Raw genomic sequence first — 71450 nt, 5'->3', positions numbered from 1 at the left:
AATCCGTAAGCTTCATGGCTCCACCGCCACCATGCCCTGCCTGCACCACCACTGCCTTCCCCAACATCAATTCTGCTCCCGCTATGGGCACCATATGCCCGGTCGCGGAGCATGAAAAAAAAAAACACAAGAGGTGGGAAATTTCATAGAAAACAGAAATTTCATGTTCCAAAAGAAAAAAGGACGCAAATAACGACCAAAAGACAACTAAATATGGCCAGCAAGTAAATAGAGAAATGCTCTTCGAATCTTCATAGCTTTGAAATCAGCAATAAAATCTTCATAACCAATTTTTGAAGCAATTTCCCATTCAATTTGTAGGAACATGCTATCGACAAAAAATTGTATTTCATTTTGTTACATAGCTTTAAATTAATGATCTTCATGCTATTAAAAGTAAGACCAGCATCCGCGAGAGTAACTGGAAATCAAAGAACCATGTCAAACCATTTGTATATTCTATCTCGTCGTATCTCAACAAGGAATCAACATAAAAAAATTACTGGTCTCAGTCTTCCTCAATTCTACACCGATTTTAGTATCCACAACAAAACGGTTCAACAGAAGCTACAACCCATACCTCTTGTTCTGTAAAATATGTTGGACAGTATTTTTCAACCACTAAAACTATTTCTTTAGTAACAAAATATGTAAACCCGTTTCTTGGTATGATTGTAACATTAATGGATAAGAGATCCAGCACTTTCTTAGTGAAGCTGATATTCAATTCAACGAGCTAGCTCTCATTTTATTGCTCGATATATATCTGCTCATAAATACCTTCCAGTTGTAAAATGACTAGGTTGACCACGGTCGCACCCACACATGACATATGTTTCCTCCTTGTCTGGAACATCGCTGCCATTCTCCACACAGAACTCAATAACCATCAGAATGAACTGATCAAATTATTTATCTAATTTCATCTTTTCTAAAAGGCACTTCTGTGAAATGCATTAGACAAACTGTATTTAATATGTCATGTGATTTCTTCTGTAAATTCTTTCCAAGATCTTCAATACTTTCCATTATTGTTCTCATAGGGTGGCTTCATCATCTCGGTTTGCTTCTGTTGGTGCATCAACAGCTAGTTTTTTTCTAAAATAATTCATACCAAATTTAATATGTGCATTAGAGTAGAAACATAATCTAAACAAGAAGCCATCAAGTCTATCTTGGTTGCTTTGATGAGTGAATTTGGTTAGTTCCTTGACCTATCTCAATCTGATCAATAGCTAACATTCATGCGATGTCAATATCTCATTTTTGTATTTGGTGTGAACTATATTTGCAAGATTGGATCATTCACATCACATGTTCTCTCTCTCTTGTTGCTCTTCCTTTTATTCTTCTTCATCTAGGCTACCATGAGTTTCTTGATCTCCTTCATCTTGCATCTGATATTTTTGTCCATGTTTATCTTGCCTTTGATTTAAAAATTCCACCAATGCTAGAGCATCAGGAACAGATGCATGTTCAGCGGCTTCTTCATCTCATTTTATTTTAAAATAAGAGTGCATATTATGTTTTTCCCAGTTGTTTCATAAATCAGAAATTTGTAATAAATCAAAATTTTCATCAATTAATCAATCAAGTGGAAAAAATATATTTAAATTAGCAATACAACACAATTCTTAAATAATTAACACTTACATGTACATTGGCTGGTAGCACGAGGCTGTGGAGGAAGCTGTAAAGTAGTTGGAGCAGTGCATTGGACGCCGGGAGGACCAGTAACACTCCAATGGACGCACATCGTAGGGTCACGGCCACCGACCAGAGACGAAGGGATCAAAAAGGGTTGAGGTAGAAGAATGGGATGGAGGTTGAGGAATGGTCAAGCATGAAGAAGATCTCGCAATCGGTCGCCATGGAGGCCGACGTCATCTGGGTGGTCACATGAGAAAAGTTATTGGTGTATGTTCGTCCGTGTCCGCTCAGTGTGGTTGAACTGGAAAAAAAAGGAAGAAAATTGGATGAATATGCATGGGCTAGACTAGATGGTATCGAATGAAAAATGCACTTCATAAAGGGGATTATGGTCTAGCATTGCCTCCACGACACTACTCCCTACTTGGGCCCCTTAGACACCCTTCATATCGATGTCATGTTCTCCACCCCCCTAGGGCAACACCTCATGTGTCCTCGTCTCTGATCTGGGTGTGTCCACCACCAACCGACACCATACTGACGGCTCCATTCCATTTTTCTCATGTTCTCACAATCAAGCTCAAGCTAGAAAACTACATGTACTAGGGCACAACATGGTCTACCCCTCCTCTATAGCCATTGCCCGATTGGTCATGTCAATGTATCACTTCCCTTCTCACTGGTCTAAATCACCATGACGAAAACATATGGTGCTTGAACCACATCTCCCAATCCGGCGAACTGCTCATTGGTCCAACAGGACCAAGCCATCCTCTCCATAGTCGCTCTCGAGGAAAAGATGGCATGGTTTTATTTGCAACCACTGCACACGATGTGTGTCTGTGATTGAGATTAGGTTTTCCTCCTAGACCATGGCACGGTTTATGCAAATCTACAAGCAACTTGCTGAAATGAAGATACGTGATCTTTCACTGGTTGCCTTCTTCAATAAGATCAAACCATGGCGATCAGCCGCTCCGTGATGAAAAGTTCACCTCCTACTCTTGATAGCGACTATAACTTGCTTATTGAGGTCATTAATGATAACGACACTCCCATCCAGACACACAATCTCTATGACAATATTCTAAACACAGAGCAACATGTTGATGCCAGACGCTCCGTCGATGTCTACAACGAATCCTTGTAGGAGAACATTGTCTAATGGGGTAGTGCCACCGTACCTTATCTCTCTACAATGTCTACAAGAATTTCAAGTGGGACTTCTTGGATGTTGACAGCGATGGGCACAACAAGGAGTATCAGGCCGCCATGGTGATCCAAGGAAGTACACCTTCTTATTACATTGATGTGTGAGATGGTATAGGATCATGAACGTTTTTTATGAAAATTACTTTTAGTAGAGAAGGGGAAAGAAGATCAGAAGACTATAGTGGCTTTTGTACCTGGATGTCTGATAACAGAGTCAGAGAATGCCTTAGTGACTTTTGAGAGTATTCATTCTATGAAAAAGAAGAAGAAAAGAAAGAAGGACCACTGCGCGGTTAAACTAGACATGATGAAAGCATATGATAGTGTAGAGTGTCAGTTTCCAGAGGCTATGATGTTGAAACTAGGATTCCCACAAAAAACTAGTTCAACTGATCATGAAGTTCATCTCCTCGGTGCGTTTTTCAGTCAAATTTAGTGGTAAATTATTAGAGCCCTTTTATCCTTCATGAGAATCAGGCGGGGAGATTTTGTTTCGTCGTACCTTTTCTCTTTTGTGGTGAAGGTTTATCGACTCTGCTTCACAACTATAATACTGATTTTGTCGAAAGAGGGATGTGAGTCTGTAATAGATCCCCGTGGATCCCATACCTTCTCTTTTCTTATGATAGTTTGATTTTTGTCAATGCGAATGAAGCAAGCGGAAGAAGGATGAATGATATCGTCTAGTTATGTCTAGTTATATGAAGAGGCATCGGGTCCGAGGGTTAGTAAAGAAAAGAGTGCCATTTTCTTCAGCCCGTGTACTTCTGATGAGCACAAAGCAAAGGTCAAAACAATTATGAATATTCAGACTAAAGCTTTTAGTGAGAAATATTTGGGCCTTTGATGTCTACGCCCCCTCCTTTCCCTGTAGACAGTGTTGGGCCTCCAAGAGCAGAGGTTTGTAGAACAGCAGCAAGTTTCCCTTAAGTGGATCACCCAAGGTTTGTCGAACTCAGGGAGGAAGAGGTCAAAGATATCCCTCTCATGCAACCCTGCAACCACAAAGCAAGAAGTCTCTTGTGTCCCCAACACACCTAATAGGTGCACTAGTTCGGCGAAGAGATAGTGAAATACAGGTGGTATGAATAAGTAGTAGCAACGGCACCGTAAAAGTGCTTTTCCCGTGACAAGAAACAAGCAGTAGTAACGCAGCAGTAGTAACGCAGTAAAACAAGTAAACAAGCAGCGATAGCGATATTTAGGAACAAGGCCTAGGGATTAGACTTTCACTAGTGGACACTCTCAACTTTGATCACATAACGGAATAGATAAATGCATACTCTACACCCTCTTGTTGGATGATGAACACCACTAATCGTGTAGGATTACACGAACCCTCAATGCCGGAGTTAACAAGCTCCACAATATTCGATGTTCATATTTAAATAACCTTAGAGTGCATGACAGATCAACACAACTAAATCAAGTACTAACGTAGCATGCACACTGTCACCTTCACGCTACGAAAGGAGGCATAGATCACATCAATACTATCATAGCAATAGTTAACTTCATAATCTACAAGAGATCACAATCATAGCCTACACCAAGTACTAACACGGATGCACACACTGTCACCATTACACCGTGCAGGAGGAATAAAACTATTTTAATAACATCACTAGAGTAGCACATAGAATAGTAGTGATACAAAACTCATATGAATCTCAATCATGTAAAGCAGCTCATGAGATTATTGTATTGAGGTACATGGGAGAGAGATGAACCACATAGCTACAGCGGAGCCCTCAGCCTCGGGGGTGGATTACTCCCTCCTCATCATGGAGGCAGCGATGGCGGTGAAGATGGCGGTGAAGACGGCGGTGGAGATGGCTCCGGGGGCAATTCCCCGTCCCGGCAGGGTGCCGGAACAGAGAGTTCAGTCCCCCGAATTGGAGTTTCGCGACGGTGGCGGCGCCCCTGGAGTCTTTCTGGAGTTTCGTCAATTGGTACTGCGTTTTTAGGTCGAAAGGGGTTTTATAGGCGAAGAGGCGGCGCAGGAGGGCTGACAGGGTGGCCTCACCCTAGGCCGGCGCGGCCAGGGTCTGGCCCGCGCGGCCCTATGGTGTGGGGCCCCCCTGGCTCTCCTCCGACTCTCCTTCGGTATTCTGGAGCCTTCCGGGAAATATAGGAGGTTTGGCGTTGATTTCGTCCAATTCCGAGAATGTTGCCCGAACAGCCTTTCTGGAACCAAAAACAGCAGAAAACAACAACTGGCCTTTCGGCACCCTCGTCAATAGGTTAGTTCCGGAAAGCGCATAATAATGACATAAAGTGTGAACAAAACATGTCGGTATTGTCATAAAACAAGCATGGAACATCAGAAATTATAGATACGTCGGAGACGTATCAGCATCCCCAAGCTTAGTTCCTACTCGTCCTCGAGTAGGTAAACGATAAAAGATAATTTCGAGGTGACATGCTACCAACATAATCTTAATCATACTATTGTAAAGCATATGAGATGAATGCAGCGATTCAAAACAATGTAAATGCAATGAGTAAACAATTGAATCATATAGCAAAGACTTTTCATGAATAGTACTTTCAAGACAAGCATCAATAAGTCTTGCATAAGAGTTACTCATAAAGCAATAATTCAAAGTAGAGGTATTGAAGCAACACAAAGGAAGATTAAGTTTCAGCGGTTGCTTTCAACTTGTAACATGTATATCTCATGGATATTGTCAACATAGAGTAATATAACAAATGCAATATGCAAGTATGTAGGAATCAATGCACAGTTCACACAAGTGTTTGCTTCTTGAGGTGGAGAGAAATAGGTGAACTGACTCAACATAAGAGTAAAAGAAAGATCCTTCAAAGAGGAAAGCATCGATTGCTATATTTGTGCTAGAGCTTTGGTTTTGAAAACATAAAGAGAGCATAAAAAGTAAAATTTTGAGAAGTGTTTGTTGTTGTCAACGAATGGTAGTGGGCACTCTAACCCCCTTGCTAGACAAACCTTCAAAGAGCGGCTCCCATTTTATTTTATTTTTGTGTGGCACTCCTTCCAACCTTTCTTTCACAAACCATGGCTAACCGAATCCTTCGGGTGCCTGCCAACAATCTCATACCATGAAGGAGTGCCTTTTTATTTTAGTTTTATTATGATGACACTCCTCCCCACCTTTGCTTTCTCAAGCCATGGCTAACCGAATCCTTCGGGTGCCGTCCAACAATCACATACCATGGAGGAGTGTCTATTTAAGTTAATTAATTTGGGACTGGGAATCCCATTGCCAGCTCTTTTTGCAAAATTATTGGATAAGCGGATGAAGCCACTAGTCCATTGGTGAAAATTGCCCAACAAGATTGAAAGATAAACACCACATACTTCCTCATGAGCTATAAAATATTGACACAAATCAGAGGTGATAAATTTTGAATTGTTTAAAGGTAGCACTCAAGCAATTTACTTTGGAATGGCAGGAAATACCATGTAGTAGGTAGGTATGGTGGACACAAATGGCATAGTGGTTGGCTCAAGTATTTTGGATGCATGAGAAGTATTCCCTCTCGATACAAGGTTTAGGCTAGCAAGGTTTATTTGAAACAAACACAAGGATGAACCGGTGCAGCAAAACTCACATAAAAGACATATTGTAAACATTATAAGACTCTACACCGTCTTCCTCGTTGTTCAAACTCAATACTAGAAATTATCTAGACCTTAGAGAGACTAATTATGCAAACCAAATTTTAGCAAGCTCTATGTATTTCTTCATTAATAGGTGCTAAGTATATGATGCAAGAGCTTAAACATGAGCACAACAATTGCCAAGTATCACATTATCCAAGACATTCTAGCAATTACTACATGTAGCATTTCCCGATTCCAACCATACAACAATTAACGAAGCAGTTTCATCCTTCGCCATGAACATTAAAAGCTAAGAACACATGTGTTCATATGAACCAGCGGAGCGTGTCTCTCTCCCACACAAGCATTTATTCAACAAAAACAAAAACAAGAAACATACAGACGCTTCAAGTAAAGTACATAAGATGTGACCGAATAAAAATATAGTTTCAAGAGAAGGAACCTGATAATTTGTCGATGAAGAAGGGGATGCCTTGGGCATCCCCAAGCTTAGATGCTTGAGTCTTCTTGATATATGCAGGGGTGAACCACCGGGGCATCCCCAAGCTTAGAGCTTTCACTCTCCTTGATCATGTTGTATCATCTCCCTCTCTTGATCTTTGAAAACTTCCTCCACACCAAACTTAGAACAACTCATTAGAGGATTAGTGCACAATCAAAATATACATGTTCAGAGGTGACATAATCATTCTTAACACTTCTGGACATTGCACAAAGCTACTGAAAGTCAATGGAATCGAAATATCCATCGAACATAACAAAACAAGCAATACGAAATAAAAGGCAGAATCTGTCAAAACAGAACAGTTTGTATTGACGAATTTTATTGAGGCAACAGACTTGCTCAAATGAAAATGCTCAAATTGAATGAAAGTTGCGTACATATCTGACGATCACTCACGTAAATTGGCATAATTTTCTGAGTTACCTACAGAGAATTTTGCCCAGATTCGTGACAGCAAAGAAATCTGTTTCTGCGCAGTAATCCAAATCTAGTATGAACCTTACTATCAACGACTTTACTTGGCACAAAAATTCAACAAAACTAAGATAAGGAGAGGTTGCTACAGTAGTAACAACTTCCAAGACGCAAATATAAAACAAAGTACTGTAGCAAAATAACACATGGGTTATCTCCCAAGAAGTTCTTTCTTTATAGCCATTAAGATGGGCTCGACAGTTTTAATGATGCACTCGCAAGAAATAGTATTTGAAGCAAAAGAGAGCATAAAGAAGCAAATTCAAAACACATTTAAGTCTAACATGCTTCCTATGCAAAGGAATCTTGTAAATAAACAAATTCAAGAAGCATAATGCAACAAGCATAGAAAGATAAAACAAGTGCAGCTTCAAAAATTTCAGCACATAGAGAGGTGTTTTAGTAACATGAAAATTTCTACAACCATATTTTCCTCTCTCATAATAACTTTCAGTAGTGTCATGAGCAAACTCAACAATATAACTATCACATAAAGCATTCTTATCATGAGTCTCATGCATAAAATTATTACTCTCCACATAAGCATAATCAATTTTATTAGTTGTAGTGGGAGCAAATTCAACAAAGTAGCTATCAAATATAGGAGGCATATTGTAATCATAATCAAATTTATCCTCCCTAACAGGTGGCACCATAAGACTACTATCATTATAATCATCATAAATAGGAGGTAAAGTATCATCAAAGTAAATTTCCTCCTCAATGCTTGGGGGACTAAAAAGATCATGCTCATCAAAACCAGCTTCCCCAAGCTTAGAATTTTCCATAGCATTAGCAACAATAGTGTTCAAAGCATTCATATTAATAACATTCCCATTAGCATGCATATAAAGTTCCATGAGTTTTTTAATTCTTTCTTCAAACACATCATGTCCTAATTCAAGATAAAGTTCATAAAGATCTCTCATATTTTTGTTGTTTTCCATTATGCCTAACTAGTGTAAACAAGAAACAAAAAGATGCAATTGCAGGATCTAAAGGAAATAGCTTCGAGCACAAACACAATGGCGCCAGAAGAGTACTTTACCTGGAACCGGAGTATGAGTGCCTTTTACCTTTCCTCCCCGGCAACGGCGCTAGAAAATAGCTTAGTAGCCGAGATCCGGAGTGTGAGTACCTTTTACCTTTCCTCCCCGGCAACGGCGCCAGAAAATAGCTTGATGTCTACGCCCCCTCCTTTCCCTGTAGACAGTGTTGGGCCTCCAAGAGCAGAGGTTTGTAGAACAGCAAACAAGTTTCCCTTAAGTGGATCACCCAAGGTTTATCGAACTCAGGGAGGAAGAGGTCAAAGATATCCCTCTCATGCAACCCTGCAACCACAAAGTAAGAAGTCTCTTGTGTCCCCAACACACCTAATAGGTGCACTAGTTCGGCGAAGAGATAGTGAAATACAGGTGGTATGAATAAGTAGTAGCAACGGCACCAGAAAAGTGCTTTGCCCAGGACAGTAAACAAGCAGTAGTAACGCAGCGAGTAGTAACGCAGTAAAACAATAAACAAGCAGCGATAGCGATATTTAGGAACAAGGCCTAGGGATTAGACTTTCACTAGTGGACACTCTCAACTTTGATCACATAACGAGAATAGATAAATGCATACTCTACACCCTCTTGTTGGATGATGAACACCACTAACTGTGTAGGATTACACGAACCCTCAATGCCGGAGTTAACAAGCTCCACAATATTCGATGTTCATATTTAAATAACCTTAGAGTGCATGACAGATCAACACAACTAAACCAAGTACTAACGTAGCATGCACACCTGTCACCTTCACGCTACGAAAGGAGGCATAGATCACATCAATACTATCATAGCAATAGTTAACTTCATAATCTACAAGAGATCACAATCATAGCCTACGCCAAGTACTAACACGGATGCACACACTCGTCACCATTACACCGTGCGGGAGGAATAAAACTACTTTAATAACATCACTAGAGTAGCACATAGAATAGTAGTGATACAAAACTCATATGAATCTCAATCATGTAAAGCAGCTCATGAGATTATTGTATTGAGGTACATGGGAGAGAGATGAACCACATAGCTACAGCGGAGCCCTCAGCCTCAGGGGTGGATTACTCCCTCCTCATCATGGAGGCAGCGATGGCGGTGAAGATGGCGGTGAAGACGGCGGTGGAGATGGCTCCGGGGGCAATTCCCCGTCCGGCAGGGTGCCGGAACAGAGAGTTCTGTCCCCGAATTGGAGTTTCGCGACGGTGGCGGCGCCCCGGAGTCTTTCTGGAGTTTCGTCAATTGGTACTGCGTTTTTAGGTCGAAAGGGGTTATATAGGCGAAGAGGCGGCGCTGGAGGGCTGACAGGGTGGCCTCACCCTAGGCCGGCGCGGCCAGGGTCTGGCCCGCGTGGCCCTATGGTGTGGGGCCCCCCTGGCTCTCCTCCGACTCTCCTTCGGTGTTCTGGAGCCTTCCCGGAAAAATAGGAGGTTTGGCGTTGATTTCGTCCAATTCCGAGAATGTTGCCCGAACAGCCTTTCTGGAACCAAAAACAGCAGAAAACAACAACTGGCCTTTCGGCATCTCGTCAATAGGTTAGTTCCGGAAAGCGCATAATAATGACATAAAGTGTGAACAAAACATGTCGGTATTGTCATAAAACAAGCATGGAACATCAGAAATTATAGATACGTCGGAGACGTATCAGCCTTCCCACTGCATTAGGATGGCTAACTGATGCAATGTATCTATAATTTTTTATGGTCCATGCTTGTTTTACACTAATTCATATATGTTTTGCTTACACTTCGTTGCACTTCTACATGATTTCCGGCACTAACATATTAACAAGATGCCACAGTGTCAGTTTCCTATTTTCTGTTGTTTTTGTATTTCAGAAAAGTTGTACAGGACATATTCTCGGAATTGGACGAAACAAAAGGCGAAGTCAATATTTTACCGAAACGAAGACGAAGTCCAGAGGGGGGGTTCGAAGAGGCGCCACAGGGCGGCCAAACCACCCCATGGCGCGGCCTAGGCCTGGCCCGCGCCAAGGGGGGTCAGGGCCCACCAGGCACGCCACCGACCTAAATCCTCCGCCTATTTATACATCTTCTCGGGAAAACCCTGGATACCCGAGCCTCCATCCACGAAAAGTTTCATCGCGTTCGCCATCGCAGAACCCATCTTGGGGGGTTCTGAAGCTCTTCCCGGCACCCTACCGGAGGGGGAAATCATCGCCGGAGGCATCTACATTGCCATGCCCGCCTCCGAAGTGATGCGTGAGTAGTTCATCCCTGGACTATGGGTCCATAGTAGTAGCTAGATGGTTGTCTTCTCCACTTTGTGCTTCATGTATAGATCTTGTGAGCTGCCCTACATGATCAAGATCATCTTTATGTAGTCCTATATGTTGCGTTTGCTGGGATCCGATGAATATTACTATGTTGAGACTGGTTATATATTCATGTCATATGTTATTTGTAATCTTGCATGCTCTCCGTTGCTATTAGAAACTCTGGCCAAGTGGACACTTGTGACTCCAAGAGGAGGTATTTATGCTCGATAGTAGGTTCATGCCTCTGGTTTTCTGGGGGAGTGACATTACTAAGATTGTAGATGTGCTTTTGCTACTAGGGAGAAAACAATAATGTTTTATCCGAGGGCAATTCTATTGTTTACTTTGCACACATTATTTAATGAGATAGTCTGTTGCTTGCAACTTAATACTGGAAGGGGTTCAGATGATAACCTGAAGGTGGATTATTAGTCATACACCCAGTTGAATTACGGTCTATGTATTATGTTGTAATGCCCATATTAAATCTCATAGTAATCATCTTGTCATGTATTGATCGATATTCTATCAATTTCCCAGCTGTAATTTGTTCACCCAACATGCTATTTATCTTTATGGAGAGACACCTCTAGTGAACTGTGGACCCTGGTCCTGTTTCCTTTACTGATAAATTCTACTACAATCTTGTTATGTTTACTTTCTGCAAAAATCTCTTTCCACTAGATACGTCTAATTATTTGTGTTCAGCAAACCGGTGAGATTGACAACCACACTGCAAGTTGGGGCAAAGTACTTTGGTTGTGTTGTGTGCAGGTTTTACGTTGTTGTTGACGCCGGTAGTGCGCCCTGCCACTAGTCAGCCAGCAACACCTTCAGAAGTAAGGCCTTTCTCCTACTGATCGATTAAACCTTGGTTTCGTACTGAGGGAAAACTTGATGATGTGCTCATCACACCTTCCTCTTGGGGTTTCCCAACCACTTCCACAACAACCGCTAACAAGATCGTCTCGCGCTATCACCGAAGCACCATCACGACGAGTGAAGATTTTGAATATATTGCTCATAGCTCTAGAAGCAAGATTAATTGTTGGGCGGAAAAGAACCTCTCATATCTAGGAAAGGGGGCTCTTATAACATCCGTGATCCAAGCCAAGTCGACTTATAGTATGAGTTGTTTCCTTCTATCCAAAGGATCCTATCAAAAACTTACATCTCTCTCTGAAAAATTTGGGTGGAGTGGAAATCTAGATAAACTATCCATTGAGTTGATTGCGTGGGACAAATTATCTATCCCAAAGAATCAAGGCGGTATGGGTTTTCGTGATATGCATATTTTCAATATTGCCCTTCAGCGAAAACAAGTATGGAGATTGCTGACAAATCCTAATTCATTATGTGATCAACTGTTACTTGGTAGATACTGCTGTAATAAGAATTTGATGGATGCTCCAATTCCAAGGACTATGTTCAAGACATGGTGTGCCATTTTGGCGGGAAGAGAAGCTTTGAAGGACAACTTGATCGAAAGAGTGGGCTCGGGAGAGTCTATTGCTATTTGGGAAGACAAATGGATTCCGAAGAAACATTCTTTGCGGCCCATGGGCCGGCGAAGGGACACTGGTTTAACAAAAGTCAGCGGAATGTGCCCTTGGTTTGTAATCTGTTCTTCGCACCTGATGCGGATGAAATCCTAAAGATACATAGATCGAATTTTGGTGATGATTGGATTGCGTGGGCAAGGGAGAAATCTGTAAATTACTCTATACGTTCTGCTTATCGAGCAATAGTACAACCCCAGATGGTCCAAGATGCTATCATTGGTCAGGCAAGCTCCTCGGACAATGATGTAGAAGTCTGGAAAAGGTTATGGAAGGTTTATGTGGTTCCTAAAGTGCGTGTTTTTTTGGTGAAGAGTTCTTCGAGGAATTTTACCTGATTACGGGACTCTTACACGGTGGAATGTTATTGAAAATTGCGATTTGCAAAGCTGAGTCCGAAACCCTTATCGGGATTGACAGTGACAGGCCATGTGGTGGAAGTAAAATGAGCAATATGGAAATCGCTGGCCCAATAGGCCAACGCGTGGAATTACTCTCCGGGTCCGATACAGTCAAGAATCGAACGGCTATATATATGCCAACCTCGACGTAGACCTAGAGGCCACCATCTCCAAACTCGATCTATGCGATGGCGGCTGCATCGCAGCGCGAGTCACTTTCCGCAGAAGCAGGCCAGAGCGGGGCCGGCGTGGTGCTTCCCTCCGTCGAGGCCGCCGCCGTCAGCGGCGCGGGGAAGATGGCGTCAGCGCAGTGCCCGATCTGCATGGAGGAGCTGGCTGACGGCAGCGCCATGCCCTTACCCGGCTGCTCGCACGCCTTCCACAGCGGCTGCATCCGCGAGTGGTTCAACAGGGCGCCGACGCCGACGTGCCCGTCTTGCCGGCGAGACATGACGAAGCAGCGTGCGTACATGAAGGTCCAGGCTATAATCGACTCGCACCAGAAAAGGATGAACGAAGAGGCGGCGGAGACAGCCGCGGCGGCTACGCCAACTGTCCAGCGGCTCCGTCGGCGGCTACGTCGCGCCGATCCACTGGGCGTGCGGGTGCGCCGTGTTGCGCCGCCCCCATCAAACAGCCAGCGACAGCGGCTGGTCTGGCCGGCCGGAGTTCACTTGAGCCCCGTGGTGTTAACCCCGCGAGATGATGCACCTCTGTTTCAGTATGTAAACTCAACGCAGTAGGCCCGTCCGGCGTGCGCGTGTCCATTGATGTGGATGTTGTGCCCTGTTGTTGTTTTGTTCGTGTAATTTACTTGTACTATACCTTATGAGCATACAAAGTGAGTCTTTGTCTGGGTGCGTGCGACACCGTGTAGCAGACAAGATCGATCCCACACCAACACGGTACCTGATAGCTACAGCTTCCAGCAGATCCCGGCACGGTGGAGGAGGCCAGCGATGTAGTAGTGACAAAAGCTCTTGGCAGTACGTTGTTGTCAAGGTCGTGCACGGAAGCCTGACGATGGTGATGTTGCTATACTTAATTACCAGTGTCGTTGAGGAAGCCGTCGAAGATGCCGGACGCTGCCATCACGTGCACCCCCATCGCTTTCATGCCGATCCACCATAGCACCACGCAGACTCACCACATCGACCTGAGAAAGATTTAAGGTTTGGACAATTCAATCGAGCTGAAGCTGTTAACTGTAATACGAGGTCTACTGTGGGTGTCAGCTAGACGTCTTTGTTGCCGGTTTAGATCCTGGATGTTTTCTTTTCCTACAGTTATTTTGTTTCGTGCTGTTTTGTTCACGCAAAAATACAAGAAATGGCTTGCAGAATTGAAGATAAAAGAAGTACACTGTACTAGGAAGTACTATAGAGAGAGCACTGCCAGCGTTGGGTCAGGTCGATGTAACTGAGCGTGTACAATTGTTTGTTCAGAAAACCGTGACAACTCCAAAGAATAAGAGATCCAAAACTAAGTGCCAAATTTGAAAGCTCAGTTTTGAAAACAGAGAAGTAAAATCATTTAGAACTCTAGGACAGACGACAAAGAAATCACCAAATAAACATTTAAGTCTTATAAATATCCAGCCAACATGAAAACACTTTACTATCTCAAATTAGTTGCAACCATTAAGGGCGAACTCAACTATATATGGTAGAATCATCATAAGCACAAGTCAATTACAACCCGCGTAAATAGTTCTTGACGTAAACATATTTCTCTTTTATGGAGATGTTGAAAGAACTCAAGAATAAAATAGGACGTACTATCATGAGTGAGAACACTATTGTCACAAACGACTATATATAAAGGTGCATCACAAGATTCAAAAAAAAGTTGTTTGTGTGATCACAAAGTTAGTTTTATTGAAATGTTCATCATAAGATCAAGACAAATTATCAACAATAATAGCATTTTGAATGAGGGAACTAATATCATCCTTGGAAGGTATGGTGAGGGTGGATGACTAGCTAGGGTCTTCCTTCTTTTTTTCCATTAGTTTATTCATTCGCTTTCTACTCTTTTTCACTTTCTATAGTCTTGTTTTCATTGTCTCCCTCCTTGGTTGTGCTTATTGGGGCATACTTACTATGGCGTTGATGAACCTCTCATTATAAGAAGTACCATAATCATTATCACTAGCTTTCTAAGGCAGCAATGACCCTCTCGTTATAAGAAGTATCATAGTAATAAATAGCACTGGCCTTCTATGGAGTAAGAAGTATCGTTATCATTACCACTGAAATTTTCAATACAACAAACTTTCTACCTTTTCGTCATCTATATCAAGTTTATCATATCTCCCTTCTTGAAAACAGCCAGTTGCTCTTTCAACCTTAATATCACATTGAAAACAAAGATTGTTGTCTCGTTGTTGAGAAAAGCACCTTATACCATAAAGTTGGCACAGGCTAATAGAATGATTATTCAATAATTTAAATAAATTTTCATTTTCTTCCCTCTTTTAGAATAGAGATAACTCGGAAATATCTCAAAAGCTTGCCCATTGTACATACGATCACCCACAGAGGGTTGGGAAGCCCCCTCTAATTCATCCATAGAATTTTTGTTGGATTCTTAATTATGATAAATATAATTATATAAAAAATAGAACAAAAAATATTAATTACAAATAAAAATAAAATAAAAGGACAGACAAGAATAAAAGGTTAGCGCTACGCTCTCGGCTCCTTAGCCACATCGTGATAAAGTTGCTTGATCACTCACAAGTGCAAGTGATAGTTGTAGCTCAATGAAATGTGGAAGTAAGAGTATCAAATTGCATGAACAAAATGTTTGAACTTTATGCTCTAAATCTAGGTATGTTATTACAGATAACACATTGAGTAAACTAAATTAAACATGGTATTCCATGCACTAGTACAACGCCGACCAGATGATCGCTACCCGTTATCTTCGTAGATGTGTGTGTGCTGCCTGTATGTCTCTTGTATTCTTCAGCGAAAGACTTATTTGTGTGTGGCTGTGATGTGTGGGGCTTGTCGAAGCCAGAAACTTGTCTTGTAAGTTATGATGCTATTGTGGTTGCCGAATAGCTTTATTTATAAAGCCGGGCCTATGGCCTTATAAAATCGCCGTGCCCTGTACGTACTGCACACCAGCACGTTCCTCTTTAGCTACAGCTTCCAGTAGATCCCGGCACGCTGGAAGAGGCCGGCGAATTACCGCAGCGGCGCGTTCCTATTTGTGCCGATCTACTGCAGCGGCCCAAAGATGTAGTGCAGAGGCACACGACGTCGACCCGGGAAAGGTAGGTTTTTACAATGCAATCAAGCTGAAGTTGTTAAATGTCATACCAGTGTACTGTTTACTGAATCTGCAGTCAGATAGGCATCTTTATTGCAGGTTTAGATTGTAATTGTTCTATTTTTTTCCCTGTTGTTCTATTTTTTCTTCTGCTGTTTTTCACACAAAAATTCAAGAAAATGACTTGCAGAACTGAAGAAGGGAAGTACTAGGAAGCGGAGTATAGGGAACACAATGCCAGCGGTGCCCGTGGTAAGGCAGATGTAACTGAACGTCTACAATTGTTTGTTAAGCAAACGTTGGGGACTCCAAAGAATAGGCCATCAATTAAATCCGAAGTGCTAAAATTGACACTCCCTTTAAAATAGAGAAAAATAAAAGCATCTACGACTCTAGAACAGAGGACAAAGAAATCACCAAGTAAGATTTTAGTCTTACCTTCTTCCTATATGGATATCCGAAGTGTTCGCGTTGCATTATATAAGCTACGAAGTTGCTAGGAAAGATAAATGCCATCCAAAAAATGACAGATAGAGAGGAGGTTTACAAACATTAAAGTAACCATGAACATAGTCATGGGCGGATCCACCATCCCTCTAGCCTGGGCGGCCGCCCGGGCTTAGCGGTGGCGGCATGCCTAGTATCATATGGTGTTCTATAGCATTTTGTCCCAAAAAATGGCATGGGAGGCATGTTTGCCCAGGCTTCTAGAAAGTTCTAGGTCCGCCACTGAACATAGTCCTACTATTCTCTCTAAGAATAGTTGCAGGTGATGAAAGCATACTGAACAATATAACCACTAGAAATATGCAGCTTTGAAACTTTTTGCAAAAGTAGAGGATCCTTGAAATTCTCCAATCAATGTGAACACACTTTCCTCTGACAAAATAGCCGCAAGCATCAACGAAATTTAATCCTATTTCCCAATCAGTAGTGTCGGAAGAAATGGCGCGCCCTCGTTGCTCCGCGTATTGATCTAATCATACAGTGACACATTCACCCTAAGTGGTTGTTTGGTTTTATAAGTTTCAGCGGTGGGTTTATAGCAAACTGTCTTGACCTTATTTTTAAGAGAACCGGTTTTGCTAAATTTTCTGTTACTAATCAGGTCAAGGAAAACTAGGTTTGGGTTACAAAAGTGAAAAACTTGGCTGTCAAGTTATAATTGATTGCAGAATCATCAGATCGCAAGACAATTAGCAAATAGTCATTAACATAATCATACTTCTCTGAGATGAAGTTGGTGGAATTCAAGAATAAGGCAAGCCTATCATGAGTCAGAGATCTATTGTCACAAGTGAGCATATATAAAGGTGCATCAAAAAAATAGTTATCATTGTGGTCACAAAGTTAGTTTTATTCAAAAGGTTCATCATCAGAGCAAGGTAAATTATCAATAATTATAGCATTTTAAATTAGATAAGTACTATCATCTTTAGAATGTGAGGATGGACAGTTGCGAAACTACAGCACAATTGTTGGGCGGGCCAGCCCAAAGAAGACCATATATTTTTGCATTTTTGGGCCAAATTTTCTTCCCACTCTTCAATGATTTGGGCTGAGCTGGGCGGGCCATGGCCCAGTTTTGTTTCAACATAGGTCCGCCACTGAGGATGGATGATTCCATTATTCCTTCTCTTGTTATATTTGTTGTGCATTCTCTTCTACTCCTTTTCACTTTCTAGTCTCTTGTTTTCTTTGTCTCCCTACTAAATCATTACATTGGGTCCTACAAAATGTGAATACTTTCTGGGTCGTCAATGATCCTCTCGGTATAAAAAATAATCATAAGAGTTATCACAGCAATTTCCAATACAATATTTAAGGATTGGATGGCTTAATATTTTAAGGTCATGAGCCATAGCACCAAATTTCTACGTTTCCATATATCACAGAGCCCACCCTATAGGTTGTCATAATGGAAAAAAGTTGCTCAATCTGTTCAATATCAAGGTGGCCATGTATTTCCTTTTGGAAAGAGGCAGTTGCTCGTTCAACATTATTATCACATTGAAAACAAAGATGTTCATCTCACCGTTGATAGCAAAACCTTCTATACCATATACCATATATTCAATAGAGTCTTCTAGTATGACTATTCAACAATTTAGACAAAACATTTGATTTGCTTCCCTCTTTTAGACAACCGATAATTAACTCAGAAATAGCTCAAGAGCTTGCTCATTGTACATAGGTTCATCTATAGAGGGTTACGAAGACCCCTCTACTTCATCCTTAGTCACCTCCACGCGCACAGGCAGGGCCGACCCATAGGGCAGGGCAGAGGGGCCCTCGCCCCGGCCCTCATGAGCTAGGGCCTAGGCTCAAGATGACCTAAGTTGCAGCTTATCGTGCCTCCACTCTAACTTCTTTTATTCCAAAAAAATATTTTAACATTTACTTTTTAGGTCGTACAATTTGGAATAGTTATAGAAAATAAGAAGGCCCAAGCTGGAATTTACCGTGCTTCTACTCCAACTCCTTTTAACAAATCTTTTAATACATTTCTAAATAGTTTTTCCTGGTGACACAATTTCTCTTCGTCATTTTCAAATGTGCATAATATAATACCGACCTCATAAAATATTATGATTAATTCTAGAGCTACATACTTATATAAACATTTACACAAGCAGCTAGTGTTTGAAATAAGAGCTCGATCAATAGAAAAAAATAGTTTCAAATGTATTCACCGAGATTTCGAAGACCATGGATCTTTCAAAAGTAAATTTATTTATTTTGTTATTACATTACCCTAATATTTATCTTGTGCAATACTAATATCTTTGTAAGGGCCTATTGGATTGTGGCCAAAAGTTACCCTACCAATATTTTGGTCATGCCAAAACTTTGATCTTTGTTTGGATGGTTGCCAATTATTTGGCATGCCAGTGGCTATTTGGCCAATCTAGTTCACTTTCCTTGCATTGTTGGCCAACTCATGGGCAACCAAAAGGTCAACCAAAATTTTGGTTAGCCAAATATTTGGTGGAGTAACCATGGGCTAGAACTAAACATACCCTAAGTCTGACCAAGCGGCGAAGCTTGATGGGGATTGTTAAGGGGACAAGAACACCAATCATGCTTAAACTTTCTAAAGTAGGGGGCAATGGCCCCCTTCCCTAGAAAAGGTTTGTCACTGTGAACAAGGAGCCTTGGGGTGTGTGTGGATGATGCCCACACGAGCCTCGCCAAAACTTGGGTGTGCCAAATATTTGGCGGGCATTTTCGTCGCCGCTGTCTCGCCCGCGTATGGGCGTAAAAGTAAAGGCTGGACCAAATAATTGGCAGGGAATCGAAATCTTGGCTTCGAACCAAACGTACGCCCTGGCCCTCAGTCAACGCCAAGAAATTGGCTGGGCAGTTCCTGGCTGCCATCCAAACGTACCCTTGGTGTCGTTTTGCCCTAATGCCCCCGAAATCTATGGACCGGCCATGCACCCGGGCGCGGGGCGGTCCCTCTGGGAGCACCTAGGTTGTCGCCTTGTCGCCGCGGCCAGATAACGCAATCTTCGACTACCAATTCTATCCAGCAATCTGATGTGGGTTTTGTTTGTGTAGAACTTACTGATTTTGACATCTTCTTATGAGCATATGGTCGATCCCGCAAAAACTAAGGAAAACACGCACCGTTGCATCTTTGTTCGCTGCACGTACATCACAGTGCACACGTTCCTCGGTAGCTTTTTTTTATATCTCCTGCGGCTCCCCGAAAACGGGGCCGAGCTCCACTATCATTGATTGATAACTGAACAACAGCAAAGTTCAATCTTAGGTAGCAACATGATAAGAAACTACCGGGCTCCAGCGCCGCTCGGAGACTAAAGTTTGCACGATAGAGGTTTTGGAACTACAAAGGAACAACAACCTTATCTTTGCCGATATTTGAAGACTATCGAATGCTAACGTTCCTCGATAGCTAAAGCTTCCAGTAGATCCCGGCACGGTGGAAGAGGCCGGCGACGAGCGCCCAGAGCAGGATCTGTGCGACGAGGACATAGAGGAGGATGCCCACCCTGGTTGAGTGCCACACCCCCACGAACACGTGCTTCCTCACCCAGTAAACCTGCATCGCGCAAAATATTTATCAGCAGTTGCTGTCCATCGAGGTCGTGCACCGAAGCCTGAAGATGGTGATGTGCTATTCTTAATTACCAGTGTGTTGTTGGTCCCGTCGTAGTACCAGCCGTTGAGGAAGCCCTCGAAGATGCCCGCGGCCGCCATCACGTAAACCAGCATCGCGTTCATGCCGATCCACCGCAGCGGCTCGAAGATGTAGCGCAGATTCAGGACGTCAACCTGGGAAACGTTGTGTCAGGTTTGGAGAATATAATTGAGCATTCCTCTGAGTCAAACAGAATTCTTTAATGTCATGAGACTGAATGTGCTATTTACTGAATCCAACGTCAGCTAGGGGACATAATCGCAGGTTTAGATCAATACTGATCTATTTTTTCCTCCTGCTGTTTCCACACAAAAAATCAATAAACAGGTTGTAAAACTAAAAAGGACTTACAAGGAAGTACAATATGGAGAACACGATGCCAGCAGCACCGGCAGTCACGCAGATGTAACTGAATGAGTACAGTTGTTTGTTCAGAGGAATTGCTGCAAGGAAATGTGAAACAACCAGGTTTAGACATGCGAGGAGAGGAAACATATATACATTAGTCCTTTTTATGTACTATGATTTTACCATGTGAAAAGTGCAAGATGATTAAAAGAACAAGGAGAGCTATGCCCAGGGCCAGCCACTGCTTTAGCCGGTCCATGTGACTCTGAAATTCCAGGAACAAAAAGACATGGCAAGATGAGGTTCCAGTCTCTGTTCTCACCACCATATAAGTGCTGCTGAACTTTGAGGCAAGATCACCTTCATATGAACAAGCACATGTCCATAGTGTACCCCGATGACCGTACTTAACACCGCTGAAAATGAGCTGCAAATTTCACAAAAGAAAGTCTCAACAGTCTGTACACAGGAAATCTCTCCTTGACCTGTGACAAAACCACCACCTTAGTAACCCTTCAGGTTCAAATGGTGAGGCACACCATGCTGGGGCATCCTTTTTAAAAGGTCCCTCGTGTGGAGAAACATCAGTGCAAGCCTGCATACTGTTTGTTAATACACGTTTGAAAAAAAATGTTATGTTAAGAACAAAACAAGATTTTGCTGTGAAACAATACATACCCAGTGCCTCCTCCATGCAGGTTTCTGGTACAAGTGATTGATGCCGAGAACTTTACGGTCGATGTAACCTACAGCATTGCAAGGAGGGCTCGTATCTCCCCTTGTACCACACGTCACCTAATCATTAGGGAACACTGTAAATGAGTCGCAACTATCACAAAACTGATTTGACTGTATACTGAAACCAGTTTTGAGTAATTTATTAGTATACTGAAATCAGCTCACTATCACCAAACCAACATGAAAGCATGAACCTACAAATAGCGAAATTATACTGCGCTGCTGAAATGTAATATGTTTAGCTTGTCATGGCAAAATTGGTGAAGAATGGCAGGGATCTTGAGCTAGCACGGTGAAATGTGTGCAAAATCAATTTTCAGTATCTTGTTTTTAAAGGTGTAGTACCACGTATAGGAACTTTGTACGAATTACTTAAAATGTAAGAGCATTTATATGCACACAAGAGTAACTGACAGCAACAATAATTTCACAAGAAGAAATATATGTAAAATTTCACATACCGTTAAAACTTTGCCGTAGTTTGGGCTGTCAACATTTCGCACTCTGAACTCCCAGTCCGGAACGTAAATCCTGTAAACAAGGGACAAGTAGATCAAAAGAATGCAACATGCAACAATCCTTGTAGACACGCAGACCCATAATTAGTATGTGGAAGCAGCAATCTTTCACAACTCGGATGACACATCAAGGTTTGCAAATATACCACTGGGAAAGGTACAGCCTGAAAATTGAGAAGCCTGAACTTGACAGATCCTGAACCCTGGCATCTTTTGTTGCAATTTCTATGACCGCAACTACCAAATATGCAAGGGCAATCCTCTGAAAGAGCAAAGAAAAAATTCAATCCTCGGCACATGGATATTTCACTCAAATGTTAAGAAGTGGGTTACATACCTGAAGAATACCACACCATCTTATGTGCTTCATGTCAACTCCATAAGCCAGGTCATCTGGAGCATGGGAGTAACCACCTGAATATGGTAACACATTGCTAATATGTTACTTTTCCACTTCATTTGCGGAAAAGAAAATACAGAACTGGACGTTGGTCCTAAATGAGTGAGACACATATGCTTTTTTGCAACTGGACAAATTAAGGAGCTAATTTGGGTGTAAATGAAACCTTGAAGCAAGATCCCCCAGAAAAGTAGCTTCACTGTCCTTAATATTACTCGCCTCACAGCCCGACCGCGGTCTGGAATTCTCTGCATGTTTGTTTGAATGGTGCGACCGGCCGTTATAAATCATGGAGAAACTTGATAAATCAGCTAGTCATTGCAGTCTAAAACCACAAGTGAGTATAATTCAGAGTAGAAGAAGGAATGGTCGGGCATGGAGGCAGAATTCAGATAATAAAATGATATGCCATATTTGGCTCAGCATTTTTCTGAATCAGTTTTGACTGGTGGTTACACTCAAAAGGGAGAGAAAGTTATAATAGGACTCGGTGTACAACTGTACACTCTGTGGGAGAAGGAAGTGGAGCGAACCTTGAGGGAGAGGGGAATGGCCATGCCGACGATGAAGAGGAAGAAGGGCATGGCGAAATCGGCGAGGTTGCAGCCGTTCCACGGCGCGTGCCCAATGACCGGCCACTCGCCGCCGGCGCCGTCCACCAGTATCATCAGCTGCAGCACGCACCAAAACGAGCGCTCCCGGTCATGCACAATCCGCACAAACACACGAAGATGAAGTTAACTTCATAACTTGCACAGCATGACGTACAGCGACGGCGAGGCCACGGAAGACGTCGAGGGAAGCCACCCGCTTGCTCCGGCGAGGCGCCTTACCGTCTTCGACATCTGGCATCTCATGGACCGGGGAAGTGGCACGGTGGCGGCCAGGGTCCTCCTCGGCGGCCACGCCCACACCGTGCCGCTTGGCGACGCTCTGGCCGTCGGCCATCCCAAATCGTGTCACTGCTGCAAACGACGATGGAGAGATGGATAAGAAGAAGAATATGAGGAAGATTCCAAGGAGAGGGACTCACAGAATGGGATATGAGAAACAGAGGAAAGGAAGCAGAAAACAACAGCTCTCGTTTTCTCTGATGTCGCTAGGCCGGCGAGAGCCACATCACTGGTTAATTTTTTTTTGCGGAAAACCCCAGATCTATTAACGAATCACAGCAGTACAAAGGACCTCAAAAAAACAGAAAATTACAGCCCAGTCCCTGAACCACTCCTCTGTTCTACAGCAACACTTCTCCATCCAGATGAACGAGAAATGCAGTGTTAAACAAAGCGAGGCGCAGGCCCCTGACGAACATATGGGAGCCTTGTGCAGATCAGCAACTCTGCTGATAATGGAGGATAATTAAATATTTTTGTAGAGGAGACTTCTGAAGATCATTTAGTACGAGATACTGTATTTTATAGAGTGCACCGAAAGCATTCGTACGTGATACTGTATTTTATGCTTAATCTTTTAATCACATAAAATCAGCCTACAAACAGCACATGTCTTGCACAACAAGAATAGCAAGATCAGGTCGTGATTCAGTTAGAGATATTGACAATATCTAAACAATAACTAGGCTATCTTATAGTATCTGTTAACAGCTTGATTTAGGACGAAACTTTTTTTTTCCGAAGAGGCTAGAGGCTACAAAAGTAAAGTTAACAACTTCCTTGAATCAATATAAAATTACACATAAGTTCATGGAGAAATCAAAGTCGTCTCCCCTTGCACTCGCCTGTGGTGCACCGTGAGCGAAGTTGATTGTTGCCTCCGAACAACGCCGTAGGACATCAACCTTGCCGCTGCCTTTAACGACACGATTAGATCGCTTGCCCTCTTCGAGATCCCCCTTCTTGACAGGCTCTACACCTAGTCGAACAAAAGGGCCTCGCCGGTGTTGGCTCGCCTAGACCGTGCTCTGTTCAACCAGGCGTGGAACCTGGCCCTCCCCAATTCCTCCCTCTCCTCGCTCCCTCGCCCCACATCCGATCATGTCCCCATCCTCGTTACCGCTTCCACGAAAATCCCCCGTCCTTCATGCTTTCGATTCGAAAACGCCTGGCTGTTGAACCCTCTGTTCCTTCCCTCCACCCTCCCCGCCTGGACCAATGCTGCTGGGAATTCGGATGCTGCAGGTGACCTTGCCGCTCGCCTCAAAGCATTCCGCAACGCCGCCAAGGTCTGGAAACGCTCCCACCTTTACAACCCCCAATACCAAAACAACTGCTCCTTCTTGATTGACTTGCTTGACTTGTTCGAGGAAGGCCGTCCTCTTTCGGACGACGAGCTCTCGCTGCGTGTGCTTTGCAGGTCAACCTTGGAGCGCCTGGTCCTCGAGCGTGCTGCTCATTGGAAGCAGCGCGGGAAGTTCCGTGCTGTTGTGGAGGGAGATGAGAATTCACGCTTCTTCCACGCTCGTGCCTCGCAGCGACTGCGGCGGAACACGATCCGCTCCCTCGACGTCGACGGCGTCGCCTTGGTAACGCACGACGCCAAGGCCGCTGCCCTCCACTCCTTCTTCGGCGAGCTGCTCGGCCGCTCCTCCGACACTTCCTCGGCTTTTGACGTCGTCGAGCTCTACCACGGTTGCCCTCGGGTCAACGGCGGTGACCTGGTTGGGCCCTTCACGAGCGCGCCGGGCCCTGATGGGCTTGGGCCCAGCTTCTACAAGGCCGCTTGGTCCATGGTTGGCCCGTGCGTGCTTCGGCTTTTCGAACAATTCCACTCCCGCGCGCTCGACCTGGAGAGGATCAACCGATCCCACGTCGTGCTCCTGCCCAAATCCCAGGGCCAGCTGTCGCCGAGCTCCTTCCGCCCGGTTTCTCTGCAGAATTGCAGTGTCAAAATGCTCTCCAAGGCTCTCACCATTCGCCTCCAACAGCAGATCGGGCAGCTCATCGACGCCGACCAGACAGGCTTCCTCAACGGGCGGAGCATTGCGGAGAACTTCGTTTTCGCCACCGAGCTGGTGCAGACGTGCTTTCGCCGACGCGCACCATGCGTTGTGCTCAAGCTCGACTTCGCCAAGGCTTTCGACTCGGTGAGCTGGGACAGCCTGCGGTCTGTGATGCTCGCCCGCGGGTTCCCTGAGCTATGGTGCGACTGGATGGACCTGCTTCTCTCGTCTTCGCGCTCGGCCATCCTCCTCAACGGCGTCCCGGGGAAGTGGATCAAAATTATGCGCGGCCTGCGGCAGGGGGATCCTTTATCCCCCTACCTGTTCATGCTGATGGCTGACGTCCTCCAACGGCTTGTGCGTCGTGATGACACTCTGCAACACCCACTGGTTGATGGCGTGCCCTGCCCCGTCCTCCAGTACGCGGACGACACGCTCATCATCCTCCGCGCGGACGGTGCTGCGGCGCGCCGCCTCAAGCTCATCCTTGACCAGTTTGGTGACGCGACCGGGCTCAAGATCAACTTCCGCAAAAGCACGCTTGTTCCCATGCACGTCGACGGCGCTGTGCTCACGGAGATCCAAGCCGCTCTCCAGTGTCGGGTTGAAGGATTCCCCCAGACCTACCTGGGTCTGCCGCTCTCCGCCGACAAACTCCGGCTCGCCGACTTTGCGCCCCTCATCGCCAAGGTCGACCGCTACCTTTCGGGATGGCGGGCCCTTCTCCTCTCCCCGGGAGGCCGCCTGGTACTGCTAAATTCCGTGCTGGACGCCCTTCCCACTTTCGCCATGGGCGCGATGGAGCTCCCTCCTAGCGTGGTCACCGCGTTGGACAAGCTTCGCCGTGCCTTTCTTTGGGCGGCTGCTGACCGTGTGACGGGCGCCAAATGCTTAGTGGCCTGGGACGTTGTGTGCCGGTCCAAGGAGGAAGGAGGGCTTGGGGTGCGCTCCCTCCATACTCAAAATTGTTGCCTCCTCACCAAACTCCTGCATCGGCTCTTCGCCAACCCTAGTGAGTCGTGGCCGCGTTGAGTTTGGGCCACTCTCTCCTGCACCCCCCTGGACGACACGGCTCGCCGCTCATCGGCTCTCTGTGGGTCTCACTGGACTTCTCTCCTGCGGCTGCTCCCTCTCTACCGCGCCATTTCGCGGGTGCAGCTGGGAGACGGAGCTCGGACCTCCATTTGGCACGACCATTGGCTGCCGCGCGGCGCCCTCTCCGCGACTATGCCTGAATTGCTCTCCCACTCTACTGCCCCCTCGGCCACGGTCTAGCAGGTTCTCCACGCCGGGCTTGACTCCCTCCTGGTGGCTCGTCTCTCGTCCACGGCGGAGCGTCAACGTGGGGAGCTAGTGGTGCTTCTTGGCTCCATCCACCTGTTTACGACGGCGGACAGACGCACTCTCCCTCTGTGCGCCCGCGAGGGTGGGCGCCTGAAGACTGACGCGCTATACAAACTCTGCTCTGACGGCGGCGTCCGCGACGAGAACGCCACCTTTGTCTGGCACAACTCCGCCCCGCCTCGGGTCAAATTCTTCGCGTGGCTGCTGGTAAAAGGGCGCATCCAATGCCGCTCAAACCTGCTCCGTAAAGGGATTCTGGAGGAGGACGGCAGCCGCTGCCCCATCTGCGATGCCCACCTTGAGACTCCTGCTCACATCATGTTCCACTGCAGCTTCGCTCGTCAGTTTTGGGCTGCTCTCGGCTCTCTCCCCCCGTCGCCGACGATGCCACGCTTGCCGTGGCCTCGGTCTGCCCGTTGCCGGCCATGGCTCCTGCTCGCTCGGCCTCAACTCTTCGCCTCCTGTGCTCTGGCACTTATGGAAACACAGGAACAACGTCGTCTTCGAAGGCCTCTCCCCCTCACTCTCCTGGATACGCAAGCGCTGCCGTGATGACGCTACTCTCTGGCGGGCTCGGCTCCCCCTTGATCACCGCGCCGACGTCGATCTGTGGCTCACTTACCTACCCCCTGTCCGATTGTAAACCCTATGAGACCATCCCCTTGCGTTGGATGGGTCTCCCCTCCCCATGTAAATCTGCTACCCAAAAACTGGGGTTTTTCACCCCTGTCCTTGTGACAAAAAAATGAGAAATATATTCAGGTGGGAGCTTTGCTCTCCCCGGTGAACACTCAAAAAAAAAAAAAACGTTGTCGACGCACCTGCAATGGTCGGAGTCAAAAGACGCCGTGAAAGAGCAGACCGTCCTGACGAGTGATATCACAACAACACCACTTGACAGACAGGCCACTCGCGCCGTCGCGTGGAGCCAATGAGTCGCGTGCCGCCGCGACCTTGCCCAACCATTCCCACATGCCGAATGATTGGATAACTGGACAGTGACTACCCGTTTGGAGCTACCTAGAGCTTGGACATGGGACTGATTCTGATCCTCGTCATCGTTTTCGATTGACAACAAACTACTGATTCGGGAGAAAGCAACAATTTACTGAACCACTAGACTGATTTAGGGCCTACAAGAAAGAAGACATTGAACAAATCATGCGAGATGGCATGTATGGTGATAAACGCCAGCAGAAACAACCAAACAAACGAACGAATCGGCACTGGAAAGCAGCGTGCCCAGGGTTTTACTGCGGCTGCGACTGCGAGACGATCTTGGCGACGGCCAGCGCCGAGATGGGCGACAGGCTCAGCGCGCAGAGGCTCTCCCAGGCCGCGTCCACCGCCGACTTCTCCTCCTCCTGCTCCGTCTCCTTGCAGAAGGCGGCGTGGGTCGAGCTCACGATGCTCCGGGCGGCCTCGCGCGCCTCCGGCAGCCGGTCGTTGAGCAGCTCCGCCGACACCTGCAGCAGCGCCGACAGCCCGAACTCCTTCATGGTCTCGATGTCCTGCATTTTAAACAAACACCCCGTGAGCACTTTCTCCCCGCACCACATTTCCCAACGAACAACCCATTCCGGCCAAGTAGTAGCAGCTGTCATACCATCCTGGCAACGCAGTGCGCCATGGCGACGGCGGCCTTGGCCCGGACCCTGAGGTTGGCGTGGTGGACGTACGCCTTGAGCTTCCTGAGCAGCGGCAGGGGCGGCATGGACGTGGCCATGGCGCGCATCGCCTTCTCGGCCTCCTCCGCCACGAACCGCTTGTCCTGCGACGCCTTGAGCAGCAGCTGGAGCAGCAGCTTGTCGAAGGCGTCCGCGGAGGCCGAGGAGATGAGGTTGCCGAAGGCGTTGAACACGTCGGTGCAGGCCATCACCGAGGTCTTGAGCACCGCGCTGCGCGGGTTCTTCATCGTCTTCACCACCGCCAGCACCACCTTCTCCCTGCAAGAACGGTTTTTTATCACGAAGGTAGCGAGTCAGGCCAGATCCGGATGGGATTTCGTTGGAATGAGAGTTCAGAGGAACAGAGAGAGGTGAACATACAGGATCGGGGCGAGGAGCGCGGGGTGGTGGATGGCGAGGCGGCGGGCGTCGTTGAGCGCCTCGCAGACCTTCACCCAGTCCTTGGAGTCGATCTCCGCGACCAGGCCGGCGGCCCGCGCCTTGGGCCCGGCCACCGGCTGCAGATCCTCGGAGCGGACGTACTCCACGGCCTGCTCCACCGCCGCCGGCGACGTGGGCTTGGCCTTGGGCGCCGCGTTCTCGTCGTTACGCTTCTTGCCGCCGCCCTCCCCGGGGAACGCGGCCACGGCGGCGATGGCGGGCGTCGAGAGCTTGGCGGTCTTCTTGGGCCGCTCCGACACGGCGGCCGGCAGCGTGTTGTCGAGCGCGCGGAGGGCCATGGTGGTGGATCGAGAGAGAATTTTCGCCGCTGCTGGATGGAGAATTGGAGATGGGGAGAGCCGGAGAGGATTGATGGAAGATTTGGAGGAAGAGGGCGGCGTCGGAAATTTAAATATGGGGAGAGGAGGCGGATGGGGCGGCAGTAACGGCTATAAGAAAGATTCAAACTCGCGAGTGAACGTTGGGAGATGCTCCGTGACCTGGCTTTGGTAACCTTTCTTCCGTTACCAGAGGAAAGTTCGGTCCGCAAATTTTGCATCGTACAGAAACATACACGAAAGAAAATGTTGGGCCGTTAGATCTGCAATTTATTGGCACGACAGGGGAGTAATGTTCGTCGTTTGAAAAGGAATTAAATGGTGGGCATTATTAACTGCAAGAAAATTTAAAACCGATAGTTCTAGAAAACTGATCACGAGATAACCGGGAGAAACTCAGCAGAATGCTAGTTCAGGATCCTGAGAAGACAGTACTTGCTGCTGCTGAAGTTGCTCTGCACTCCATACATTTCTGGAATCACCGAAAAGAGTACAAATATTTTCGCAAGAGCGAAACCATCAGTGTGTTTGTTAGACCATCAGCAAACCCTTCAAAGAGCTACCAGTTCGTAAACATATAGCAAATTTTTCCAAACATAAAAGGTTGTTTGACATTGCTAACATCAAACCTGACTCAGCATAGTTTTTTTTTTTTTTTGAGCCAAATATCTGGATTATATTAATTAAGGAAACATGAAGATACACGAACAGTCCAGAATTTGGACAGCTGACCCAAGAAAACAGAAAGAACCCTAGGAAAAAAGAAAAAAACATCTAGGTCCTTGGGATCTTCTGCGCACACCACGATCCGCCGTCGCCAGCACCGGAACCTCCATGCCGGAGCAAAGGAAGAAGCACCTGCGGGCGCAGCTGTGTCGCCGGGGAAGTCCTTTAGAGGACATCTCCTCGTTGAAGTCGCCGCTTGTATCACTCGACGCGACCGTCGAGATCTTGCAGAGGTGATGAGCGTGTCGGCGGGGGCACCGCCCCGAACCCCACCGGCGGTCAGGCCCAAGCCGGGCCGGAGCTCGCTGAAGGCCCGCATCAGCACACAAAGCAAAACGAGGGCCAGCCGAAGCCCGCCCCACCGAGCCGAGTCAACAGGACTCCTGTACACGGACGACGAGGGCCTGGACATCCAGAGCCACCATCCCCCTCCTCCACTGGCTTGCCGTCGCCGCAGAAGCCATCAGCGACCGCACGAGGAAGAAACCGGGAGGACAAAAGCTCGCCAAACGGTGAAATCCCCCTCGCCAGGACCACACCGGCGAGACCCAGGCCGGTAGCTCGCCGACGACACCCCGAAGAGCGCCGCCGAGGTGGAGATCGAACCCCAGCACCATTATTCCAAGGAGACGCCGCAGTCACCACCTCCCCCGCGCCGCCCGGAAACCTAACCCTACTATCTACACGCCTAGGGCACGGATCCGGGGTTCCCCCACTCTCCCACCACCTCCACGGCGGCCGGAGAGGGAGGGAACCGCCGAATCGGCCGTCGGCGGAGCGAGGGACAAGAACGAGGACGAACTCCCTTTTCGCCTCTCTCACACAGTAACTAGGGAGGGGAAAAGAGACATAGTTCAGCTATAGAAATTTTACATCGTCTCTAAGACACTTTCGGTGTCCAGTTCGTTCATACTAGCTCCTAAACTGCCAACACGGAGAAAAAAATGTATCTAAATTCATGTCGGCGTCTTTGTCCTCATAACTGTACAAAGGGAGAGTCGCCAGGCGTGTAAACATGGCCAAAGTCAAGCGGTGCTCCATCTGGGCATCGCATTGTTGCCCTGAGCTTCCCGCCAGACGTTGAATGCAGTCGATTGATCCAATTGCCGGTAGCCTTCCTCCATGAACCTACCATTCTTGAACAAGCCACGTGCGGCGAACCCCATGAGCTCAGAAGCATCCGCGTGACGGCTGAACCAGTGTGGAATGCCAAGGTCGGAAGATATGGCTGCACTTGGGACTGGAGATATGCTCTGTTCCTCAAGGTGCGGTGCAGGCTCTGCTTGCTTCGGTGGAGAGATGCTTTGTTCCGCCATCAGCAGCTCGTGCTGGACCTGCTTTGGCAGCTCTTGCACTGAGGAATTTTCTGCTGATGGCAACATGCTACCTACGCCAAATGTATCCCAATCAACTTGCTGCCACACCCTGCATCCCTCATTTACTGTATTGTCTGTGTGACGGTTTTGGAGCTCAGCCCTATGCTCTGCTGCCAATCTGTCAACTTTGACCTTCAGTAGCTGCAGCTGCTGCCCGATCCTCTCTGATGCTTTATCATACAAGATGCCTCTAGAGATATGTTGGGTGTCATCACTGTTGTCGGCGATCAGGTCGTCAAAGTTGATTGGATCACCAACAACCACAATCACCTAGAGAATCAAATAAATAACTTTAGAGATCAAATAATCTCGATGAGAAGAAATACTAGTTGCATTAGTTCATATGTAGGTACCGTTTTGCCTGTTCTAGGGATACGCTTTCCAACAGGCATTATTTCCTGCATACCAGTATGGACAAACGGGACAACAACCGGTAGGCTGTCAGCGTCCATTACCAATCTGGTTAGAAAGAAATAAGGAATTAGATAGGTGCACCTATGGCAAAAAAACATCAACTCAACACCGATGGTTCTACAAAACCGAACGTGTTTGCCAGAATGCAGATTTTGTTAGGTGTTAAGTAGTGTATTTTTTACTACATTAAAAGGAACTGATCTTCTACCTTCCAACACCTCTCTTGGCAGGAGAAATGGTTTTCCCCCCATCCCTTGAACGACTTCCTTCCGGGAATATATGAACCCATCCACCATTGTTAAGTTTGGAGAGTGCCATATCCATCCCCTGAACAGACAGAAAAGGGACTGGTGAATGAAGAGACAACTCAATATTGCATCAATTCCACAGATTCATCCAGGTAATAAACTGCATTACACCTATAGAATGGATGAACCCCCTAATGCCTCAAGACTACTTCACACAGGTAAAAAGCAGGAAAGATGACGCAATGCACTGCACTAAGACCTAAGCACTTCCCAGCACCAATGCGGACAAATACCTAGTATTTCCTTCTGAAAAGCTCGATCATGTGAGGAACTAGATATTACAGGTGCTAGCTAGACACTTTGGTCCAAATATAATTGACATTAGTATTCCCCAAACACATAGTATGTTAGGTATGTAAGTTAATGGCCTTTATACAGCTAATTGATGGTACAACAGAAGTTTGAGTTAAGCAAAGCCCAGTGAGTAGCACTATGGTAGCATTTCCATCAGGCCATTAATAAGCAAACTAAAGATCATTTTTGTTGCAACATGTATATCATGATTCCAAGAATAAGCTCATCGCAGAAAAATCATTGAATAAACTGATCTATCAGCACTAAAATTTGAATGGAAGATCTACAAAACACATACTTGATAGCAATAACTTGAAAGAATCTACCAGCTAGTCAAATGTATCTCAAGTTTGATACCTTTTGGTAGATGCCTTCACCACGAGAAACAGGCAACACCTTAACAGACCTGAAGAATGTAGATAAAACTGGATTTGTGAAGCAACGATCAGTAGCACATAATGTCCATCTCAGCTTTTGCGCTTCCAGCATGATAGATGGTGGCAGAAGAGACGCAATTACAAAGGGGTCATCCATAGCAGCCACGTGATTGCTGACCTGACAATACGAACAAGACAGAAGAGGGTAACTAAAAGAATGCACAGCAGAGAAGATCCAACAATACTCCATGCGATATAACTTGTACTACCCCATACCGTTAAAAGAGGCTTCCCTTTAGGTCTCTCCTGTAATGCCTGCTGTAGTTTCTCCGCACCATAAATCTGCAAATGTTCATGATTTAGACAACTGAAGATAGTAATAATGCACCCTCGAAGAGTTGTGGACATGCGATCCCTCTGCAGCTGCAATACCTGGACAGTGTTGAGGCCATGCATGAAAATATGGCAAGCATTGCCAATGAGAGGAACTGCCAGTGCTTGAAGTGAGCGCATAATAACAGAGTCTTCAAGCCCATCAATTTCTTTGCCCACTATGATCAGCAAGAGATGCGAGTTAGAAAATAGTGTAGATAATCTAGTAGAATATCCCATTTTCCCCTCTTCATTATAGGGACACAATTATAATTCATGTAGTCGGTTGTGCCAGAGGAGAATGATCATGGAAATCATGGTGGGGGCAACACTGAGCACTGCACTAGAAGATAGAGATAACACACTTCTTTTCTGTGGATTAGTACAGGTACCACGCATGCGAACAGTAATCACATTAAACGACTATTTAGCAATGAAGTATCAGATAGAACTGACCAATAGCATCACTCATCAACTGATTCCAAAGTTAAATTAAAATCACAATGAGCACCTCAACATGGTGCATTTAGCGGAATCAGATAAAAAAATCGCAGAATCACAAATACAGCTAAACACAGAGCACTAACATCACAATGATTCCATCTTTCTTCTTGTAGAATCTCAAACTTCGCACCAATTAAACGAATATTTAGCAACGAATGTGATATGAAACTGACCAGCAGCATCAGCTGATACTCATCGCTTGTATCAAAGCTTCAATACCTTTCTTCTTGTAGAATCTCATAGCGCTAGACGAGGGCTTCACCGCCGCGGCCGCCGCCGCGCCATCAGGGGTCGCGGGGGAGCCCTGGTCCTGCTGCTTCTTGTCGCGCTGCACGAGGGCCCGGACGCGGTCGGACCACTGGCGGACGGCCTCGGATGCGGCGCGGCCCTCGGGGCGGCGCCACAGCCAGCGGCGGTCGACGGGCGCCACGCGGAACCTGTTGCGGATCTGGAGCCCCACCGCGCGGACCCCCTCCGCCCACGGCACCCCGCCGCCGGCCGCCATTGGAGAAGCGTTTGGTCTGGAGGTCGAGGCTACGTAGCTAGGTTGTTTCGATCCGGGCTTGTGTTATCAAATCTAATCGTGTAAATCAGACGAAACTAATCGTGCTCCTGCTCTTGGGGAGGAAGAAAGGGTGGGGCCCACGCGCAGTGGGGCCCGGCAGGAATGGAGGGGTTGGGCCCGATGGCAGGGAGAGAGTGGAGGGGGTGCGTGTGCATCCGATAAGGACGCTACTTCCACGTCGTCCCGGATGGGGACGTGGTCGATGGTGGCTTCTCATCTAGAAACATCTTCTTTTTTTTCAGTTATATAAGTGTATATCTAAAACAGCAAGGATCATGTAAAGAAGAGTCGGGAAGTATATTCGGAGTCGTGCACTTTCCTTTTAATTTTTCCATCTATAAAACAGCAAAGGATCCTCTAAACAGGCGACGAGTATGAGAGTGCATTTTTTGTAGCCCGAGCTCTTTTTTTGCAAAATTTGAAAATGGAACTTTAAAGTTTAAAAAAAGTTTGACAAAAAATCTAGATGTAGACAACGATGGGATCTACCAATATGTAAAATTTGAACTCGAGATACCTCATATTCTAGGCTGCACCTAATAAAATCGGACAGATTTTGAGATTTCCAAATCTAACACTGTTTACTAATATTGATATCAGAATTTGTCATTTTTACACAGATCTGAATATAAGGTATTTCCAGTCCAAAAAATTCACGTTCGTAGATCACAGTATTATCTACATGTTCATTTAATTTCAGAATTTTTCGAAGCTTTAAAAAGTAGTTTGCAATTTTAGCTAGAGCTACACTTGTGGTTTACTTTTTAAAGTGGAGGCCTGACTTTTTCTATCGAAGAGATACGTACTGTTAAGAGCATACAAAAATATTTGACAAGAGCATACATCCACCCGAAGATACCACGCAGCTCCGACAAATCAAATAATGAGTGAAGAACATACCATCAGGGTTTAAGGCCTAAAAACACAAAATAACGCCCCGTCAGCTAAACGGGGCATCATGAGTTACCTTATGGCTAAACATGAGCACACATTAGGTCTAGCAGATTCTCGATGAACACCTCGTGCACTTACTTCAGAAGTCATCACTGCACTCAACCGCTGGTTCATGTTCAGGGTAAAAATCTGTATAACCCTGCCATCAACATCATCATGACGTCAGACAACGCCCTCACCCTGTACGAGTTCGTAGTACCGCGACCGACACAAAGGCCCGTTGCACCGCACCACCGAGACTCGTCATTGTCGACACGGTAGAAGCACGGCACTCCACCATCTGATAGCTACTCCAAAACAAAAACGAAAAACAATGCTCTCAAGAGGGAGAGCGATGCTGGCAGCGCATCCATCGTTCGATCTGGGATATCTAGATCTAGGGTTTCTCCATGAAGAAGGACGAGTGAATGGACACATGATGCAGCGGTGATGACTTCAACAAGTTAACGGGTGTACACACCGCCATCACCAGTTGTTACCAAAGTCGGAGCTCTGTTTTCACCGGAAAAAAAAATCGAAATGGGGGTGATCCCCGGCCTCTGCATCGGTTGATGCACATTTATTAATGAAATGAAAGTTCAAAGTTTACAAATCAACGATCACAAAGGATCGAAACAAAAATCAACCACCGAAACAGTCATAAACGACTGAGCAAACTAGGCATGATGTAATCTCTTAACATGCCGCCAAGTATCCTGGTAGAAAATATCCTGGGCAACCATTCGAAGGCGGTTGCATCCAGAAACCATGCACTCTCGCTGGTCCTCCGGGAGTAAGAAGCGCCATAGCTGGATTCAGTGTACCATAGTGTGAATAACCTGCAAAAAATTAGTAGAGTCCTTTTTGTTAAAAACAATATCATTTCTGCAATTCCAAATTGACCAACATAAAGCCGAAACACCAATGTGAAATCTAATTTTATCAGTTTTGTCAGTTCCATTAAGCCAATTCCCAAACAAATTTGTGATATTGGATGGAGGTGGAATATTATATGCAGCAAAAACTACCCGCCAAATAAGCCTAGCAAAAGGACATGAAATAAACAAATATTCCACTAATTCCTCATCATCACAGAAAGAACATTTCGTATTTCCATTCCAATTTCTTTTGGCTAAATTATCACGGGTCAAAAGGACTTTCTTACTGAGGAACCACATGAAGATTTTAATTTTAAATAGGATTTTTATCTTCCAAAGATACTTACGGAGATATCTAGTATTTCCATTTAACAAGTCAACATACATAGATTTAACAGTGAATTTCCCTGAAGATGTTAGACCCCAAACGAACTTATCTTGATCGTCATTTAGATTTATATCCATGAGTCTTTGGCATAAGTGTACCCATTGATCCCACTTATCATCAATTAGCCTTCTCCTAAAACCGATGTTTAACGGAGTTGAGCTCATAACATTTGTCACCGTATCATCTTTACAATTAACTATGTTATATAGTTGAGGATATTGAGAAGCAAGGGTGAGATCACCTAACCATTTATCTTCCCAAAAAGGTACTCCTTCTCCGGAGCCAACCTCAAATTTTCCTCTACTGAAAAACTCTCCTTTAACTTTCATTAGCCCTTTCCATAAGGGTGAATCAGTAGGCTTACTTTCAACTTCTGCCAAGGTTTTCTGCGAGAGGTATTTGTTTTTTAATAATTGTTGTCATAACCCTTCTTCAGAAAGAAATTTAAATAACCATTTACTAAGTAGGCAACGCTTTTTAATCTCCAGGACTTCAATCCCAAGATCACCTTGATCCTTAGGTCTACAAATCAGGTTCCACTTAGTTAACCTATATTTCTTTTTATTTTCCTCGCACTGCCAAAAAAAGTGTGATCGGAAAAATCTAATCTTTTGCTTACCCCTTTAGGTAAATGAAAGAAAGATAGCATGAACATCGGTAAACTAGTTAGAACCGAGATAATCAATACAAGACGGTCCCCGTATGATAACAATTTTCCAGCCCAACATCCTAGTTTTGTCTCGAACCTACTTTCGAATGGATTCCATTCAGAGTTTTTTTAACTTTCTATAATGGATTGGGATACCCAAATATCTGAAGGGCAAAGAACCAGTTTCACAATCAAATAGTTGTTTGTACTTTTCCTCTTCCTCCCTAGTCTTACCAAAACAGAAAATCTCACTCTTATGGAAATTGATTTTCAACCCTGATAATTCTTCAAAGAAACGCAAAATTAGTTTCATATTAACAACTTTTCTAAGTCATGTTCCATGAATAGTATCGTGTCATCAGCATATTGCAGTATAGAAATTCCTCCGTCAACTAAATGAGGGATAAGACTTCCTATCTCTCCATCCTCTTTCGCTCTTGCTATTAGAATGGCCAACATATCTGCAATAATGTTAAATAACATCGGTGATAGTGGATCACCCTGGTGAAGACCTTTTCTGGTTTGGAAATAATGACCAATATCATCATTAACCTTGATCCCTACACTTCCTCCCTTGAAAAATTGTTCGATAAGTTGACACCACTATGGATGAAAACCTTTCATGCGCAAAACTTGTTGAACAAAAGGCCATTTTACCTTATCATATGCCTTCTCAAAGGCAATTTTAAATATCACCCATCCATTTTCTTCCGATGAAGTTCATGAATGGTTTCATGTAAGACAACTACTCCTTCCAGAATATGTCGTCCTGGCATGAAAGCCGACTGTGTTGGACTAATGACTGTATCGGCAACTGTATTAGCTCTAATAGTAGCGACTTTCGTGAATATTTTAAAACTAACATTAATTAAGAAGACAAATTGGTCTATATTGTTGGATTTGAACCACATTCTCCTTTTTAGGCAACAGAGTAATAACCCCAAAGTTCAGTTTGAACAACTGTAGTTCCCCTGAATGCAGTTGATAGAACATTGGCATTAAATCACCCTTGATAACTTCCCAGAAGGTTTGGTAGAACTCAGCTGGAAAACCATCAGGTCCTGGAGATTTATTTAACTCCATTTGAAAAATAGCATCCTTGACTTCCTTCTCTCTGAATTCAACAACAAGGATATGATTCTCCTCTTGGGTTAATTGCGGTATATCCTGTGTATACTCCTCACTCAGTGTGAGGGTAGAAGTATCTGGCTCTCCAAACAGCTTCTTATAATATTCAGAAATGTAGACTTGTAAATTTTCATCACCCACTATGGTTCCTTTCTCTTGTTCTAATTGAATTTTTTTTCTTCGATATTTTCCATTTGCAATTAGATGAAAATATTTGGTATTGTTTCCCCCTTCTTGGATATGTTTTACCTTGGCTCTTTGTGCCCATTTAGATTCCTCATCTCTACGAAGCTTTGTTAAATCATCATTTGCCTTTCTTAATTTTGCTCTCTCATCATCATTTAGAGGAATTGACTCAGCTTTGAGGTCCAATTCATCTAATAGAAGGAGCAAATTTTCCTTTTCTTTCTTATATTGTCCACTTAAACATTTTGCCCAACCTTTAAGAAAACGCCACAAATGTCTGATTTTATTCTGCCAAATAGCAATAGGAGAATTCCCTCGAGTCTCAGCCTCCCATTCAGCTTTCACTATCTCATAAAAATTCTCATGCTTCAACCATGATGTTTTAAAAGAGAAGTGAGCTTTATTGCCAATATGAGCGTGAGTACCCGAATCAATTATCAAAGGGGCATGGTCGAACCAGTCCTTGTTAACGCTCGAACCGTGACAAGAGGGAATTTTTGTTCCCACTCAACAGTCGACAAAATCCTATTAAGCTTCTCATACGTTGGCCTTTCCCTTCGATTAGCCCATGTGAATTACCTCCCTAAGAGAGCTCTCTCTCAAGTTTAGGCTCTCAATTATGGCATTAAAAACAAAAGACCAATGTGGCTTGTAGCTATCATTATTCTTATCCTCTCTTCTCCTTAATATGTTAAAATCCCCTCCAATAAGGGAAGGTGTGGACCCAGTGTCACCCATCCTGGCAAGTTTAGCGAGAAATTCTGCTTTATGAGCATCTTGAGCAGCACCATAAACCGGCACTAATACCCACTCAAATCCATCATGTTTACATCTAACATGTAATTTAACATAGAAATCCCCAGCTTGAACTGTACCAACTTGTAATGATGTATTATTTATTCCAACTAGAATACCTCCAGACCTCCCATGAGGTGGAAGGCAAAATCAAGAGAAGTCTAGCCCATTAGCCAAATTTTTGAGAAAAGGTACAGCAAAATTAGATCTCCCCGTCTCCAGTAAGGCGATAAAATCTAACTTCTCTCTTAATTGTTCTTTGACAAACAAGTGTTTCCCAATATCACCAAACCCATCAGAGTTCCAAAATAAGCCTTTTAATGAACCCATTTTAAGAATTAGATTTGTTTTTGAATCTAGCGCTTCTCACCGGCAATTGTTTCGCCACAACTCATCGTCGAGACTAGATGTGGGATCTAGAGACCCGCCACATAGAGTCGGCCGACCACCTCCGTCGGAAGAGGAGGCCACCAAGCATCCACTATCCCACAGACGATACCTACACCACCAGCACCCCGCTCCGGAGTAGACCCCAACCTGAAACGACGATGAGCACCGCCCGGGATGGGTGCCAAGGCCCGCCGACTACCTCCAAGCATGCACACGCTGCCTAGGGCGCCGAGTGTGATACGCTCGAGGTTCCACCGCCGCCAGCGCCGCTGGACCACCACGTATCACAACCATGGCGATCCACGTCCAGGCACAACATGTCGCTGGACCACCTGCCAAGGGCCACCGCCCTGACATCCACGCCAGATTCAGCTGCGCTAGCCCGTAGGTTGTCGCCGCCTTCACATCGCCTCCCTAGCACATGCAACGTCCCACGGCTTTGCCCGGAAGTGCGCACCGGCAGCGGCCAAAGTTTGGTGGCTAGGTTTTGCCACCTGTGACGGCCATGGGGGACGATGCCACAACAACAAGTATATACAACAATGTAAAGAACAGAAAGTATATTTGCATTATTTGGAACCATCGAGTTGTTTAGAGCACCTTCATTTAAAAGAACTTCATAATTTGGTTCCTTAGAAAAATAATATGGAATTTTTAGCTAGCATAGAATATATACTATTAATCAATAGCATGATGCACTTGATGTAGTCATCCAAATGCACCATATATTGCCACAACCAACACATAGACATCCACGAGCAATTTCTCTACGACATGCATAGAACTTCAGATTACATATCCAAAGAATGGACTGCTTCAATGTCGATAGCTTGAACCATAATGTAACAACGTGTTGCATTTTCACAATATGAAATGCACAGATACAAAAACAAGGCGCTAACATACGCGGACACCCATCTCTTCAGGTTACTGACGCCAGATTTCCAATGAAATGGAACATATCATCACATCACGGTAACAATTGCTGACTTTGTTCACGCAAATTTGACGAGCCAAAAATTGGACCATAGTCTACTGTACAATATAGTACAATTTAAGCATGTTTCCGAAGCGATATTGTCCAAATCAAATCAGAATCAGAAGTCACCGTTACTTTCTCCTCGTCCACAATGTTTGATGTGCTTACCAATCCACCATAGCTCATGCTGGTGTTATCTGTAGACAAATTTTAGCAGAGACAATCAGATTTCTGTGGGCATACGAAAAAACAGGTTGCGAGTTAGATGCTTGTACCTAAATTCCACCGGAGCCCTGTAGTGGTGGTGCTACTTGACGGTGCACCCATGGGGATCAATCCACAATGAGGACCCTCGATCGATGGATCAACATGGATCTCGTGACTGTGCGTCTTTGGGAGCAGAAAGATCGAGGAGTCGTCTGACAGGAGGATGATCTTGATGCTTGAGAAGCGATATAATACATTGATGTTGCCCATCTCATGGTCGAACCTTCCTCCAAGTGCGCCAAGAACAAGAATGCATAGCTGCAGTCAGACAAAACATCTGTAAAGCTGGTGTTACATAAACTTATCTGGAGTAAACAATGATAATAGATGATTTGATTAATTGATGTTCAGTACATTAGAATTATCGGGGCCAGGTGGATTTGTGGTGATGAACGATATGCATTTGTGCAGGTCTGTAGTGTCCTGATCATGTGATTCATCGATTATTTTGGCACCCTGCAATTGGTCAAAGAAGGGTGTTACTACATCATTTTGTTGCAAGTCAGCAAAAGGACTTCCAATGTCAAGGCCTCAATGGCTAATTTTAACAAATAAAAATTCATAGTACAGAATACAAATATCCAGAACAAAGGGACAGGCATAGCGTTGAGCTTTGTATCGCCTCTCTCAAAAGAGTAAGGAAAAAAGCAAGAGGCGGGTCAAATCAAATATGCACATACAATAAGTTTACAGTGGTGCCACTCCAAAACATGTCCATGTACAAACTTAAGGTGCACCACTGGGGGTATGACTGACCATGCCAAATACAATTAAACAAGGAATAATTTCCCTTTCTGGTTTTCTTGGACGATTTGAAAATAATTACAGGCCTAATTATTGTAATTATTTCAACACTTTGATTTCACACAGGAAAATAGATTTATTTCCCACATTGCTGTCATTCAAAAGAGTCATCTAGCTAGAATACATGAAGTACTGAACTTCTGATATTCAATAATAGCTAACAGCATTCAATGGTCCAAAAGAGAACAAACATATTCATGTGGACCAAGATGGCCTCTAGCTAATAGACATGAAGTTCTGATATCCAATTATGGCTAACAGCATGCAATGGACCAAAAGAGAAGAAACATATTCACGTGGACCAGGATGGCCAACATAATGACATCTTTCTGCTTGTTTATTTTCGCAATGCATGATATCTTTCTCCATAACATGGTTGAATGCATCATGATTGTTGGTTCAGTTATCCAGCCTCAGCGTCTCATTCTCAGCAAGGTATGCAAAAAGGAGTTTAAAAGCAGTTACCAGATTGGAATAGTATTCCTTCACTTCTGGCCTTATAGAGTCCATATCTCCCTTGATAGCATCGGGCTTGTACCTGCAGGAAGGTAAGGACAAGTCAATGAAATCATCACATACACACACCCAACAAATAAAACTGTATTAAACCTATTTCCCGACTACCAATAAACAAGTTTTTAAATTTCTTACCAACTATGTTGACATGGTGAACAAATAAATATGTTCCTTTGATGGATACAGGTTGCTTAAAATGATCATAAATAATGCATGATGTTTCTGCTGATAACTATGCATAGTAGTTCAGTGCCATTATATGCATTAATCTGACAATCCCTCTGGTAAGAACCGCTTTCTTTCAGAAACAACTGTCCATCATTACATATATAAATGCATGGATAACCCAAGCAGAGTTGAACTGTAATACAGTAGTATTTTTCAATTTTTATGAATTGAAAATGTGCATTAGCTATTTAAAAATGGCAGGGACTACATCCAATGCAAATAGCGAAGATTTGTTACTTCCCCGGTTTGTAAATACTAAATACAAGTCCCAAAATGGCTTATGTTTAGGAGGGAATAGACTGATAGTGAAGTACTGAACCTTTCTTGGCTCAAAATACTCTGATATTTTTTCTTGAACACATGCACGCAAAGCATTTGGGTTGGCTTGGAGTTTTTCACTAAGCAGTTATGTTACCAATTACAATGCACTGCAAAAACAAAAGGGAGCCGCACACCATGCCAAAAGAAAGCACGGCGAGAAGCAGCACTACGGGAAAGGAACCCGGGTTCAACCAAGGGCATGCCAACATTTACTCTCTGCTTCCACACAAGAGCAAGGCGTAGAGGTAAAATAAGATTGAGTGGTATCCCCGGTGCATTCCAACAAGCACGTGATGTGCACTACTAATGTTTAGAGAGTCGGAGTCAAACAGAAACAGAGGGGCCAAGCGTAAGCAGAGGACCAGAGGAGCATGGAAGTAATTAAAGGAGAAGCAGGCAGGAGGGAGAGTTTGAATCACCTCTCGCGGATCTCGTCGGGGTCCTCGCCCGGGAGCAGGTCCGGCATGCCGTCGAACACCCGGTTGGCGCCCCCGTCGGCGCACACCCGCAGCTGCGCTGCTCGTGGAACGAGGCGACATCAGTTTTGCGCGGGACGGAGAGAGAAGAGCGAAGAATAATGGCAGGGAAAGGTGGGGCGGGGGAGGGGGAGGAAGCATTCGTTACCGCGGGTCCAGACGAGGGGCGCGAAGCGGGGGAGGCGCTGGTTGAGGACGACGACGGCGTAGGAGACGGCGTCGGCGGGGTCGGCGGGCGGAGGCGGAGGGGAGGGGAGGAGGAAGGAGGAGGAGTGGGTCATCGTCGGGAGCGGCATGGCGGGCGGTCGTCGGAGAGGTGGGAGGTGGCGTGGCGGGGACGGCGGGGTCGGTGGGGAGCTGAAGAGAAAGACAAGAAGAGGAGAGGAGATGCGAGAAGGACGTGTACTTGTGTTGTTGGGCACAAAGTTTGGAGCGCGTGGAGGCTCTTGGCTTTGTGGAGAGGAGAGGAGGTAGTTGAGACGAAGGGTGGTAGACGTGGCCCGCGCGTGCGCCGTAGATCCGGAGAATCGGGAAAAGCTTGAAAGAGAAAGGGTTGGCAACTAAACTGGCATCCAAGCCCGTAAGAGTTTACCCGAGATTTGACACTTTAATATCTCATAAAAGTGAATTATTCTTTCTCGTAGATTTGCGCTGCCGCCGTACATAGCCAAGGAAACATACCAGCTACTGTGCCAGGGAGAGGTGGATTTTAAGATGCATGAGCCGCTTTGGGGCTCCATTGCGCCGTTCAAGTGTAAAATCTTCTGCTGGCTGGCGCTAAGGTACCGGCTCTGGACTTCAGACAGGCGATAGCGACACGGTTTGCAGGAACATACGTCTGCTTGCTTCACATGTCTGCAGGAGGAGGACTCGGTAGATCACATCCTGATGCAGTGCATGTACGCTCGTTAGACTTGGTTCGGGTGTTTGAAGGCAGCATGGCTGAACATCATCCTGGAGCCAACACGGGGTAGCTCGCTCCAGGCCTGGTGGGATGCTACGAGGGAGTTGGCGCACAAGAAGGACATGAGAGGCTTCAATTCCTTGGTCATTCTCACATCATGGATGCTTTGGAAACAAAGAAACGCGAGAATTTTCAACAACGCTGCTCAGCAATTCAATGTGCAATAGCTAGTGGCAAGAATTAAGGAGGAGTTCGCCCTTTGGAAGTTGGCCAAAGTGGGGAGAAAGAGCAACGATGTTGCGAGAGTAGGCTAGTGTGTGTGTGCGGAGTTGTTGGCTTCGATGTTCGCATCTTAGTGTCGGTTCTTGTAAAAACATTTGCTCTCCTTCTATAAGGATTTGGTACGTCATTGACGTACCCTTGAAAAAAGGCGCAATATTCTTCAATGGGAGGCGACGTTACCGTCGACAACGAGACGCATGTGGTAACTTTGTCAAGATCAAGACCCATCGGATCAAGTTCATGAACCAGTTTCTTGGAACTGCTCGTCTGCATCTGTACTATGTTTCACAAAAAAAGGGTTCTAGGCCTATTTGGTCGGACATGGACTAAGACCGGCAAATTCGCGCCCCACACGCTTCATAGAATACACACGGAGCATTCCTGTTTCCCGGGTCAAATGACACGGACCACAGTGCCATCGTGACTCTCGCGGATGAATTATTGGAGAGGTAGACATGGCAACGTGAGCTCTCATGCGGCCACCAGCAGGGCCATCGCAGCCAACCGCGGGCTCAAGTTCGTTAGCCATCACCTGTCACCGATATCTGATTCCGATTCCGATCAGCCGGGGGGCGGTACTTCCAGCCTCGGGAGCGAGAGAGAGAGACGGCCCGCGCGGCGCCTGCTCGCCCGCCGCTTTCAGGTCGTCGTTTCCGGCAGCCATCCCCGTCGGCGAAGTACTGGCGTGCCGCCCGCTGCGCAGGCAAGGGAGCGCTGCCCCGTTGTACTCCGCGTTTATTGGGCGGATCGATGCGGACGCCGTCGACGACGATGTGCTCTTTTTCTTCTCCGCGGTGTGCCGTATACTGAACTTTCTCCTGCGCCTCGTTTCTACACTGCGTATAACGTCTTGTGTACTCATTCGTAGTACCGTAGAACCATTCCTTATCGTTGTCCCTCTCACGTATTTGTTTTGGATGGGGTTGTCCAACTTTGTTGTATATGGAGCATGGGACTTTTTCTTTGAATGCTGGTAGCATATTGGACTTTGATGTAAAAAATTGGTTTCTCATGCAAGCATGCACTTTTGGAATAGAGAAAAGAGCATGCACTTTTGGATGTATCAGGGGCATTAGGGGACACCGTACCCAAGAGTATGGTATTATCCATGCAGCATTTTGAAAGGTGGCATGGACTATTTGATTAACTATGATGTTTGTGTCTTAAGTCGATTCAAGGCATTGCGACTAACTTGTTCGTCATGATATTTAGCTACACGAACGGCTTTGCCAACGGTTTTTTCTTGCCATTCCTTTAGTTTGAACAAAGGTGAAAAATTATCACCTCCATGAGCTTATAGTAAGGTTAAATTCCAAACTACCCTCGTTCCACTCTTGAACTTGGGTGTGATGGCAGCTTTTTTCTACGGAGTATATATAACCATTAAACTTGTATATCCGCCCGACTCGGATACAATTCGTCCCGGCCTTGCAAAAATAGGAGATAATTCGTCCCTTGTGCAGACTAAAAGGAAGAAGAACAATGTGCTATGTGGTATCAATGACCTATCTAGGGCAACAATTGGTGAACTCGTCGGCTCATTGACTCGTGACTGCTATGAGTATTTGTCTACGCTTTGATTACCAGATGAATCGGCTTTTCACCGGGTGTGAATTAGTTAATAGAGGGATCTATTTCAGCGTTCGTCTGATCAAAAGACAGAGAAAAGAAAAACTAGGAACCCAACACTTCCAAAAGACAATAATAAAATCACTTGAATAATCCTGTATCAATATGTGTTACAATCCTCCGATTTATAGAAGACGACCATAGTCTTCAAAAAGGCTTGACAAAAGGGGAAAACTAAATGTAATCCAAAGAGAGTCACCATGTCCTCAATTTGGGCAAAAAAATCCTAAGTCTTCCTGTGGAAAACAGGAAGAAAAATACCACCTGCGGCTACAGGCACTCTCAAGCCTCAACGTGTATGTCCCTAGCTAGTGAATTGAATCTCATGAAGAAAAAAAAAAAAAGATGATCGCCGCTCAATCCATCACAAGGAGCGGTTCATGAGCCCACGCACGACGACCAAACCCAGCACGAGCAGGTGATCCACCTGCGGCCCGACAGCCAGCGTATGCACGTCCTCGCCCAGAACGACCCCAGCCGCCGTCTGCTTCCGGGCGACCTCCGCCACCACCGCGCCGTTGCTGATGACTCTGTAGTCCGACTTGCGCGCGCAGCAGCCGTCCACCCTGTAGCACGTACCCGCGCCGCCGTGCATTGTCACGGCGGCCCCGCCCTTCTTGGCCCGGCGCACGCTGAACCACGGCGTCGCCTCTTCTTCTTCGCCGGCGACGTGGCAGACCTCCCACCTCCTGAACATGCCGAAGCCCTTACGTCGAATCCTGATGAGAGTGTTGCCGACGCGGTCCATGAAGAACACCTCACGGCCGCCCTTGCAGCCGTAGTTGTCGATGCGGAAGGCGACCTCGCCGTCAGCGGTGTACACCGTGCAGCCGTTGCCGTTGAACACAAGGGACTTCATCCACACGGTGTATGCCTGCTGGCTCTGGTGACCATCGGAGTAAGCGCAGGGAGACGGCGACGACGAGGCGGCGGCAGGGAGGGGCTGGACCTTGGCCATCGCCGGGATCGAAGAAGACTGCTGCTCTGCTCTAGCTGCTGAGTTTTGATGAGATGGTTGGGATGGTGGGTGCCAGTCGCTGGTTCCCACCTATTTATAGGCGGTCATATATTTTGGGCCGGGATTAGTTTATGGCACTGTACGCGTCACGCGACACGATAGAATAGTGCTAACCCAAAGTTGTTTATGCTCGATCTAGTACTCTTCCCGTCAGCATGCCATTATCGCCACGTTTAGCTGGTGCTTGTTTTACCATGACTTGGCATAGTAGTTCATGGAAATTTTAGGGATACCTAATGTTTCTCCCCCATATTGCACAGCAGATGCCCTTGTGCACCATTTTCTTCTTTGAGACGTCGTTTTTGCAGAAGTTAAATTTAAGGTGTTGTCATGGTGGTATTTATGCTGTTGTGAAGGCTGAAACACCATAACATAACTTTTTGTTTTTTAGCTTCTTCTTCGTTTTTCACTTTGTGCATCCGAATTACCATTATGGTATGACATTATTTCAGAGGCCGGATGTAATTGGTATCGTCACGATATTAATATTTATCGATTTTTTTTTGCAGTGCAAGCAATATTAATTCCATGTATGGTTTGAAGGAATGCCTATACATACGTAGCAGAATACCACTATACATATTTCATAGATTCTTAACTCTATTAGTAAAGGGTTTTGCTAATTCAAGCCTAGAGCTCAGTTAAATCCACCACCGTCTGATCAGCACACCTCGTTGCCCACCTTATCCACTATCCACCTCATCTCCTCACATTTTCTCTTCTCCCTTTGCACGCACAACGCCAGAACAATGGAGAGAGGAGGCAGAGGAGATACCACCAAGAAGAAGTCGAGGAACCACCACGTCGGACATAGCCGATAAGCATTACATTGGAAATGTGATTCCCGAGGGGAACTCCTATATCCTACTGCTCACGCCCCAACCTTTCCCTTTTGTTCCCCACCGGATCTAGGGTCGTTGTGCCCCTGTCATCTCCCCTCTAGCGACGTCCGGTGGCGAGACGGGTGAGGGTCTCTTCCTAGTAGTAAATTAGGGCTAGTTCCCATGTTAGGGTTTGTGTTGGGCGACATGCCTGTGCTTTGGAGTGCTTCACTGCGGCTTGCGGGCCGACTATGGAGACGTTTGGTGGTGGAGCTCCTCTTCGTGGTGCTCCTATGGATGAAGATGGAGGCAGGGAAGGGCTGCATCACCGACATCTCCATCAAAAATAAGGTCCATGTGTATGGTGGCAACCTATGTAGGAGAAGGTGCTTAAGCTAATGACATTATATCGAGGAGGCCATCGGTAATATCGATACTGCGATTTGTATAATCCCACACTGTGGCCTTGGCCTGCCACCGTGATTGTTGACTGATGAGGCTGCCTCTCCAAACGCCTTTGAAGGTGTTCTTTCAACCTCCAGTTTGGAAGCCCTTCGCTGGATTCTGGTCAGCGTTTGTCGCACTAGCAGCTCCAACTGGTTTAGTCCCCGATGGCGACGAGGATGGCCAGCGATGGTGTGGTAATTCTGGTGGTGGAGAGAAAGGAGCCAATCGTGCTTTGTGTCAGACTTTTAGGGCTCTTTCTATAAATGTTGTGGATTGTTTTGCATTTTCTCTTTTTACTGGTGTCCTCTGTAATTTGTACTTTCATCGTAGCTGGCCACGAAACGACAGAGATGGTGATATGGCGAGACATGGCCTCGCCAGAGGAAGGGCCCACATGGCTGGCCACGGCGGGCCAGACTTCAGCGAGGAAGAAACCTTAGGGTTAAGGAGGGTGCTGGGTGGGCCGGCACCGAAGAGAATGGTGGTGGAAGAGGATGGACCGAAAGGGGGGATTAATCCAAACCGCAAGCCGCAACGCGTGTTCACCATCGGTGATAGAAACGTACTACGGACTGCACTATTTGGTGAGCATCTCTCGATGAAGCAGGTCCCAGGCTCCCAGCACGTACGCACGCTCAGAGAGCCAAAGATAAGTATTGGATGCGCCTAATTAGCCTGGTAGGCCCTTGCTACATGCTAACTTTTTTTGCGGGGGAAAAGAGATTATATTAAGCAAACATAGGGTTACAATCATTGGAAAGTGCCTCAGCAATTTCCGGAGGATGGCTACTGAACCACACCTCGCGTTCTTCCGTGTACCCTACCCGGCTTTGCTAGCTCATGACTAGCCACATTAACATCCCGACTAATCTTAGCTATTTTTATTTCTCTTTCCCTAAGAAACTCTCGAATAACATTGATACTAAAGGCATAGGCTGAAGTGTTTGGGGTGCTTTCTTTAATGAGCTCAACAGCCTCAGCACAATCTGATTCCACCGTGATGTTCAGCGTCGACCGGTGCGAGTGCCAACCTCAATCCTTCTTCTATGGCCTTAATCTCTGCTTCGGTGGCATCTTGACACCGCTGTAGCTTCTGGCATGCAGCAAAGATGACCTCTCCCTTGTCATCACGCAAGAGCAGCCCAATGCCAGCACCAGTACTTGAGAAGGCACCATCTATGTTAAGCTTCACTTCACCCGGCCCAGGCAGCTCCCATTTCTTCCTCACCTTCTGACGGCCATCCGCATGAGTGCCCTGCTTATTGAATCCGCTCTCAGGGCTTATAACCATATTCCCTTTCACAAAATCTGCAGCTGGAAACTGTTTAATTAGCAAAAGAGAATTAAGATAGCTTACTAGGAAACGGCGTGACCCCTCAATGGGAGGACATGGTTTCCCATGGGTCATTTAATTATGGCCGTGCCAGATTCGCCACAAGGTCATCATGGTTGCCGGTCTTTGGATTTCCGGGATTGAGCACAAGAGATGTAGTAGCCACTCCGTCCCGGTTGGCTTCAGGAGGTCATCCCGTGGCAGCTTCCAAACCTCTGCCATGGCTAGCCATAAGGCTCGTGCATGCGGGCATTGTATAAATGCATGGAAGGTATCCTCATCTTCGCGGCCACATATCTGACATAGGCCTGTAGTGGATATACCGCGTTTCATCAGATTCAGCTGCGTAGAGATAGCATTGTTACATATTTTCCATGCTAAAAGCTTCACTTTCGGAGGTACAAGGCTGTTCCAGATTATTTTCCAAGATGGCCATGCTCCATCAGGTCTAGAGCTGGTGGCACCCTTGTCCTGTGTCTGCATACTTCTATTCAAGGCCAATCTGTAAGCACTCTTAACGGTGAAAATGCCTCTCTTCTCTGGATACCAGGCAATAAAGTCATTCTCGTTTCTTCTGGATGTCTGAATTTTGGTGATAGCTGCCACATCTTCTGGTATAAAGTATTGTTGTAGGCGCTCTCCATTCCAGGAACCATTCGGTAGCAGGAAATCTGCTACCCATCTGTATCGACACCGGCCCTGCTCAGATTTTGGGCGGAGGCTTTCATCACGAGGGATCCATGGATCCCGCCATGCTCTGATGTTTGCGCCATTGCCGACTCGCCATATGACACTCTGCTTTAGCAGTTGGAGGCCGTACTCAATAGCATGCCATGTGGACGACCCATTACCGAGAAAATACGGTGTCTATCAAGAATCCATTCGGGTAGTACTTGGCTTTAAGAAGTTGCGAGCACGGGGTATCCGGGAACCGTATCGGTCTCCACGCTTGTCTAGCCGAGAAAGCCCGATTAAAGAGTCTCATGTCTTTAAATCCTACTCCTCCATAGTCTTTTGGCCTTAGCATGATGTCCCATGCAAGCCAATGTATTTTCCGCTTTCCCTTCTCAGCACCCCACCAATATCTTCTAATCATTTTTGTTAGCTCATCACATAGACCTAGGGGCAACTTGAAAACACTCATAACATACACCGGGATGGCCTGTGCAACTGCCTTGATTAAAATCTCTTTAGCTGCTTGCGATTTATGGTTGTCATCCCATTCAACTAAACATTTTGCAAGTTTAGCCTCGTAGACTCCGGAATTTGCCACTACTCATCCTTCCTTCCGGTGTTGGTAACCCAAGATATTTTGTTTCAAAAGTTTCTTGTGTAACTTGGAGCATTGTTTTCACTTCCACTCGGCTAGCTAAGGGGCATGATTCCCCAAAAATAATTGAGCACTTATCAGGATTAATGAGCTGCCCCGTACTCAATGCATAGAGATCCAACACCTTCTTAATTTGACAAGCTTGGTTTGCCTGTGCCTTAAAAAAGAGTAAACTGTCATCCGCAAACGGAAGGTGGGATATACCAGGTGCACGGCGGTAGATTTTGACCGGCTCAATACCATGGTTATTAACTTCGTTCTGAAGCAAAGTTGATAGACCATCCGCAACGAAAAGAAACAGGAATGGCGATAGGGGGTCACCTTGTCGGAGGCCCCGAGAAGGCGAAAATGAATCCAGGAGGGTTCCATTGAATTTGACTTGATATCTCACCGAGGTGACACATGACATTATCCAGTCCACCCATCGATGACAAAACCCCAACCTTTGCATCACTTTCTTCAAAAACTCCCAATCCACCCTGTCATACGCCTTGGATAGGTCCAATTTATACGCACAGAAATTCTTCTTCATATTTGAATTCTGCTCAATGAAATGTAGACATTCAAAAGCAACAAGTGCATTGTCGGTGATTAGTCTCCCAGGAATAAAGGCGCTTTGGTTTACTGAAATGAGCTCACCCAATATTGGTCTTAACCTGTTGACCATGCATTTGGCAATAACCTTGTATACAACAGTACACAAACTAATAGGCCGGAAATCCTTGAGGGTCTCCGGTTGATCAATCTTTGCTATCAGGATTATTGCAGTATCGTTCATGCCTTCTGGCATACGTCCGAGTGACAAAGAAAAGCTTCACAAGCATTGATTTCCTCTTCTTTAATCATACCCCAATTCTCGCCGATAAAACCGTGCGGGAAAACCGTCCACTCCCGGCGCCTTTAGAGGTCCGATTTGAAATAAGGCATCACCTATTTCATCATCTGTGAAGTCCATGCAAAGATCCGCGTTCATCGCCGGTGTCACTTTCTCCTGTGTCATGGAGAGTAAAGCATCAGGGTTAAGGGACATGTCACGAGTAAAAAGATCTTTGAAATAATAGGTAGCCATTAGCTCCATATATGTTTGGTCTTCCTTCCATATCCCTTCAGCATCTTTGAGCTTCTTAATTTTATTCTTACGAGCCCTCCACACAGCCTTTTGGTGAAACATTTTAGTATTCTTATCCCCTTCTTTCATCCATGTAATTCTTGACCGCTGTAGCCAAGAGCATTTCTTCTTTGTACAGAAGTTCCCGCATATGATCGGTAGCTTTGCGAATATCACGTTGGTCAGCATTGTTTAAGCGCAACAATTCCAAGTTTTTCCTCGCTTTATCAAGCTCTCTTAAAACATTACCAAACTTCCGTTTACTCCAGGTCGGAAGTGTAGTCATCACTTTATGCAGCCCTTGCATAATATCGGCCAGATCAGATTTCTGGCCTGCTTCACCCCAGGCTGCAGCCACTCTCTCAGCCAATTCTGATTCTCTCTCCCAGAGGATCTCATATTGGCGCTTTGGCTGGCGGTTTGTTGCCCTCACCTCCTTCTCAATCTGTAGCAATATGGGACAGTGGTCTGATACTGGAGATGTCAAGTGCTGTACCTGGGAGTCGGAGAAGCGGTCACGCCACGCCGGACAGGCCACTGCTCGATCAAGCCGTACTCGCACATTTGGTCGTCCACTTCGCTTATTGTCGTATGTGTACGGTACTCCTGAAAAGCCAAGGTCAGTAAGATTGCAATCAAATAACACTTCTCGGAAAGCATCCATTTGGCTCACTAATCTCGCAGTATACGATAGATGCTCCTCTTGCCATAAGGCTTCATTGAAGTCACCGACTACTAGCCAAGGAAGATTAGACATAATTTTAAGATTTCGAAGGGTATCCCACATACGGTGTCTATCCTCCACACGTGGTTCTCCATAAACACAAGTTAGGTGTCAAAGAGGTGCAGTAGGAGACTCACGGACATACGCATCAATATATCTTTCATTAATAGCTTGAACTTCTACATTTAACTGTTCATGCCAAAAAAGAGCTAGACCTCCACTTAGACCACCACTACTAAACCCTACAAAACCCTTAAGACCTAGCCTATGACGCAGACGACGCATCTTATTTTTATTTTGTCTAGTTTCACAAAGAAAAAGTAAACGGGGACTCCAAACTTGGGAAATCAGAGCTAGTTCACGCACTGTCGGGTTATTCCCTGCACCCCGACAGTTGAACGAGAGGCAAATCATTGCTCCTGACGAGACCAAACATTAGGTCTCGTCAGGTTACCAGATGGCGTGTGTCCTGTAGCCGCCAACTTTTTGTGTCTATGGTAGACCACATCCACCGCACGGTTCCTAGCTTGCGCCTTCACCCGCTCTTGTGTCTTCCCCTCGCCGTGGTATGACACCATCCCTTTTGCTCCCATAGTCCAGGCCAAGGGACAGCTCAAGACGCTCGCCTTGGACTTCTTGGTCTTCTGCAACACGCTTCCCCAAGACTGTATCAGCCAGCGTCATTGATATATCATTCACCGACCCAAAGGACACATGTAGGCTAGACAAGCCCTGAAGGGCTGGAATCATGTCGCTAGGCCGAGGTGCATGTTCCCAGGAGCCTCTCCCCGAGTTGGATCCCCGCTGAGACCGCACCTGCACCTTCCGTATTTTAGCTAGCATGTCCTCTGTCATGGTTACTTTGATGTGGCTCATTTGCTCCGCAACACCCTGCCCTTCTTCCTCTGGGAATTGGATGATAGGCTGCGAGCCATCCCAACCCGCTGGAGTGTCGTGTTGCTTATTGGTGTGGCGCGACCCCATGAAGATGGCGTACACCCGTTCTACTAAATTCCCTTCCACCTCCTGTGGCACGTAAACCGCTGCTCCATTGACACGCCGCTCCGTCGCCTCATTGGCCGGACCATCACCCATCGGCACCGGATCATCCATGAGGGGTGGCATGTCGTCATTATTTGCTGAACCCGACTGAGAATTGACACGTTCTGGGTTTACACATCGGCGCTGCTCTCTCGATTTGCGCTGATCAAAATGTTTGTAGGATTCAGCACTCCCAAAACTGGCAAAGCTGAGATTCTCCTCGCTGAATCTTGACCTGCAGGGGGGCATAATATGTGCGGTGTTCGAGTTTCTTATATGGGCTGCATCTGAGTTCATGGGCGTCATAGTCAAGCGATGGCGCGCCCAGCCTCTTCTTCTCACAGTCATCCTTCTTATGACCCATAAAGCCACAATGGGAGCAATAGTAGGGAACACGCTCGTATTTCAGCTTAAACACCTTCACTTCGCGAGGCTTGCCCTTAACATCGGTTGTGATTTGTGTCTGCAGACGCCGATCATATGTCAGCCGCACATGGACCCGAAGAAAATCTTTCTTCTCTTCCTTGCTCGCCGGAACATCAACCTCTATTGCTTCACCAAGACCATTGCCATACCTCATACCCCAGGTCTCATCTTGTTTCCCCCAAGGGACATCATATATCCGTACCCATACTGGTACAGAATTCAGCTTAGTCTCGGAAGGGCTGTGCAGTTGCATCCAAGCATGTGACTACCAAAGCATTGTGGTTAAATATCCATGGCCCTCCTCGCATCACAAAGTCGTAATCTCCCTTTGAGAAAAGTGTAATCCCATAGTAGTTCTTGCCTTTTTCTGAATACCTGATCCCATTACGAAGGTGCCAAACCTCATCTATGAAGCGCTTAAACATAGCTCTAGTATTTGGTTTAAAGTTGGCCATGTACCTCGCTAAAATCTGCTAGGTGGTCTGCTCACTCGGTTCCTTCTTCATAGGCTCTTCCTCATCAAACTCCAGGTATACATCATCTTCCATATCAACAATGCCACCAATCTTCGATGCCTCTCCTTGGTTGAAACCCATCTCAGCCATCCCATCCCCCTCATCCCAGTTGCCATCTTCCTGCCATCTTCCTCCATATCCATGTCACCATCTAGAAGCGCTCGTCGCCGCATCAATGGAGCTTCTGAGGCATCACCAGTGGGCTTCGGGCGGGTAGGTCTCTCAACGAGACCCCCGTAATCGCCCCCACCCACCGGCGGTGCCATCAGCAGCCCCATTGGCCTTGTGGGCGCGCGCTCCTGCCGGATTGGCGCAGCAGACAAAGTCCCCTGAGGTACAGGGCGTACACTGGTTTGACCGTCGTTCCGGCCTCCTTGGCTCGATCCAGCGCCCGACGCCGTCTTCAGTACTCCTGGCGGCGCCATGGACGACGAGAGCAAGCAATTCAATCTGTGTTCAAAGGGCAGAACAGATCGAACAGGTGGTGTTGACGAGAGATTGCGATCTAAAACTTCCGAGGCCTTGGGCTTTATGGCGATACCCACCGCCTCTCCCTCCTCGTGTCGGGGACGGACTCCCCACTCCTCCTCCTTCCCTGCGCGTCGCGTGGCGCGCCTGGACTCTCTCGCCGCCTTGCGGCGCTCCGCTGGACTCTCGTACGGTGGTGGCGGCAGCGGTAGGGCCAAATCGCCCATATCGCCAGAGCCTAACCGACCCGAACAGAGTTGACTTCTTTATCTCCTTCTTGCTACATGCTAACTACGGAGATAACCTGCGCTTAGCTAGCTGACTAATTCTGAACTTCTCATCTCTTGTTTAATTTTTCCATGGACCGTTGATGTAATTCACACTATTGTTTTCGCTCTCGTTTTCTCTGATGTCGCTAGGCCGGCGAGAGCCACATCACTGGTTAATTGTTCTACAGCAACACTTATCCATCCACACATGGCAATTGATAGACTACCAGAAAAATAAGCTCCACCATTTTCCATGCGTAATCTACTTTAGATTACTGCATTGCTTAGCCCGTCTCCTATGGCGATGGCCTTATCTTGGGGAAACAGTATGCAGTTTCTGTGGCGACGACCTAATTAAAATGGATGTATATGGCTCTGCATTGTGTGGTGCTGAGCAGGAGTACACTATGTCAGTTGGGTCTCACACAAGGACAAATGTTCAGGACACGAGATGAACGCGAAATGCAGTGTACGTTAAACAAAGCGCGACAGCTCTGCCGAACATATGGGAGCCTTGTGCAGATCAGCAACACTGCTGATAATGGAGGATACACATATTTTTTGTAGAGGAGACTTCTGAAGATCATTCAGTACGCGATGATGTATTCATAGAGTGCACAGAAATTATTCGTACGTGATACTGTATTTTATGCTTACTGGGCAGAGAGAATCTTTTACTGGAAACTAATCAGATAAAATCAGCACGTACACGGAGACGTGATTTGATTATGGTCTGAGAGGAACTTTCTGACCAGATCGTTGCGCTTTTTCTGTATGGTATACATGTACCTCTCCAAACTCCTCTGGAAGATGTATAGAATACAAATAACTAAAGTTGACACCTCAGCGATTGGATCAGAGCAGTGCTACATTGGTAGTGACATCAATGGGCGCACGTATTGATTTATATCATCACAGGTCGTCTGCTTCGATGGTTGCCTGATTTAGGATGCAACATGATTTTTTTGTTGCAAAGAGGCCAGGGGGCACAAAATTAAAATTAACAACCACCTTGAATAAAAATAGAATTACACATAAGTCCATAAAGAAATGGAAGTTGTCTCCTAGCCCTTGCACTCGCCCGTGGTGCACCGTGAGCGAAGATTGATTTTTTGCCCCACGTCAGAGCGAGAAAAACTTTGTTGGCACGCTAAACAGAAAGTCGACAGTCGGAGTCAGAAGACGCAATGAAACAGAGCGCCATCCCGAAGAAGAAAGATATGAAAAAGGCTGGATGACCACTCTGGATTTGGGAAGACCTGACCTCACTAGATTGGTGACGATTGACGAAGTTGAATCCTGCCGAATCTCGCTGGCCAGAGAAGAAACCATCAAACCGAGACACGAAATACATGCAACACACCAAGCCATAACCGGATTCAATTCATCATTCCATAGGAGCGGCAAGTAGACGATTTTACCGACATGCTCCATTTAGAACGAGACACGCGCCGACATGGTGGACAAGGAGTCGGGGAAACATTATTTTGAATTCGCACATCACTGTCGATTGATTAAAACCTAACCCTCATAGACCTAATTACACCACCACAAACTCACTCTTGGGTCTCCACTCCTCCCACCATCACGCAGCAGGTATAGGAAGAGGCATGTTTTACAGTACCTTTTACCACCAACTAGAGCTTAGAGGTATGAATTTAAATCTAGCCATTGAATTGCCCGGGCAATGTGGACTTTTAATTGGAAAATCATTTAATGAGCATCTAATCCCAGTAAATATCCCATTGATTTGGCAACAGATCTCGATTTCTGATTACATGTGTTGATACTCGTTTTGGGCCGATGGGTAATCAAGAACATAAATCGAAGTTCGGCGTGACAGATGTATTGCTCATTTAGGAGACACCATGTCCACCATTCCAAGTTGTGCCATGATCCGGCTTGATAGCCGATTATGCTAGCAGTCAGAGGTGATCTCGAGGATCGATATATGAAGTCTTCCACTAGGGCTCCTTTAAGATGACCTCAAATGAAGAAGTGATATAAACGAAAGTTGTGCGCCTCGTCGAAACAAGCAACTTTGCTTTTTGAGTTATCGCGATCCGAGTTAGTATGCAATTTTTGGAGCTAAAATACTGCTGGAACTCAAATTATCGGAGGTGGAGCGCCCGACCGTAGAGGCCTCTAAGGTAGGGCGCGAGCGGAGTTGGAGCACAGGCGAAAACGTCGGAATTGATCGTTTTTCTTGCTACCTCGATTGAGCGATCAATATCAACTCGGATGAAAAAGTGGTCAACATGAAAGTTCTTCGTTTTTTCGAGACAAACAACTTTGTTGTTTACAATATTTTGATTTGAGGTCGTTTACTGCCTCAAAGTTGCCACGCAAGGTACTGCCAGTTTTAAACCGAACAGTTTTGGAAAGTTCGGTCCAAGCCATCCGAATTGGACTCAAACTAGGGTTTTGGACGTGAATCCAACCCTTCATCTTGCACGGAAAGTCCAGCCGCCCTTTATATACATGAGGGGTGACGGCCGATTGAATCAACACCAATCGAACAAATCAATCTACTACTTTTTCGTGTTCATCTACTTTTATCTCTCTCCCCTTGTATCTTTCTTCTCGTTCTTCGTTGTTCTTCAGGATTGGAGGCTGCGAATCCACGAGGTCCTAGGGGCGGTTAGGCCGACCTAGGGCAGCCCATAGCCGCCGCAAGCCCCGACGGGGTCCCTCCCGGGCGAGCGGGGTTTCGGGTCTACAAAAGCGCTCGTCGGACTCGTCTTGCGTATCGCGCTTCCGGCGAGCCTCCTCGGCGCGTGCTGCCGCGCATCGCGCTCGGCGTCGAGGGTACACGGTGACGTGTTCGTGTGCGAACACACTTTTTGGCGACTCCGCTGGGGACGAAGCTTCGAACGGTCTCCAGCCCGTTCTTACTATGAAAAGAGCGTTATCAAGAGGCAGCGATCTACAACGGTATCATGAATCCCCAATCTCCTTATGTAGATGCAAACAACTCTTATATTGATGTTGCTAGATCTTCTGGTATATGTGCTGTATCGGCTAACCCTAGGTCTTACTATGTGCAAAAGCCGATGCAAAATAATCTCCATACTTTTAGCAACTTGCAACAATTATCGACTTCTCATGCATCGGCAACCCGAGAAGTTCATATGCCGATGAACAACATGATGAGTTCAGTTAATGAATATGAAATACCCAATGTTAGAAATTTCAGTAGCATGCAAGATAGTGTTTCATCATTTTATTCATCGGTAGATACTCAGTACATGGTTTCAGATTTAAACATGCCGATGGATAGGGAAATTGGACATGCTAGTACTAGCTATTTGGCCAATTACTCTGAACCATCATATGTTGCACCTTATGTTATTAACTTTTCAGCACCATATGCAACTGGTGATACCCATAATTCGGCTCCACACCTCCACAATGGTTATAGCCGAATAAATGGAAATTCAATAGAAGCTCGTGTGCCTTCATCTAGTGTCTGCAGCGTATGAAAACAATGATTGTAGGGGAAAACTTGTAGCTGAGTTCAAGAAGCTTAATGCTCTTCACCGGGAACTAGAAGAAAATCCATGTGATCTTGCAGCAATGCATGCTTATGAATCATACAAGAAGAAGCGTGAAGAAGAGCGTAAAGCATGCAATATCAGGTTTTGTCCTTCACAACCACAAAGTTTCGGCAACGCTTCATTGCCGAAAGAAAAAACAAGCATCGAGAGCAACAATGTCTAGCTGAGGTTGACGCCGATAAGGTCATTACGTTTGATGATTTATCGGAGGAACAACGCCAAGGCTATGAAGTACTAAAAAATAAGCGCAAGAAGGAATTTGATGCACTTGAAAAGAAGCTTAAGGAGAAGCATGAAGCGTATAAGAAAAAACTTGAAGAGGAAGATCTGCAGGTGTTCCATGCAAAGATTAAGAAGAATCCTCAGGATAATGTTACCCTGGTTGAAGAAACCAAATCCTCTCATCCATGCAGCAATCAAGTTGAACCCTCTGAAATATCGAAGCAAGAAGAAGAAGCTTTGCATAGTAATAAGATCCATGAAGAAAATAAGAATGGCTCAGCTAGTATGGTTAATTCGGATATAGAAGCCGAATCAAAAAGTACATGTGCTGAATCTACTAAATCAAGAGATGCCAGCTTTAGTGAAAAAGATCATGGTGCAACCATGCTTGATTTTTATGGATGCACAGGAGCTTAAACGTTGCTCTCTGAATTGCATGCCAAAGAAGTTAATGAGCAGGAACGACAAGAAAATATAGCCGGACAATGTTCGGTTGAGAAAGAGCATCAAAGTAAAGGAGCACATGATCCAGGAAAACATGAAGACAAGGCGTTAGAAAATCATCCAGAGGTGGGGAAAGTTATTGTTCATGACATACAACCATCTTGTTCTACTAACGTCTTCAAAGAGGTATCTCCGGCAAATAATTTACTTATTTTCAGATTTGGTCAAAAATATATTGTCCATGCATCTATTAGTAATAGTTTTAGAAGAAACATCAAAAGACCAATCCTGAACTGTAAATTATTTGTTAGCAGTAAAATGGTTACTAGCCATATCGGTCAACATGTTGTGCCATTTAGAGTGACCGATAGTGAAAACTTATTACAACCAAGGCTTTCCACATTATTTCATTTGAATTTTATATCTACATGGGTAGCTTTGCTTACTTCATACTTGGCTTACATTTGGTCTCAAGTGAGACATGTGTGTTATAACTATTTTGGTTTCAGAAACTTAAAGCCAAGGTTATTATCTTTGGAGAAAGCCGATGTTGGTATATTACCATATTCAAACACATCGGAAAATGACTGTGAAAATCAACGCATAGCTGAATGGGGTGATGTAAAATCTGGACCATTCGGTTGCTTAATTGCAAAGCCGTTCTGACAGCAAGATCGGCCGGAAGATAAAAGGTGTACTTTCAGTTTGAACATGTGTGATCATATCTTTGATGTATTGTCTGAAGAGTGATTATATTAGAATTCTTGATCACAATGTTGAGCCATTAGTACAAGGACGAATCTATTGCAAGTTGCATGATTCGTTTGAGCACTGTACTCAGAATTGCATCATGTTCCATCAAATAGTACAATCGGCCATTAGTAAAGGACGATTGAAATTTGTTGAAACAGAAACAGATGGCCAATCTATTTCGATTGGTCTTGATGGCAAAAAGTTATTGCATCGGTTACCTCTAGCCGATTCATATGATGATGAGAAGGTACACACTAGAGATAATGGGATCACACTCTCAAGTAAAGAAATTATTCAAGAGCATGTTGATGACATTCTTGAAGTTGGGTGTTCCATTGAAGCTACACCAAGGATATCAAGCACTGGGGGGCAACAACAAAATTCAAAGATCGATGGACGCAAAACGAAACAGGACAAAGGCCGTGATAAGCACAAGGGTAAGAAAACTAAAGTCACTTTCGCAGATTTATTGGAGAAATATAAGAAGGAGAGTGAAGCAAGGAGTTCTTATCGGCCAAGTATTGCAAAGTCATCGAGATCACCCCCAAGGCGAAATTCTAAAGACCGGGATTGGCAATGGGAGAAGTTCAATGCAGCAGCTTCAGTATCCTCCCTTTAGGCCACCAATGCCAATGTCATGGATACCTTCCTATGGTGATTGTTATCCATATCCATCATGGGATCACAGGTATGACCCAAGGGCATGTTATCCGTCTTACTATAGATCATCTAACCCAAATTATGCAGCTCCAAGAAGGTCAAAATCTGAACAACAATCACATGTCAAAGACCGTTTCAATAAAAAGGAACCGGTTAGGAGCTCAACGAACAAGAAGGAGACGATCAAGCAAGTTTATCAAGTGAAAAAGGATAACCGTAAGTGTGATGTTTCAGATTCGATCTCAAATAAAAAAGAGCCGGTCAAGTTGATCTTGGCTACAGAAGACAAAGAGATGAAGCAAGTAAATGCTGGAGCTCGAAGTGCCAAATCTGAACAAGTAAAGTTGAAAGTGCCAGAGGCTAAGGAAGAAACGCTAATGTGCAAAACTAAATCACAGCCGGGTTGCCCACTCGGCTTAACAAGCTGGCAAGAGAGAAAGCCGAAACGACTTAGTGCCGCAAAGCTGAAGATAAAGAACATGGCATGGGTCCCTAAGGAAGGACCTCAAAGTAAGGAGGATGTGCAAGTTCCTGTTGCAAGAATAGCGATAAGGATGAAGGAAGAAAAGACCGAGGCTAGCAAACGATCAAGAAAGAATTTTCTATCATATACTAAGAGGTTTCGGTCAGCACATCATGCATTTTATTTAGCCATGCCATTTATGCCTATGCCATGTAGCATATCCTCAGGTATGATCAGTTACCCTCCATGGTCTTACTTTAATCCGTGGATGCATTATAATTCTTTACATCATCAAAGGGTATCACCAAAACGTTATTCGTTTGGTTAGTTGCAATTTTGTTGCTAATCTGAGAGGCCGAAATGTTTGGAGTTCATAATCAGAGTTGTTTTATTTTGTTTATTTCGGCTATACATACTTTGGTGGATGAATTATACAGGCCTTTGAGGCAAACAACACATGGCTGATACTTATCCTATCGCCAGAGAATTATCTAATCATGGACGATGTGTTGTGCTAACATTGTCCCTAGTCCTATTGAAACCCGAGACAATGTATGCGTTTATTGAATATTATGCTTATGCTTATGCTTTTGCAATTTGGCTTATGAATCTGTAAATCTATGAAAGGCCAAATTGTTCTAAATTTCATTGCTGGGTATTGATTATGAGCATAATATTTTTATTGATTTTGTCTCTCTAGTACCATGGATATAGTATGATGATGCTTCAGTTTTTGAAAGCAATAGCCAATTCTTTGGTATTGTTTATTTATCTCCTAATGGTTCTGTTTTCGAGGCCTCATGCCGCTTAGATTATCTTAGGCCGAATATGAAGTTTTGCTATTCGTGCTAGAACTATTTTTTGCTATAGGTGCTACACATATTGAGGCTTCTAGTGATTCGTTGGTAGTAGTATAATAAAAATCTAAGGTTTACCAATGTTTCGACGAATCACTTAATATGTATCTTGATCAATCTCTAGATATAATTTCTACCTTAGAATACGTTAGCATTTCTCATATATCTAGGCAAGACATTTGGATTGCAAATGAGCTAGCACAACAAGCATCTGGCTACCATGTTAATCGTGATGTTTTCATATGTCTCATAAGCCGATGTTTGCTCATGTTGTCATACGTAAGACCGAATTAAATCCCATTGATTCGGTCACTAATGAAGGATCTAGTGCAGGTAAACAAGAAGATTGGAAAAACCTATTGTTGAATATTTGCAGGATCTTAGCAAGAAGACGGACAGAGCTGTTCGGCAGATGGCTTTTAAGTGTGCATTAATGAACGATAAGCTTTATCGCCGAACAGTTGACGGTATTCTTTTGAAGTGCTTGGATGAAGATCAAGCAAGGGTCGATGTAGAGAAGGGTATTGGAGATTGCACAGCACCAATAGGGCCGGCTGCTCATATATATATAGGCGGACACATGTACAATTACAGGTACAACCCTGAGAAAACACGGGGACCTATGTCTATACAATATGTTACTCAACACCCCCCTGCAGTCGAAGGGTCGGCACCGACACACGGATCGGAGCGAAACTCAGGAAAAGTCGTGGATGGCAATCCCTTCGTCATGATATTGGCAAATTGCTGAGACGTCGGTACGTGAAGAACTCGAACGCGACCGAGGGCAACTTGCTCACGAACAAAGTGGATATCCAACTCGATGTGCTTGGTGCGCCGATGATGAACGGGGTTGGCGGAGAGGTAGACAGCCGACATGTTGTCGCAGAAAACCACCGTAGCCTTGTCAACAGGACAAGATAGCTCGGACGAGAAGCCGACGGAGCCATGTGCACTCAGCCACAGCGTTGGCCACGGCGCGGTACTCGGCCTCGGCACTCGGAGCGGGACACGGTGGGCTGCCTCTTGGAGGACCAAGAGACAAGCGACGAGCCGAGGTAGACACGAGTGGCCGCCGGTGGAGCGGCGCGTATCCGGGCAACCCGCCCGGTCCGCGTCGAGTAGGCGACAAGGTCGGTCGACGTCGAGGGCGAAGCATGCAATGTCAAGCCGTAGCCCATGGTACCGCGGACGTAGCGGAGAATCCGCTTCACCGCGGCCCAATGAGCATCCCGAGGAGCATGCATATGCAAGCACACCTGCCGCACGGCGTCCTGGAGCTCCGGTCGCGTCGGTGTCAAGTACCGAAGGGCACCGACGATGGAGCGATAGAACGGCGCGTCGGACGCCGGCCGACCCATCACGGCGGAAAGCTTGGCCTTCGTGTCGACGGGAGTAGGCGCAGGGTTGCGGTTAAGCATCCCGGCACGCTCGAGAAGCTCGTGAGCATACTTCCGCTGATGGAGGAAGAACCCGTCCGCACGTCGGACAACCTCGATGCCGAGGAAGTAGTGAAGCGGGCCAAGATCCTTCAACGCGAACTCAGCGCGAAGGCGGTCGGTGAGCTGTCGAAGAAGACCAGCGGTGGAGGCCGTCAGAATGATGTCGTCGACGTACAGCAGCAGGTATGCCATGTCGTTGCCGGTCCGGTAGACAAACAGGGACGCATCGGAACGCGTGGAGCGGAAGCCCAGCTGATGCAGGAAGCCGGCGATGCGCTGGTACCGGGCGCGGGCGCCCGCTTCAGTCCATACGGGGACCGAGAGAGCAAGCACACGTCATCGGGGCGCTCGGGGTCGATGAAGCCGGTGGGTTGCCGACAGGTACACCCGTTCTCGCAGATGGCCATGAAGGAAGGCGTTGGAGACGTCCATCTGATGCACGGGCCACGCACGAGACGCGGCGAGGTGCAGCACTGTGCGGATCGTGCCCGGTTTGACAACCGGGGCAAACGTATCCGTGAAGTCGATGCCAGCGCGCTGCCGAAAGCCGCGCACCACCCAGCGCGCCTTGTAGCGCTCAAGAGTACCGTCGGAGCCGAGCTTGTGCTTGAAGACCCATTTGCCGGAGATGACATTGGCGCGAGGGGCCGGGGAATGAGCTCCCGGGTCCTATTGCGCCGAAGCGCGTCGTACTCCTCCCTGCATGGCGGCACGCCAATGCGGGTCGCGCAAGGCAGCGCGAGCCGAGGTGGGCACCGGCGAAGGAGCGGTCGCCGAGCCGGTGGCAGAGCCGGTCTGGCCGGCCTGGTGACCGGACTGGCCGGTCGACGGTCCGGTCTGACCGGGCGCTTGGCCGGGTCGGCTGGTGGAGGGGACGCCGCCGTCGTGCGGCAATATGCTGTTGCCGCTGGCCCGGAGGCGGACGCGGCAGACGGAGAAGCCGCGCAGACATACTGGTCGGCGGGGTAGCGTGTAGACGGCCGCCGCACGCCTGCGCGGGCGCGGGTGAGGATGGGCTCAGGAACCGCGGCGACGGGTGGCGAGGCAGACGACGAAGAGGCGGCCGCCGCGGGCGACGGGGGCACCGGGGACGCCTCGGACGTCGCGGGCGATGGCGCCGCGGGCGAGGGCGCCGCAGGCGACGGGGCGCCGCGGGCGAGGGCGCCGCAGGCGACGGGGCGCCGCGGGCGAGGGCGCCGGCGCGGCGACGCGGCGACGGGGCGCCGCGGGCGGTGCGGACGCCGAGGGACCAGGCGGGGGGGCCACCGCGGTCGGGCGTCGGCGCGCGGCCGCGGGAAGGCCAGCGGGCGCCGGGGACGCCGAGGGACCAGGCGGGGCCGGCGCCGGGGGGGCCACCGCGGTCGGTCGTCGGCGCGCGGCCGCAGGAGGGCCAGCGGGCGCCGGGAGCGTCGTTGGAGGTGTCGCCATGAGTCCCTGCTGAAACGGAAAAACCAACTCGTCAAAGTACACGTGCCGGGAAGTGATGACACGATGAGAGACCGGGTCGTAACAGCGGTAACCCTTGGTGTTGGCGGGGTAGCCGAGAAACACACAAGGGAGGGAGCGCGGCGCAAGCTTATGCGCGGCGGTGGCAGCAGTGTTAGGAAAACACCGGCAGCCGAAGATGCGGAGGTCATCATAGGTGGGCGGCGCACCGTAAAGGAGATGATGCGGCGTGTAGGACCAACGCACACGACACGGGCGGATGTTGACGAGGAGAGTCGCCGTGGCAAGGGCATCCGGCCGGAATCGCGGGGGCATGGAGGCATGGAACGGAAGGGTGCGGACGCGAGCCGTTGAGGGTACGAAGCATCCGTTCGGCACGGCCATTCTGTGAAGAAGTGTATGGACACGTGAGGCGGAAGATGGTGCCGTGGGTGGAGAGAAGTGAGCGAATGGTGATGTTGTCGAACTCCTTGCCGTTGTCGGTCTGTAAAGCGTGAATGGAGCGACCAAACTGAGTGGAGACGAACGCGAAGAAGGCGGTGAGGGTGGTGGCAACATCTGACTTACGGCGAAGTGGAAAAGTCCATACAAAATGCGAGTAATCATCAAGAATCACAAGATAATAATTATAACCAGAATTACTCGGAACAGGCGAGGTCCATACATCACTATGAATGAGTTGAAAGGGAAAAGACGCGACTGTGGAGGACGAACTAAACGGAAGGCGAACATGTTTGCCTAGACGACATGCTTCACAAGAGTGGGCATCCGTTTTATTACAAGTAAAGGAGAAGCCTTGCATTATTTGACGCAGAGTGGCGGAGCTAGGATGGCCAAGACGGGCGTGCCAAAGGTCGACACCGGCGGAGAGGGCGAGTGGACGGCCGGTGGTGGTGGAGGCCGCGCCAACGGGGTAGAGATCGCCGGGGCTGTCACATCGGTGGAGGAGCATCCGGGTACGACCATCCTTGACGAGAGAAACCAAAAGCGTCAAATTCCACAGTCACAGGGTTATCACGACAGAAAGATTTAACGAAACAAGGTTTTTGATCAAGTCGGGAGAAACGAGAACATTATGGAGAGAGAGGGAGTGGAGGCGGAAGGAAAAGAGACAGAACCGGTGTGAGTAATAGGAAGAGCATGACCGTTGCCAACGATGATGCGAGAAGAAGTGGAAGCGGGTGTGGAAAAGGAGAGGTTACCGGGATGCGCCGCCATATGCGCGGAAGCGCCGGTGTCCATGAACCGGTCGCCACCGCCACCATACGCCCCGAGCGAGAGGGGCGCTCCGGAGCGCGGGATCCCACGGGGTCGCACCCGGAGGGGCGGCGTAGGCCGGGGCAGGCTGGGGCGCCGCGTAGAACGCCCGGTGGGAGGCTGGACGCGGCCCCATAATGCCCGGGTAGGGGCGCGCGGCACGGGCATGGAGTAGGCGTGAACAACCCCGGTCCACGGGTTGTGACCGGCGGTCCATGGCGGAGGGGCGGTGTACTCGCGGGGGACGAGGCGCGGGGGCGGCGGCATTGGCGCCACCGTTGCCGCCACCGTTGCCACCGCCACGGCGACGACGGCCACGGCGGCTACCACCGGAGGAGCCGGCTGGCCGGTCCAGGGACCGGTCGGGCCGGCCGGGGCGCCAGCGTGCCCGGTCCAGGGGCCGGTCTGGCCGGCCTGGTGACCGGTCTGACCGGGCGGCGGGGCGGCGGCGGGGAAACCCGGCGGCGGACCCAGGGGGCGAGGCGCAGGGGCGCGGGGCGCGGGAGTCTGGGCGCCGCGGGAGAAGCCAGCGGCGAAGGCGGTGTGGGCCGCCCGAGCCCGGAGGTGCTTGAGGCGGCGCTCCTCGAGGCGCGGGTACGCCACGGCCTGCTCGAAGGTGGGCGTGGTGAGGAGCGTGAGGTTGGAGGCGGCGTTGCTGAGATCCTCGCCGAGACCCGCCGACAGGGTGGAGAGCATGATCTTGTCATCGATCGGGAACTCCAAGTCACGGAGCTCATCGGAGAGACTCTTCAGCTTGAGGGCGTAGTCATCGAGAGACAGGTCGTTCTGGTGGGTGCCGAAGAATTCCTGTTGGAGGAAGGTGACCCGCTGGATTTTGTTGTCGGTGAAGAGGCCGGTGATCTTATCCCAGACCGTGTGGGCGGAGTTGCCGTCGCGGACGACAGTGCGGAAGATGTCGTTGGAGACGGTCTGGTAGAACCAGCGGATGATGGTGGCGTCGATGGCGAGCCACTCGGGGTCGTGCGGCATGGCGAGGAGGTCGATGGTGCCGTCGATGTGATCAAGGAGATCATACTCGCGGAAGAGCAGCCCAAAGTACGTCTTCCACGGGAAGAAGTTGGCAGCGGTGGTGGAGAGCTTCAGCGGCACGCGCTCGGCGATGGGGATGTCGCGGATGACGGCGACGGAGGGTCCGGCGAAGGGGTTGCTGCTGCCGGAGCCGGAGGATGAGTCGAAGCGCGCCATGGCGGAAGCGGTGGTGGTGGGGAGGGCCGGCGGCGCCCTAGATGAGAAGGGCGGCGGCTAGGGTTGGGAGTGGGGAGGGCCGGCGGCGCCCTAGAGAGGAGGGGGCGGCGGCTAGGGTGGATGGCGGAAGCGGTGGTGGTGGGGAGGGCCGGCGGCGCCCTAGATGAGAAGGGCGGCGGCTAGGGTTGGGAGTGGGGAGGGCCGGCGGCGCCCTAGGGAGGAAGAGGGGCGGCGGCTAGGTCAGGACCCGAAGGGTCTCTGATACCATGTAGAGAAGGGTATTGGAGATTGCACAGCACCAATAGGGCCGGCTGCTCATATATATATAGGCGGACACATGTACAATTACAGGTACAACCCTGAGAAAACACGGGACCTATGTCTATACAATATGTTACTCAACAGTCGCTATGGGAGATGTACTTGAAAGTATTTGGGATATCCATCAATCGGCAAGATGAAGTGGTTGTTCTCAAAGGTGATTATTTGAAGAAGTTCTACCAAGGTGGCAACCAACCTTAACATAAATAGCCGATATGGAATTATCGTCCTAAGAACCAATGGCCGATGGAGTGTTGACATCGTCCTAGGCAAAAGGTGGAGAAAGTTATTTTCTGGCATGCAAGCTCTGCCAGAAAACAGGGGGCATGTGTTGATACTCGTTTTGGGCCGATGGGTAATCAAGAACATAAATCGAAGTTCGGCGTGACAGATGTATTGCTCATTTAGGAGACACCATGTCCACCATTCCAAGTTGTGCCATGATCCGGCTTGATAGCCGATTATGCTAGCAGATCGAGAGGTGATCTCGAGGATCGATATATGAAGTCTTCCACTAGGGCTCCTTTAAGATGACCTCAAATGAAGAAGTGATATAAACGAAAGTTGTGCGTCTCGTCGAAACAAGCAACTTTGGTTTTTGAGTCATCGCGATCCGAGTTAGTATGCAATTTTTGGAGCTAAAATACTGCTGGAACTCAAATTATCGGAGGTGGGGCGCCCGACCATAGAGGCCTCTAAGGTAGGGCGCGAGCGGAGTTGGAGCACAGGCGAAAACGTCGGGATTGATCGTTTTTCTTGCTACCTCGATTGAGCGATCAATATCAACTCGGATGAAAAAGTGGTCAACATGAAAGTTCTTCGTTTTTCGAGACGAACAACTTTGTTGTTTACAATATTTTGATTTGAGGTCGTTTACTGCCTCAAAGTTGCCACGCAAGGTACTGCCAGTTTTAAACCGAACAGTTTTGGAAAGTTCGGTCCAAGCCATCCGAATTGGACTCAAACTAGGGTTTTGGACGTGAATCCAACCCTTCATCTTGCACGGAAAGTCCAGCCGCCCTTTATATACATGAGGGGTGACGGCCGATTGAATCAACACCAATCGAACAAATCAATCTACTACTTTTTCGTGTTCATCTACTTTTATCTCTCTCCCCTTGTATCTTTTTTCTCGTTCTTCGTTGTTCTTCATGATTGGAGGCTGCGAATCCACGAGGTCCTAGGGGCGGTTAGGCCGACATAGGGCAGCCCATAGCCGCCGCAAGCCCTGACGGGGTCCCTCCCGGGCGAGCGGGGTTTCGGGTCTACAAAAGCGCTCGCCGGACTGTCTTGCGTATCGCGCTTCCGGCGAGCCTCCCTCGGCGCGTGCTGCCGCGCATCGCGCTCGGCGTCTAGGGTACACGGCGACGTGTTCGTGTGCGAACAACATGTCTCTCTCTCTAGGAGTAATACCTTCCTTACCGTCCGATTTTGTCTCTCCCGTTGTTACTATAACTATAAAACTAGCTTGACGGAGCTCATGAACGCACGGTGGCCGGCCGGCCGGCTGCATAACATGACGGCGAAAATCATGCCACGGAGATAGCCAAGAAACTCTTCTCAAACAATGGCGATTGTCAAATTGTATTCCGCTAATTAGTTTACCATTCTAAGAAGTTATAAGATTTAACAACTACCATAGTTTCAGCTTAGACATTAGACCACCACCACGGCCGTAAAGCAGCAGCCAGCTCCTGAAGACGATGCATGCTTCCATTACGAGGTCTTCCACTTTTACATCGATTTATTTCTTTGCTGTTGTTGATCTTTCCGATTTTGACCATGCATACTACTCCAGTTTATCCACCGGTATGTTTTATACCACTCTAGTTTTAGGCAGAGGTATAAATTCATATAAGCCATTCGATCAGCAAAAATAAATGGCCTATATCTAATTGGGGGTACCGTAAAAGACCTCATAGGAAGAGGCTAGGGGGCCCTTTCCTTGCCATGCATTGGGAGTATAAGAGAAGGGGCAATTTTCTTGCCTAGAGAGGCAAGTGCTAAGTCTTGGGGTTTTGACCGTTTTACGATGAAAATTCCTCAAAATTCTTAGATCAATCCAAACAAGATGGAAGATTTAACTGAGGACATGTTGCTGACAAATGGTAGAACTAAGGGAAACTTTGCTAAACTAATTATACGAATGCCTTGCTGTGATGGTTCTTGAGGTGGTCAAATTAGAATATTCCTTTGACCACTTCTAATGAATATTTCAAAGAAAAAAGCTAAAAATATGTTATATTCTAAAGAGCATATCTGTGGTTCGTATACTACAGTGTAAAGGCTACATTCTCAAAAGAGATGTATAAAGCTACTTTTTGTAATAAGGAGCTCACATGTAGAAAACAAAAGCTGTTTTTTCCCTTCTCCCTTTGAACTGAAGTTGGAAAAAGATTATAGTGAAGTGTCGAGCGGGTGAACAAGAGCAAGTCAGCAATCACACGGTTTATTCGATGTACTTTCCTAGCGTGAGAAGTCTGAACTGTTGAGTATCAAATGCAGTCCTGCTCACGTCTGAACAGTTCATCACACGAAAAACATGCAAAGGAGAGAGCATCATATATTCATATGTACCACACGTACGTAAGGAGACCGACTAAAGTAGTAGCTACTTGGTGAGATACACGTGTGATACCATCTTGTACAGAGCGTACGGTGTACATGCAGCATCGGCTCTTTCCGAAAGACAAAACAGAGGACAGACACGGAGCAAGGCACTACAGTACAGCATCTGATCCCTGGTTAGCTCTACAGTTAAATAAATTTTTGGCCGAATTAATACTGTGGACATTAATTGTATTGTATGGGCCGGGAGACCACCTAAAATCCTTAAAGAACTCGTTATTGCTACATCTAAACCATATTATACATAACAAAACACGGGTACAGTATGTCATGCACCCGTAATTGTCAATAATCATCAAGGTAAAGAAAAGCGTGACTTAATTAGTATAAAATAATTAACAATTCTATTAACGGAAAATAGAGAAGTTGGGAGATAGGGAGGAAACGAGCGGCATTCATGGAGCGGTATCTCTGGAAGCTAAAACGGTATCCCAACATGTGTTCTGTTTTTATTTGGTGCAACATATATTTACATCATGCCTTATATTTCTCCCCAAGTGACATAATATAGGGCACCCAACCTTATGCCCTATAATAAATCTTCGGCCACGTGCAGCCCAACCATCAGTTGTAACTTTATCTCGTCTCACCCCACAATCGGATCTCATATTGGGTGCCTTCTTTTACATCATCTTCTATTCAAGAACATTTTCATGTACTCTAAAATTAACTTTTTGTTGCTCAATTTTTCGGTAGCTATCCTATTATACATCATCCGTTAGAGATGCTCCTAAGAGGCTCTTGCGAGATTTATTTCCATGTCAGTTTGATTAAGCCAAATAAAAACTAGAAACTAAAACACTTTGCACAAATTTATGGGAACAATTGCTTTCCTAGTGGTAGGTAACTTTGTGTACATCAACCCAAGAATGATAAGCTACACTATCGTAGAAACATTTCGTATGGTTACCTCCGCATAGGGTGGTGGAAGTTCTATCTGAAGGCTACACCCTTGTCCATGTGAGATAAAAATATCCATTGCCACCTCTTCAAATCATGTAGACCACAGTAAAACTAGTCCCTCTTCTCGAGACACCAAAAACAGGACCACAAAAAAAACTTGTAGATCATACACTAATATGCTCTCGCATCCAAATAGGATCTTCGATACCTAGGTGAGAAATAACTTCATTCTTTTC

The 71450-nt window shown here is 46.7% G+C and overlaps 4 protein-coding genes across 4 annotated transcripts; all 4 read right to left on the bottom strand.

The window, feature by feature from the left end:
• Positions 1–19696: 19696 nt before the first annotated feature.
• LOC124661109 (heparan-alpha-glucosaminide N-acetyltransferase-like) lies at positions 19697–23141 on the bottom strand. Its single transcript, XM_047198965.1, has 13 exons — positions 22946–23141; positions 22711–22848; positions 22344–22425; positions 22115–22191; positions 21924–22039; positions 21721–21838; positions 21200–21316; positions 21025–21116; positions 20882–20948; positions 20705–20786; positions 20525–20616; positions 20164–20307; positions 19697–20074 (listed from the first exon to the last, which is right to left on the bottom strand). The coding sequence occupies exons 1-13, from the start codon at positions 23123–23125 to the stop codon at positions 19928–19930; spliced, it is 1452 nt and encodes a 483-aa protein (XP_047054921.1). The 5' UTR covers positions 23126–23141; the 3' UTR covers positions 19697–19927.
• A 4529-nt stretch (positions 23142–27670) lies between these two features.
• Positions 27671–28827, bottom strand: LOC124661110. Its single transcript, XM_047198966.1, has 3 exons — positions 28469–28827; positions 28027–28366; positions 27671–27931 (listed from the first exon to the last, which is right to left on the bottom strand). The coding sequence occupies exons 1-3, from the start codon at positions 28825–28827 to the stop codon at positions 27671–27673; spliced, it is 960 nt and encodes a 319-aa protein (XP_047054922.1).
• A 1605-nt stretch (positions 28828–30432) lies between these two features.
• On the bottom strand, positions 30433–33745 carry LOC124662019. The gene is made up of 7 exons (XM_047199906.1): positions 33457–33745; positions 32794–32912; positions 32638–32703; positions 32342–32539; positions 31591–31709; positions 31322–31427; positions 30433–31238 (listed from the first exon to the last, which is right to left on the bottom strand). The coding sequence occupies exons 1-7, from the start codon at positions 33740–33742 to the stop codon at positions 30618–30620; spliced, it is 1515 nt and encodes a 504-aa protein (XP_047055862.1). The 5' UTR covers positions 33743–33745; the 3' UTR covers positions 30433–30617.
• A 6155-nt stretch (positions 33746–39900) lies between these two features.
• On the bottom strand, positions 39901–43036 carry LOC124662020 (thiamine pyrophosphokinase 1-like). Its single transcript, XM_047199907.1, has 6 exons — positions 42889–43036; positions 42684–42780; positions 41665–41737; positions 40750–40851; positions 40404–40653; positions 39901–40325 (listed from the first exon to the last, which is right to left on the bottom strand). The coding sequence occupies exons 1-6, from the start codon at positions 43034–43036 to the stop codon at positions 40204–40206; spliced, it is 792 nt and encodes a 263-aa protein (XP_047055863.1). The 3' UTR covers positions 39901–40203.
• Between the last annotated feature and the right edge of the window lie 28414 nt (positions 43037–71450).

The sequence above is a fragment of the Lolium rigidum genome, chromosome 6 (genome assembly GCF_022539505.1).
Source record: "Lolium rigidum isolate FL_2022 chromosome 6, APGP_CSIRO_Lrig_0.1, whole genome shotgun sequence".
Classification (NCBI taxonomy): Eukaryota; Viridiplantae; Streptophyta; class Magnoliopsida; order Poales; family Poaceae; genus Lolium; species Lolium rigidum.
The sequence above is the reverse complement of the archived record's forward strand: the minus strand, read 5'-3'. Positions and strand labels throughout refer to the sequence as shown.

Coding starts and splice junctions, on each gene's coding strand:
- LOC124661109 (XM_047198965.1), bottom strand. CDS start 23,125: ATGGCCGACGGCCAGAGCGTCGCCAAGCGGCACGGTGTGGGCGTGGCC. Junction 22,426..22,710: donor CCATTCCCCTCTCCCTCAAG/GTTCGCTCCACT, acceptor ACAAACATGCAG/AGAATTCCAGACCGCGGTCG. Junction 22,040..22,114: donor GATGGTGTGGTATTCTTCAG/GTATGTAACCCA, acceptor TTGCTCTTTCAG/AGGATTGCCCTTGCATATTT.
- LOC124661110 (XM_047198966.1), bottom strand. CDS start 28,827: ATGGCCCTCCGCGCGCTCGACAACACGCTGCCGGCCGCCGTGTCGGAG. Junction 28,367..28,468: donor GCGCTCCTCGCCCCGATCCT/GTATGTTCACCT, acceptor CCGTTCTTGCAG/GGAGAAGGTGGTGCTGGCGG. Junction 27,932..28,026: donor CGCACTGCGTTGCCAGGATG/GTATGACAGCTG, acceptor TTTAAAATGCAG/GACATCGAGACCATGAAGGA.
- LOC124662019 (XM_047199906.1), bottom strand. CDS start 33,742: ATGGCGGCCGGCGGCGGGGTGCCGTGGGCGGAGGGGGTCCGCGCGGTG. Junction 32,913..33,456: donor GAGATTCTACAAGAAGAAAG/GTATTGAAGCTT, acceptor TGCTGATCATAG/TGGGCAAAGAAATTGATGGG. Junction 31,428..31,590: donor GCCAAGAGAGGTGTTGGAAG/GTAGAAGATCAG, acceptor CTTTCTAACCAG/ATTGGTAATGGACGCTGACA.
- LOC124662020 (XM_047199907.1), bottom strand. CDS start 43,036: ATGCCGCTCCCGACGATGACCCACTCCTCCTCCTTCCTCCTCCCCTCC. Junction 40,852..41,664: donor AGGAATACTATTCCAATCTG/GTAACTGCTTTT, acceptor GACCAATTGCAG/GGTGCCAAAATAATCGATGA. Junction 40,326..40,403: donor AGGGCTCCGGTGGAATTTAG/GTACAAGCATCT, acceptor ATTTGTCTACAG/ATAACACCAGCATGAGCTAT.